Source organism: Malaya genurostris, chromosome 3 (assembly GCF_030247185.1).
Source record: "Malaya genurostris strain Urasoe2022 chromosome 3, Malgen_1.1, whole genome shotgun sequence".
Classification (NCBI taxonomy): Eukaryota; Metazoa; Arthropoda; class Insecta; order Diptera; family Culicidae; genus Malaya; species Malaya genurostris.
This window is the reverse complement of record NC_080572.1, coordinates 115,898,065-115,970,153: the sequence shown is the minus strand read 5'-3', so window position 1 is coordinate 115,970,153 and position 72,089 is coordinate 115,898,065. Positions and strand designations below refer to the sequence as shown.

The window sequence follows — 72,089 nt, the reverse complement described above, 5'->3', positions numbered from 1 at the left end:
TGGAACAAATAATGTTATATATTTATTGTTTGTTTTTGAGATCTCTATGAAACACCGTTTTTGTTTAAAAAAGATTTAAAATTTCAACAAACAAATTTTGTTGAATTGGTTTATGCCCTCGGCATTTTAGAGCATAAGCAGTATTCCTTCAAACTTATATTATTCAATTAAAAAATTGGTTTAAAAAAAGTGGGATCAATTCTATTTTGTTGCAATTTCATCAACGGTGTTCAATTCAAATTTAATACGCTTCAGATAGATAAAAAAAAAGTTGTTTAAATTTACAATGTAATAATAAAGAATAATATCTACATACAAATTTAAGATTAAGCCACCAATAGTTTTTTTCAACCACGCTCGAATTGAAGGAACGAAAAATCCCGTTTACAGGAGAAGCTTCCAATAAACCAATTACAAACAATGAGATGCAGTCATACTGACCATATTATGAATATCATATTATCATATTATAAATGTTCATTTGAGTGTATTAACAAAAATGATTGAGATCTTTAATTAACTTACCGTCACTGTATAACTATCTGTGTAAATATGAATCACGTGCACAATTACTTTGCATTTCCAAGTTGGTCTCTTGCGTACTTCAACGCAATCGAGTCAACTGCAGATTTTAATTTTACTTCGCGTTAATCAGTCAAATTAGAGTCGGAGCATAGCAGCGTCAGTATCGTTCTAGACGCAACTCTTTATTTATAGTCACGTGTCGCGTACTACGCAGAAAATGCTTCTTTACAGTTAGAATGGTAGGTAAAAAATAAATAGCATGGTTTTCTGTAAGCGGAATTTCAAATGAATTAAATCAAAGATCTAAAATTAGAATAAAACAAAGTTCTTTAAACCATGTTGATTCTTTTATCCATCGCAAAACTCGACGCTGATCTAAATGCTTGTGCGGAATGTCAAGTCCACTGTCGACTCCGAACAGACTCCTTTGCCTGATGGCAACGTGCGGTGTGATTAATCTGTTATCTGTTTATTCGATATGTTCATATTTTAGATACCCTCAAGGGAGCAGAAAAATATGCCCCGAGGACGAATGCAATCAGAGAATCCGTATACGGCAGCTACCTGTTTATATGTTGTCGGAATTGTCCAGCATTCATTGTAAAAAGCAGAAAACAATTAAAGCAAAAGAAATTATCCACGGTAAACCAACAGGGTCCATTGAAGTAAGTTCCAAAAATTGTGCTGCAGATTTAACAAATTAAAGTCCTATAAATTCCCATACTAATTAAGCTGCGCCGCCGTTGCCACCAGATCTGTGCGATCGATGCAGACTGTGAGAAATGCAGCTGGAAATAAAGTCAATGTACGCATTGTCGATCGAAGGTTAGTTATGAAATTCGCTATTGTCATGTTTAAAATGATTTTCCACCCCAAATGTTGCGTTAAACAGTTGACGAGGAAACTGGATATGTCGATTTGTTTATATTATTAAAAACATAGAACAATATACACGGATAGTTGTAGTGCAATTGAGAAGAATCGAGATTAAAATAGTATTCGTTTGACAATAGAAATTTCGTCTAATGAACAAAAAAGAGGTGTGGTTCAAGTCGTGTTGGAATTTACGTCCGTCTCACGATTCGAACTGAACTGCTAGGAATCTCTACCATTTTAATTTGAACTGCTATGCAATAGCGAACCGAGGTTTACAAATATGGTGATGATTACAACGAACGGGTACAAAACAACAGTAAAAAAATAAATTAATCTTTCGGCTCTTATCTTAGGTTTTGTTAGTTCGCATGGTTTTCCCTAACGAAGATGATAGTATTAAAGATGTAAGCAACATATTCGTTGGTAAGCATTGCTCTAATTGGTAATACAAAGCAAAAGCAAAATGTCAAAAGCACGCGAATTTATAAATATATTATTGCGAAATTATTGCTAATGGTTCAGTCTCACATGAAACATGTCAAAAGAAGGTTGCTGCAGACTACAAGCATCACACAACTAGAGTGCCTGAAGCCATAGTGACGACAGCTGTTCGTTTGGAAGGCAAACGCCGGAGGGCCGAGTGTCATATACCATTCGATTCAGTTCGTCGAAATCACAAAATGTCTGTGTGTGTATGTATGTGTGAATATGACAAATAATGTCACTCAATTTTCTCAGAGATGGCTGAACCGATTTTCACGAACTTAGATTCAAATGGAAGGACTTAAGGTCCCATACAAAGTTCCTGAGTTTCATTTGGATCCGACTTCCGGTTCCGGAATCACAGGGTGATATGCACAAAAAAAAAGAAAAAAAAACATAGTCACACACGTTTCTCAGAGATGGCGTGATCGATTTCCACAAACATAGATTCTAATGAAAGATCTTATGGCCTCATACAACTTTCTTGAATTTCATTTGGATCCGACTACCGATTCCGGAATTACAAGGAAATATGTGCAAATCTATTAAAAAATGCGTACTCAATTTTCTCGGAAATTTCTTAACCGATTTTCACAAACTAAGAAGTAAATAAAATGTTTTAAAATTCTTTAAAAAGTCCCTGAAAAGTTAATCCAAATCCAAAATCTGGTTCCGGTATTACAGTGCGATTAGTGAAAATTTACAATTTCATGAGTATTTTTTCACAAGCGATGGCGAAACGAGGTGCACATTTTTATAAAACTTACTACTAAATTAATCTATTTGGCAGATCTTGTAAGTTAGTGAATATATAAAACTACTTTGGGACAACGAGTCCCCAGTTTCCTCTTCCGAAACCACCGATAATAGTGAAGAAAATCTCCAGAAGCGGAACTAACTACGATTTCTCATCAACTGTTAAGCCGATTTTTACGAATCAGGATTCATATTAAAGCTACCATTGTCTTTAAGTATACTGTGCAATTTCATCCTGATCCGACTTCCGGTTCCGAAGTTATAGGGCGATGATTGTTAAAACATTAAAATCGCCATTCAAAACGACGATCCAAAACTAGTACGCGACGGTACGTGTGGCTTTGCTCCGTTCGCAGCGTGCTTTAGACAATTTCGTGTAGCGTGCAGGGTTGCCACATTAAAATTGATATTTTTCAGGTGAAAAAAATGTAAATTTTAATTTTAATTCTATCTACTTTTCTGTAAAAGTACACTTATTACCTTTCTCATATAGAAAGTTTATGCAATCACTTGAAGAATTGACTAGGAAAGTAGGCCCAGAGGGCTAAGTGTGCTATATCATTCGACACAGTTCATCGAGCTGAGTTATTGTCACTCATAAAATACAAAATCTTGTAGTTCCACAGGTTGCTATTGAATTTCACACCGTCATTTAGAGCGACGACGCAAAAAAGGGTAAACATATTCCAGATTTGGCTTAAAACTGATTAAATTTGTGGGCTATATTAATTAGTTACTAAACGAACCGTCTTCGGCTACACTGGTTCCAAGTTCCTGGTTCCAAAACAAAAACAAATAAAAGTTTCTATAGTCTCATAGGCTGCTGTTTAATTTCATCCGGCTCCGACTTCCGGTTCCAGTACTATAGGTTAAAGTGTGTTTAATCATTTAGTGCGACGATTCAAAATAAAGAAAAAATCTTATTGACTTGATATAACTGTTCACAAATTGAAAAGGTTATGTTAGTTTATACCCAAAGAAAAGTTTCTTATTTTATTCAAGATTGAAAAAAAAATACTCCACAGTATCTTCTAGTGATATTTTTTGAAATATAAGTAATTTGAGGAAGGTATATTAAAACACACCACTAGGTATATTAAAACAGGTTTTTTTTTAAATCAGCACATATTACCATAGAATTTCGGAACCGGAAGAAATGAAAAGTTTTCTATGGGAGCAAGAGACATTTCATTTGTATCCTTGTTTGTGAAAATCAGTCCAGTCACGGATTCGGGCGAAGAACATACGGATCACCTCATCCAAGTCACGGTGACACAAGAAAATGCGATAGCCTGGTATTTTTCATGGTGTTTGCATACTGCTAAGAAGACTACGACTTATTTTATTTAACGATATACAGGGTGATTTTTTAAGAGCTTGAGAACTTTTTTAAACAATAAAACGCATAAAATTTGCAAAATCTCATCGGTTCTTTATTTTAAACGTTAGATTGGTACATGACATTTACTTTTTGAAGATAATTTCATTTAAATGTTGACCGCGGCTGCGTCTTAGGTGGTCCATTCGGAAAGTCCGCTTTTTTATCGACAAATTTTGTTCAGCGATGAGGCTCATTTCTGGTTGAATGGCTACGTAAATAAGCAAAATTGCCGCATTTGGAGTGAAGAGCAACCAGAAGCCGTTCAAGAACTGCCCATGCATCCCGAAAAATGCACTGTTTGGTGTGGTTTGTACGCTGGTGGAATCATTGGACCGTATTTTTTCAAAGATGCTGTTGGACGCAACGTTACAGTGAATGGCGATCGCTATCGTTCGATGCTAACAAACTTTTTGTTGCCAAAAATGGAAGAACTGAACTTGGTTGACATGTGGTTTCAACAAGATGGCGCTACATGCCACACAGCTCGCGATTCTATGGCCATTTTGAGGGAAAACTTCGGAGAACAATTCATCTCAAGAAATGGACCGGTAAGTTGGCCACCAAGATCATGCGATTTGACGCCTTTAGACTATTTTTTGTGGGGCTACGTCTAAAGTCTACAGAAATAAGCCAGTAACTATTCCAGCTTTGGAAGACAACATTTCCGAAGAAATTCGGGCTATTCCGGCCGAAATGCTCGAAAAAGTTGCCCAAAATTGGACTTTCCGAATGGACCACCTAAGACGCAGCCGCGGTCAACATTTAAATGAAATTATCTTCAAAAAGTAAATGTCATGTACCAATCTAACGTTTAAAATAAAGAACCGATGAGATTTTGCAAATTTTATGCGTTTTATTGTTTAAAAAAGTTCTCAAGCTCTTAAAAAATCACTCTGTATAACGTCTTTGTTCTTAGATACCCATGGCAAAGCTACAGCTTTGTTCCGATGTTGTTGGGGTTTGGGTACTAGGATAGATAAAACTTTCGATATCAATAAAAATGGCTATTTTGAAACCCTGGAGTACGCATGGGAAAAGCCTGATCCACCCAGCCGGAAAAACCTGGTGGAAAAAGTCACTTGAAGCAGGTCGTGAAAACCAAAGACGAACGCATTAGTTCTTGAGATGTTCTCCTTTTATTTCAATTTGTTTTTTTGTTTACCACGAAAAAATAGTTGATTGGTTTTAATGATTAGGTTTGGGAATTTAGAGTACGACAGGTAACTTAACTAAAAATCAGTAGCTATCAGTAGCGTTAGTAGTTATCAGTAGCGAGATGACCAAACATATCAAGTATTTTTCTGTTGTATGGGTTTTTCTTCATAAACGACGCTTCTCTGCTGTTACCACCGGAATTCAGATGATGCAACAATTTTGAAAGTTATAAAGCGTCTCGATTGAGTATCGAGAAATGTTTCATTCTATCGAAAAGCTCTTATACGATCATGAAATTTCGGGAAGGTCCATGAGGCGCGTAAAGCAGATTAAGAACCTTGGTACCACATTGAATCGTGAAATTACTTTAGACTTTACTTTTTTACTATGATAATATTTTAGCTAAAACTAACCGTCAATTTGGTTTGCATTGTTCACTTGTACGTTCAATACTTCAGTCAAACGCTTTAGTATGGTGCCCCTACCCAGTAAATCCGAACATCGGACGCATCGTGCAAGAAAGCTTTTGATTGCGTTTCGAGCTTACAGAGTGTATCGGTAGAACAAAAGAGTGAAGAAATACCAAAGCAGAGAGCGGATGTCTGATACTCAGGGGATGGGATATATCGGGGTTGGATTTCCAACTCCAAACATAGGGCCAGAGTTTTTCTGGCCCTAAGAGGCGAATGACCTTAAGGTTAAAGCCTCTGATCGAAACAAAAGAATGTATTTCACATCCTATCGGAGAGACGTTGGCTCGAAAATGCCTTGTTTGATGTTCCTTCGCTCTGTTTCTATAGCGATACATAATGTAAACATAAAACTTTTTTAGGTCGACGCGGTTGATGCAAATGGTGCAGAATTGTCCGATGACGGACCGATCGAAGCGCTACGATCAGCCCCATATCGTGCTCAATCGGTCCGATAATCGGACCGATGATCGGACTTATGCGGGTCGACAAATTTCACTGGGTACCATGACTACTGGATTACTAGGATTGAGGTTGTCCAAAGAAGATTTGTTAGATACGCTGTGCGTTTTCTACCGTGGCGAGACCCTATAAACTTACAGCCGTACAAAATTACTCCGCCTCTTGAATACTTTCGCTGCTAAACTACTTTTGAAGGACATTGATAGTCCCACTTTACTAATACAACTTAATATCTACGCTCCTGAAAGAGCAGTTCGCGAGCGGAACATTTTATTCCGAGAGCCGAGGAACAGAGTGTATGGACAGCACGAACCTTTTCGAACATTGTGAGTGCTGTTCAACGAGTTTTTTCATCATTTTGATTTCAATGTTTCGCCTACGATGTTTCACCAACGTCTGCTCACCTGATTCCGCGTTGTGAATTGTCATTTTGGTCATCATTTTTCATTAAGAAAAAATATGACAGATGATGTTTTTCATACAAATAAACATACATAATATCATCCAAGAAAATACTCATGCAAGAGTCAGAAAATACGTCACACGTAATTTTCATTTTTTTAAGAGTGTAGATACGAAAGAATTAAGAATAAATATTGAAAACAAAAATCATTTGTTGAACAAAGTGAAAGTTTAGTAAAATCACGCATTGATGAACTGAAAAAGTGACATTTGAGTCAAGTTCGGTTTTCTTCAACCAAACCCCTAGATGATGACTAATCCATATTTTCATAATTGCACTTAGATAAAGATTATGAGTAATTAGGCATTATAAGCCGATAATTTATCTACGTACCCTACTTGAGCAACCGGAGAGGCGGCAACCGAGACGAAATTTCTCCACCGCATACAATTATATTGGTCGGTTCGACGGATTCTTTTGAAACTGTAGTTCATTTCGTTCGCTTGCTGACCTGGTCGCAATAACACTTGATGTCTTCGCTATCCCTTTTTCGTTGACTTGCTTGTTGCCTCATTAATCACACGAACGAGATCCCGTTCAGGCCGAAAAAAGGAAGGATATGCGCGCGAGTGAAGTGAAACAAGAACAAAGCAACACTTTTTCAAGCTCTTGGAGCAAACAAAAAACACAAACTCATTGCTGAAAACGGCCCCATGCGATGTATGCGCTTGACCGGCCTGTGATTCCAAGGGCTATGGAGGCTTGCCACGCGGGTCGTTGCAAAGTTCGGTGGTCAAAAATATAATATCGTGTCAAGCAATAAATGAGCGCAAAAATCCCTTCACTTTTTCCGAGGCTATATGCGTCCGCGCGTAATCCTTCGTGTAATTGCTTTGAGTTTTTTTTTTCAAGTGCAAATTTTCGCAGACGCACATTTTTAGTGCGCCTTTTTGTGCAAGTATTACCACAGAAAACAGACATTCAAGCAAGCATAAACTTTTTAAAAATGTTGTGTTGGCGATTCAATGTATAGGGTACTGGTTTTACAAGCCTGTTGTCGTATGTTCAAGTCCCGACTATGTACACTATAAATCGTCTGCGAAGTCGGTTTAAATAGAAGGTCAAATTCCACAAAAGTGTGCGAAAATTTGTTAAAATCACCATTGCGTCCGATTTTGCACCCACAAATTACTATTGTATGCAAGCTCGAACGCAAGAGCCCATAAGCGATACGCTACTAAAAGCACTTTATTAGGGGAATTACTACTTGGTGACCACTTTGTAAAAAATATAAAAAATTCTTACTCACATTGAAATCACTACATGGATGTCTGTTCTCTGTGGTATTACTATATATGCTACAGGAGTCGCGTAAGTGGCATAAGGTATCTGTAAATCCTATTTCGTTACAACACCAATGCGAATATCTCAGTGTTCCTTGAGGGCGAGCAAAATTTCTCGATATAATTGTTGTTGATGCGGTCAAGTGTTGTGTCATGTCTTAATTTTTCTTTTGGAGCCGTTCATGTAATTAGCCCTTTCGCGGCCAAGTATTAATACCATTATTGTTTAGATATAACTGATGTCATTACTGATTATGAATATAAAATCTAAAAAATACTCAACTATCCGCAACTTATTTCACTTATTCTTAGGAATACAGACATTTTTTGAAAACGAAATACCAGATCTGGCATTATGTATCTCGAATCGAGTCGGCCGGCTCGACTAAACTGAGACACATTACATCGCTTTCGATCAAGTGTTCGAAATCCTGTAGTACTAGATTTTGACTGACGCAGTTCGAATTGTCATATAAATGTGAACAAACCATTATACGTCACGAAAAAATAGAACTTCATAAATGATCGTTTGAATATTTTTGATTACATTTATTCGGTTCAAGTTTTAGAAGGGAGAAAGAGAGATTTAATTAAAATGATCTCATTTCTAGAACTGGAATCAACTAAGAAGTAGATCCATTTGTAGAAATTAAAAAAAAATAAAGCGTGTTCACAAGCTATATATAAACTTTTGAAATTATAATAAAAAATCTCTGTGTTTTTCATGTATTATTTCAAGTATAACAAAATTTTCGTCATTCTTGAATTCCAGTAAATTCTAACAACGTTTCGAACAAAATTCAACAATCTAAACCTCAGTCTTTTCGGTTGACGCGTTTGATGCAAATGGTGCAGAATTACCCAATGACGGCCCGATCGCAGCGCTACGATCGGGCCGATATCGTGCTCAATCGGGTCGATGTGGCTCGACAGAATGCACTGGGTTGTTCGCCACTATAGTAGCACAGAAACCACAGAAGAGTGGATTATGTTCGTTTAAATCTATCGTCTCACGACAAAAGGACTACACTACAAATGAGAGCCTCTCTTTGTTTACTTTCTCTTTTGATTATTACGAAGCCATGATAGGAATTAGTTTGATTTGAAAATCATGCGAACACGCAGACAATTTATTTCAAATTTAAACATATTACACTTTGAATTCAAATATATTTTATTTTGAATCATCGCTTATTTTCAATTTCCTTTGATTCAAATACATTTGGTATTTACTTCAAAGCAAATATTTTTTTTTTATTTCTACGAGCACAGAAATAAATAAAATAAGCAATAAATTAAAATATATTGTGCTTTGAATTCAAATATACTTCATTTTCATCTGAATTTCATTTCACTTGGAATCAAATACAATTGTTATTTGATTCAAGCAAATTAGTTTTTAACTTTCGTTCGGCTATGTGTAGATTCACTGATGGATTTTTACAAAATTCAATAAATTATAAGAATTTTTTTTACTAAATATTGTTAATTAAATTTTTATTTATTATTGATTGCATTTTGTGCGCTCAGTTAAGTACGGTTGCGGTATTGACTCCTCTACTTCCTTTCGTTCAATAATTTCCAAAAGTTACTGTGAAACCGTTCTCTGGAATGGATACAAATGTAAGTTCTCTGTACAGGGTCCGGCACTCGAAGTGTAACCAACTTCAGACCGCTCGCGCAGCTGACGCACGGGCATCAGCTCTCTAGAAATTTGCTAAATGACAGTTCGGAGTTGTATTGTTTACAAGCGCAAGAAAGCATTTTACCAAAAGTGAACGCGAAAAAAAAATCTTGACTTGAGAGAGCGAAGGAGTTGCTTCGTTTGGCCGAAAGCGGTCAATTTCCGAACATTGTATTTTCTGACGAAAAAATTTTTCCAATTGAGCAATTCGTAAAACGATAGGGTTTACTTGACCGACCGTTCATACGAGAATTTGAGTCATCGATTGGCCACCAGGAGGCAGCACCCGCAACAGATAATGGTTTGGGCCGCTGTAACCGCAGATGGGCGCTCTCCAATCGTTTTCATCGAGCCTGGCGTCAAGGTAAATGCGACATATCATCGGGAAAGTATTCTGGAGGTTGCTTTGAAGCCGACAAACATTTCGGTGGCAGACCATGGACGTTTCAGCAGGACTCGGCACCGTCTCACAAAGCTCGAGTGAACCAAGAATGGCTGAAAAACAACGTTCCGAACTTCATCACGTCCACACAATGGCTCTCGAATTCACCAGATGCGAATCCAATGGATTATTCTCTTTGGGCGTCGAGTGGGCCAAAATACCTGCAAGTCACATTCGGGCAGCTTGCGATTCGGTTTTTGACCGTCTCAAGGCCATAGTCAAGGAAAAGGTGGTCATATCGAGCAAAAGTGAATTGATTCTGAATTTTGTATTATTTTTACACATTTTGTACTTTGAATTAAGTGAAAGTAATTTTCCAAACTGAATTTATGGCCTTTTTAATTGGTTACACTTCGAGTGCCGGACCCTGTACATACATCATGCATAACCTACCTATCCGATGAAAGCACTCACTATACACACTATAGTATCGCACAATTAAAACGATTTCAATAGTTTCAATTCGTCAACTGAATAAATGAAATCTTGGAAAAAGTTGTGTTAAATATCACAAAGTCAACTAGTACAAATGCTTGATTCAATGAAAATATTTTAGAATCAATAATCTCTGGTATTTGATTCAAGGACGAAAAATTTTCATCAACATCCAAGAATTTGAAGCTGAGACTCAGTATATTTAATTCAAGAGTCAACATATTTTTTTATTTTCATCTATTTAACGATATATTTGATTCAAATACATTTAGTATACTGTAACAAGCATTTGAATCAAATAAATTTTTTATTTGATTCAATAAACTTTTTAAATTTGAATCCATATCTCAATATATTTGAATCTAATATGCATTGCCGCACTAAATTTGATTCAAAAATTTCTCTGCGTGAAGAATTAATCATCAAATATAAAATCAATCTGATAATTCGTGAAAGAGAAAGTAAACAAAGAGAAACTGTCACTTGCTGTTAGGCCCTTTTTTCGTGGGACTATAGAAAAAAGCAAGAAGCTAAACTTAGTTATTCTTTTTCTTATCTTCTATACCAGATAAGTCAAACTGAAGTAACTTATCATAGTTTAAATCTTAATCGAAATACCAGGATTCTTCCAATAAATATTATTTTATAAGCAGTCCTACTCGACATAATATGCCAAAAGCACAAAGTATACAATGACATATAAAAGAATGCATTAAAATAAAGATTATCAATATTTATATGTTTCGATATTATATAGTATACGAGTATAGTCGTTCCGGATGTCGATTGTTTTTGTTTCATAATGTAAAAACTTCTCGATAATCTAATGCTTCTTCGTGTGACATCGAACGAAGCTCAATGATCGAGTTCGAATTGAGAACTATATTACGAAATATGGTCGATCAGATGACATTTTGTTCGAAACGAGATGCATCATGTCAGCCCAGGGGTGACATTATGTAACGATAAACCATTCATTTCGACCACAAGTTCCATAATATGGCCCCAGAACTGGCATTATGCAGTTCGAATTTCATCGAATCGACTGTGTTTCGCATTATAATTTCCGATTCGAACTCGTTCTTGGAAGAAGTATTAGTTTATCGAAAAGTTTTGACATTGTGAAACAAAAACAATCGAGCTCTGAAACGACTAAACTCGTTGAGGAATGGTCGAATACTATATTACTGTCGACGCCAAGTTTTCGAATGCGTTTATTTTTATTTAAATGTTATTGGTAGACTAATGGTGTCGACGAACAAGTTCCAAGAAATCGATTGTAAACAATGTAAAAAAGGGTTTTCAATCACAGTTAATCGAAAAAATTAAATTGAGAAGAACGTCTTAAATTTAAACTTCTATGAGAACTCAGAAAATTAAAAACACAAGATTCTTCATCAAAATCCATTTTGTCCCCTTCAAAGTACTACCCATCGACTGCACCACACTTATACCAGCACTTGATCCAAGGCTCGAAACATATTTCATATTAAGTTTTCGGTATGGCCATCAGAGCCATCTGCGATTTTTCCATAATCTCATCTCGGGTACTGAAACGCGAGTGGTTCCTTGAGTCGACCGAATAGGAAAAAGTCGCAGGGAGCCAAATCAGGTTAAATCGGCGGTTGCGAGCGCCACACGGTGGTGATTATGGGAGCTTTTTGATCAATGTAATAAGGCTGATAAAAGTCGTAAAAAATATTTCGGCTGTAATTCCCTTACGTTTTAATTTACCCTAATCAAATAAATAACACATGTGGATTTTGAGTTTAACTTTAAAACAAAATTATTCAAAAAATGAAGAGACCGAGATTTAATTTAATAAAATGTAGATTTGAAATTAATCAGCTTCAGAACAGGTGTTCTCTCTGTAGGCTTGAGCATATGTTAAAAATAAACTATGGGTTTTGCAATCGATATGTTTTATGTAGTTATTTTACTTTATTACACAGATGAAAATATTTGGTGAATTTACATATATTTTCATGCACATATTTAGCGCAGGAAATTAAACATAAAGTTAGTTACAATTATTTACTATTCAATATAATTTAAACACAAAACTAAGCGCTATCACAATTTTGCTCAAAAATCAATGCAATCCATTTCAGTTTTGCACAGATCAAACTTTTGCACAAATCAAACTTTCAATTCAACTGATGTCTATTCAATATTACTATTAATTTACATGTCGTGTAAATTTCGTTATTTCTTTCTGTGTATGGATGTGAATTTTATGTTACCATGTGAATTTTATGTCAAAATATCGAGTAATTCCTGGAATTTGATTGTTAAAAATGAAACATACCATTTTCGCAGAGATAAATGGCAGGCTTTGTAACAAGCATTATGGAAGCCCCTGCTGACATTCGTCATCGTCATCGTCCCGGTCCTTCGGTCGGTGGTGGTAGAAGGGGCTTCCAGTCTACTATCTCAGGCGAGTACAATAGATTTTGTGAGCCCGCTGTTCCTGAAAATTCTTCACGTTGCAGTGCAACTTTTTCAACTACCTTAGCATATACTACCAAAATGTGCGTGGTTTACGGACCAAAATGGGAACAGTTTTCTTGTCTGTTTCAGAGGCAGAATACGATTTCATCGTTTTGACGGAAAAAGAGGCGCTCCGCGCACTGTTCAGTTGCCTTGAGTTACTTGTTAGCAATGCTGTTCAATCTTTCGATTCAACAAAGTGAGCTTCCTACGTGTTGAAAGTCGTCCGTTAATGTTTCCGGTTCACAAAAAAAGGTGACAAGTGCAATGTTGCTAATTACCGAGGAATCACTGCCTTATGCCCATGCTCAAAACTGTTTGAGATCATTGTTAACGACATATTGTTCGTCTGTTGCAGAAATTATATTGACATCCAACAGCATGGATTTTTCCCTAAACGTTCCGTGTCGACGAATCTTTTGCAGTTCACTTCGAATTGTTTATGGAACATGGACCGTGGCTTGCAGATTGATGCGGTTTATATTGACCTTAAAGCAGCATTTGAACGCGTTGATCACGGAATTCTTTTGATAAAATTTGGGCTACTTCGAATCTCCACACGTTGAGTCGCATGGTTCAAATCCTACTTGACGAATCGTTTTGTTCTGATTAAAATTAGATCTTCAAATTCGGAGACTTTCACGTAATTTTCAGGAGTACCTCAAGGTAGAATCCTTGGTCCGGTACTGTTCTCTATTTTCATTAATGATGTATCAACGGTGTTACCGCCGGGATGCCGTTTATTCTATGCTGATAACACGAAACTTTTCAAAAGTATTAAAAGTCTGTTAAATTTCATGGAGCACCAAGAATTTTGTAAAACTGAGAATCGAAAAATGCAGCATTATCTCTTTTCATCGAAAAAGTGCACCAATAGTATTCGATTACAAAATCTCAGGACACTCGCTAACGCGAACAGAGCATGGAAAAGATCTCGGTGTGATTCTTGATTGCAAAATAACCTTCAAACTTCACTACGAAAATAATATTTCAAAGCAAACCGACAATTGGGATTCATATTTCAAACTTCCTCTGAGTTTCACGATCCTTTGTGCATACGATCATTATATTGGTAGCTGTTACGTTCAGTGCTTGAATCGAACCGAATATCATTCAAACTGGATATTGAGGATTGAAGCAGTGCAACGCAAATTTGTGAGATACGCATTGAGACTTTTACCCTGGAGTGATCCTATACAGCTGCTGACATATGAGGATCGTTGCCGTCTCCTAAGCATTGAACCCCTGGAGTTAAGAAGGACATATTCTTAATACATTCGCAGCGAAATTGCTTTTTGTTACTGTTGACTGTCCCGCATTACTCGTACGTCTGAATGTGTATGTTCCCGAAAGATCTCTTCGACAGCGTAATTTCTGGCTCCTTGAAACACAGCTTACAGTATACGAGGTCTGTTCAAAAAGTACCCGGAATTCTCATTTTTCTAAAAAAATAATTATTTATTCGTCTACATCTATATGGTCCCCTTAAAAGTAATCCCCCCTAGATATAATACACTTATGCCAGCGTTTTTTCCAGTCTTCGAAACACCCCTGATAGTCACTTTTTGTAATGCTCTGTAGCACTCTCAGCGATTCTGCCTTTATCTCTTCAATCGATGAAAAACGCTGTCCTTTCATGGGTCTCTTTAACTTTGGGAACAGGAAAAAATCACACGGAGCGATATCTGGTGAATAAGGAGGTTGGGGCATGATTAAAGTCTTGTTTTTAGCCAAAAAATCACGACGACTTTGATCAAAATTCAGCAGTTTTGGAACGAATTTTGCTGCCACTCGTTTCATGCCCAAAACATTTGAAAAAATATGATGGCATGAGCCAACTGATATGCCAACTTCATCAGCAACTTCTCTAATAGTGATTCGGCGATCATCCATAATCATTTTTTCCACTTTTCCCACATTTTCATCGATTATTGACGTGCTGGGTCGACCGGAGCGTTCGTCGTCTTCAACGTCTTCGCAGCCATCTTGGAAACGCTTATACCACTCGTAAACACTTGTTTTTTTCATAGCAGACTCACCGTAGGCTTTCTGTAACATTTCGCAAACTTGGTTACACTTTATTTCATTTTTCACGCAAAATTTAATACAAATTCTTTGACTCTTCAATTCTTCCATTGTTTAAACTAACAAAAATCGCCGAGCTCAAAAAAACACGTCTACACCAGCCGCTACAAGACAGAATGTAAACAATGAATACAGCTGAAAATTTCACCATACACCACCATAGGGACATATGTACCAACACAATAAAAAAAAATTTTGACCGCCGGACTCTCCAGACGCGCGCAATTAAAAAATTCCGGGAACTTTTTGAACAGACCTCGTACGTACAGCATGAGCCATTTAGATCCATATGCCGACAATTCAACGAGTTTGCTGAGTTTTTTATTTGAATTTGTCGTCCAATTTGTTTTATCGTAAACTACTTGACCTTTTTCGCATTGTGTTCCGGGATAACTTAGCCTGAATAAAATAATTTTCAGTTTATTCAGATGGAATATAGAACAACAAATAAACAAGTAAACGAAAAATTACTACAAAATTAATTTTATTTTCATCAAATTTATTTAAAAAAAATTGAAGCGTTAATTTGCAAAATTTTCAAAATAAAATATGTGTAATCCCTTCTCATTTGCATCATTCAAAGATCAGTCCTGCAAGGGTTCAGGAAGAGAATGAGAAGAAAATCAACTTGGTTTGCCACACGCTCTGTAGATGACTTAGCAATGAAATATCAGTTTCATCAGCCATGAAACCTTCGATATTCACCTCTGGCAGATAGACTGGGTCAAAAAATGGAAAATTACACCAGTCCAGCACAAGGGAAAAGATTTCTTGAGCATAGTTCCGTTGCTCAATTATTGTTACAGTTCACTTGACTTGAGACATGAAAATTGGCATTTTTGTTCAATATTTTTGGCAAATCATTTTTAATTACAGTGGTAACCACGAATGCTTGCGTAACCTCTTATTTTGTCATGGAAATCGGCACGATCCGATGGTTTGTGGCTAGCTTATCATGTCAGATTGCCATTTAGTCGCAAAGCAAAGTAGAGGAGGTCAACTGTTTGTGCCGAGACACATTATTGTCGTTCCATCGAAGCAGAATAAAGAAAACATTAAACGCTGCTGGTATGCTCCGAGGTATCGCAAAAGAGTCAACACAAAGGTGATAACTCAGACTCCTTTACTCTATGAAACTCCTTTCACTTTTCTGTTGCGTGATAATTGTAATTCAGGCTTATTATAATCATATCATCCTAACCTTTATCTATCCAGTGGCGTACGAAGAAATTTGGTGCCCGGGGCAAAACTAAATTTTCCACCCCCATCGTTGATTTAGTGAGCAAAAAAACTGAACTCCGTCTCCGTAAAGATGACTTGGACGAGCATAAAAAAAAGATCCCAAGGATTGGTTTGCCGCCCCTCTAAAAACGTTGCGCCTGGGGCGAGTGTGTCGGCAAAGGCAGTAATATGATCAGCGAAAAAACAATTGCGAAACTCGTGAAAACTACTTCGTAATGTAAACAAGAATAGGAATGACGTTTACAAAAAACATAACAAACATAATTTCTAATTATTAGGTTCCACATTTGATTTTCAATACAACTGCTCTTAACACAAACATGGATCTTGTAAAATAATCTGCACATGAAAAATTGTAATGCTACATATTGTAGAATTGATCTTTTGTGTTTTTGTAAATGGAAAATCCACAACGAACTGCATTTTTATGGTAAACCATGTATTCGTGCGCCCGAAATTTTCAAGCGCCTTTGAATTAACGTGTTTTGATGATTGTACACAATTTTCTGTGAAAATAACAGTCTATTATTGTTAATGAGAATCATCGGAATGGAATTTGAAACATGTATATTCAAACACTTAAAAATGTTTGTTTTGTTGAACAGTGTAACAGTGAGTTGATAAGAAAATGGTTCACGCAACGTAATGACTTATATTATTTAACATTCAGGAAACATTAACATCCTTACATTTCGGAAAGAAATAGCCATGTTATTTTGGAATTTACGTTTTGTTGTTATTTATCAAATAGTTGAATTAAACAACAATACAGTATATTCATTCACCATAGCGGGCCCGACTTTTGTGAAACGCACTGAAGGTATTATTTTGTTAAACCCATGTGCTGGAGTTACAAAAACAAGATGCTCAAGCGGTAATATATAACTATTTATTTATTTATTTATTTGGGAGCAGGGAAAAGCCCGGTGGAGATGAAATTTGGTAATCTCTCTCTCCAGCGGGCATAAAACCGCCTCATTATTTGTATCAACAGATTACAATGATTCAACAGATACATTTAGGCTGAACACTAGAATTAAAACTAACAGTTAAAACAAAATTTATAACATTATAACTAGTTGAAGACACCAATCATAACAGATTAGTAATAGTGCTCTTGCTAAAAAGGTGAGAGAGAGAGGAGAAAAGTGGATAGATAAATGGTATACGGGGTTAGTATCAGCATGTAGATCTAATTAGTTATCAAAAAGATGTTGGATGACAGAAAAAAACGACGGGGTTAAAAACAGCATGTAGATCTAATTAGTTACCAAAAAGATGTAAGATGACAGAAAAAACGACGGGGTTAAAATCGGCATGTAGATCTAATTAATGATAAAACAAAATGGATGGTGAAAGACAGAAAAAAGAGGAAAGAACGACCGGGTTAATTAGGCGAGCGAAATAGTTAGTTTACAAATGGTACAATATAAGACTTCGATTAAACTGAATTACATTACAAATAGCTGTATAGTATTTGCTTGTAAAATTGCCCTAGCTTTACAACTAGATAGATAAGGAATTACGGAACAATCGCTTTATTGCATTTCGGGATAGATGAAAATCAAAACCATCGGAGCAACTATTAAATAAACGACACATACTAGAAAAAGGCTCATTATACCCGTAGTTGGTTCTAGCAGCGGGAATTCTAAGAAACAGGTGTGAACGAAGACTGCGAAGATGAATGTCGAAATTGACCAACCGTAAGAGATCAGCACAATCGATACGCGATTGTATTAAGTCCGCTATGAAACATTCCTTCGAACAGCCAGCAGATCCAAGTCAATAAGGCGGCAGCGATCCACGTAGCTTGGAAGGTTAAATGGATCACTCCATGGTAGATTGCGAAGAGCGATTCTAATGAATTTACTTTGAATAGCTTCAACACGATCGATGTCAGTTTGGTAATGAGGTGACCAAACAATAGCTGCATATTCGAGGATTGACCGGACCATTGCCCAATAAAGGGCTTTTAAGCAGTGTATGTTACGAAAAAAATTGAAATTACGTAATCGACGTGGTTCTTGAAATCAAGTTTGCTGTCTAAGATTACTCCTAAGTCTTTCACAAACGATTCACGTTTGAGAACGCTTTGCGAGAGGTTGTAGTCATACAAAATTACTGAGCGCTTTCGGGAGAAGAATATAACGGAACATTTGGAGGCATTCAGTACCATCCTGTTGACATGACACCATTTTGCAAAAGCATCAAGTTGAGCTTGTAGAAAGCATGCGTCATCCAGACCATTTATTAGCTGATATAGTTTGAAATCATCAGCGAATGATAGCTTGAAACATTTTACAGTGAAGTTGAGGTCGGTGAGATAGAGTAAAAATATGAACGGTCCTAAATGACTTCCTTGAGGAACTTCAAAACTAACAGCAAATGGTGTTGTTATCCTGTTTTCTATTTTCACAGACATCTCACGACCAGTTAGATATGACTTCATCCATTCCAGTAGAGCACCATTAAAGCCAAGTCTGTCAAGTTTGGCTATTGCTATTTGATGGTGTATTTTATCAAACGCTGCCGTGAAATCAGTGTAAATTACGTCGACTTGTTTGCGTGATTGTAGGGATCGGATGATAAATGAAGTGAAGGATACTAAATTTGTAGATGTTGATCGTTTAGGCATAAATCCGTGTTGCGTTTCAGATATGTAGTCGTTGCAATTGTGGGTTAAAAGTCAAGAATAATTTTTTCAAATAACTTTGAGATTCTGATTGATTTTTGTTCTCACTGCGTATGTAATGCTGTATTTCTACAATTTTTATGGTCATATTCTCATGTCTGCAAGTTTTGCGTTCATTTCAAACAGATAAATCTTGCATAACTTTTGTGCAAATTTTGAATTTTATATAATTGTTTTTCTAAAACTGAAGAAAACTGCACACGTTGAGCTAAGAATTCATGAGGCAGCCAAAACTATGTGCAGCTCAGCAGAGGAATATTTTTACAGCAAGATTCTCAATTCGGCTCAACATTTTTTACCTTGCGGAGAACACCATTCCGCTATTTTTTCTTCCATAAGAAATTTATAGCAATTTCCGATACAATCAAAGCTATTTTAAATTCAAAGATTTTTTCACAACTTACAATTACGTAACTTATACCTTATGATGAAAAAAGAACCGGAATTTTCATTTTAAAATTCCCGCGCTTGTCCAATCGGTAAGCTTTTATTTTCTCAACGTTGGCAACAGTTTTATACACAAATGTATGTAGTGACCCCACATGAATATGACATCGAAACCGCACAACAATCGACCGAATGGCGCTTCGAAGGCGAGCCGTTGTTCTAAATTTTCATCCATTATAAAAATTGCCACACGAAAATTTTTCAACTCCTTTGTATAGACGCCAAACAAAAACTAATCGTACGATATGCGTCAAAATTTCACAGAATGTGTATAAAAGTGTTGCCAACGTTGAGAGAATAAAAGTTTACCGATTGTACAAGCGTGGGAATTTTAAAATGAAAATTCCGGTTCTTTTTTTATCATAAGGTATGTGTTTTAAGGCACTATTGCTGTACACTTAAAAGTTATCGAGATTCTAATTAAAAATTATAAATGAACATATACATGTTACATGCTGTATATAAATTTTATGTGATAGGCGTTTTTCATCAAATATGTGATTTTCCACGTAAAACCAATGGGAGATTTTGGCTCAGTGTATTTGTGAAAGAGCGATAGCGAGGTCGAACAACACACGAACAAAATCGTTGTGGTGAAGTCGCAACAGATATTTTTTGCATTTGCACTCAGTTAAAGGAAAATGTCGCAACATTTGCCTTGTAGCTACACCAAAACAAATGCTTTGTTTTCTTGGAAACAGATTGAAGATCATCAATCAATCTGGAAAAAATATACAAGAGAAAAGTCTTTCTGGATTAAACTGCGGGGAAATGAATTTATCGGTTATTTCAAATAAGAGATATTTCAGGAAATTAATTTGTTTTTATTTTAAAATAAGTACAATATGATATTAAGAGAATTGTACGATTCGGGGAAATGATCCCTTAGATGTAATGGCATTAGGCAAAATAACGCTTTCGATGAAATGTCATTATCAAAATGGTTTTCGGCGAAACCGCTTTCGGCGAAATGACCTTGACCGATAAAAAATTTAGTCACTATAGTTTATTTCTACATTGTTGTTATTGGGAGTAAAGCTGACATTTCTTTCTACTCGTCAAAATCAAAAAAAAAAGCTAAATAGTATTCTGTATGAAATCTGAATTTGCGCGTACAAATGTGTAGATTGCCAATGAATTTTTCAAATGATAACTCTGTTGATAAGTGCAAAAAATAAACATAGTCTTGATAACGTACTGGAGTGTTTGATTATCTAAGAAGTACGTCAGTAACGCCATAACGCATGTGAGCACAGTCTCAACCAACCCATAAACAACCTGTCAAAAATGAGCCTGTTTCATATGTGTTCCACTGAACTCAGGACGGCGCTAGTGTCCCTAAACAATACGGGTGCAATGAATTACGAATCAAAAAAGTTTACAAGAGAAACCAGTACTATACTACGTTATTTACGGTTACGGTGTATGGTTCCTGCACTATATTTAAAAAGAGCGTAATTTACATATTGTGACTCACGCAAGAACTCCTGAATGAAATGAAAATATTGCGATTTTTTTCTAACAGCGCTGCATACCAACAAACTCATCCATAACACTCGTCATAAATCTACAAACATGCGTATTTTGTAATTTTTCTATCTTTTAATTCACTCTGCCCTACGTTTTCTCTTTGTTCTGAAAAGATAGCTATTAATAGTAATTGATGGAGTTAGAAATGAAGTGTTTTTTTGAAATGTGGTGTGTGACTAAAGACTACCTAACGTATTTAGTCGTATCAATGAAAACGCAAGGAATTAGTAGCCATTTGTAGGAGTATTTGTTATCATTGGATGATCTTCTAACGACTCGGATAAAGATAAGGGAACCATAGATTCAATCTTGGTTTGCAAATTAGTAGTATTGTTCTTCATGATTCAGTAGAATAAATTACATCACGTTCATTGTTCATTGAAATGTTATGAACTACTTTTAAACCTTCTATTAATGAAAAGAATAAAATTATACTTATACTAAACCATAGTAACTTATCATCATAATTATTTTATTAATGTCAAGAAATGCTAGTAAAATTTATTTTACTTATTTAAATATAAAAATTTAGTGAATGAAGAATCCAATTTGAGTGTCCTGTCTGTGTGTCTATGTTTATTAATCGTTTTACGTATATACTCTTAGGTCAATTTGACACGGTCTATTCTCAACGTGATAACGTGATATTTAACGGTCTATCGATTCAAAATATTCCTGTGAAATCAACTCGTACCTTGATATGAATAGACGGGATTTGTTGCTTACTATATATACAGGGTGATTTTTTAAGAGCTTGAGAACTTTTTTAAACAATAAAACGCATAAAATTTGCAAAATCTCATCGGTTCTTTATTTTAAACGTTAGATTGGTACATGACATTTACTTTTTGAAGATAATTTCATTTAAATGTTGACCGCGGCTGCGTCTTAGGTGGTCCATTCGGAAAGTCCAATTTTTGGCAACTTTTTCGAGCATTTCGGCCGGAATAGCCCGAATTTCTTCGGAAATGTTGTCTTCCAAAGCTGGAATAGTTACTGGCTTATTTCTGTAGACTTTAGACTTGACGTAGCCCCACAAAAAATAGTCTAAAGGCGTCAAATCGCATGATCTTGGTGGCCAACTTACCGGTCCATTTCTTGAGATGAATTGTTCTCCGAAGTTTTCCCTCAAAATGGCCATAGAATCGCGAGCTGTGTGGCATGTAGCGCCATCTTGTTGAAACCACATGTCAACCAAGTTCAGTTCTTCCATTTTTGGCAACAAAAAGTTTGTTAGCATCGAACGATAGCGATCGCCATTCACTGTAACGTTGCGTCCAACAGCATCTTTGAAAAAATACGGTCCAATGATTCCACCAGCGTACAAACCACACCAAACAGTGCATTTTTCGGGATGCATGGGCAGTTCTTGAACGGCTTCTGGTTGCTCTTCACTCCAAATGCGGCAATTTTGCTTATTTACGTAGCCATTCAACCAGAAATGAGCCTCATCGCTGAACAAAATTTGTCGAATTTGACACATTTCGAACCGAACACTGATTTTGGTAATAAAATTCAATGATTTGCAAGCGTTGCTCGTTAGTAAGTCTATTCATGATGAAATGTCAAAGCATACTGAGCAAATAATAATGCATGAAAATCATAACCTCAAAAAATCTGAGCAAATACTAATGCATGAAAATCCTAACCTCAAAAAAATCACCTTTTAGAACCCGATTTAGATGACAGATTCATAGTTCGTACTGGAAATCATACGATATTATCGGGTGAACGCATATTTTGACAACTGTCATTTTGATAGTTAAGATATATCCGTATCCAGGCTGTACTCAATTCAGCGTGAAATCGATCATCAATAATAATTTAGTTTCACAACGTCTGGCACTAATGATAACAATAAAACTTTATTGCTCGCCACAGTTCCACATTTGATTGTTTCAATTTTTCAAATTTGCTCTTTTTTGCTTTTTGTTTTCTCTATAGGTTCAATTTTTACCTTGTCCGACAAGATGTAATGATAACCTGTCGGTACGAATTTCGCGCGCTTACTTCTTAATGGCAAGACTTTTATTTCTGGCTTTCAAATCAATTCCTTTTTTATTTCGCGTATATCGAACCGATAAAAATTTATTAGCTGAAATTATACTCTCGGATCGATGGGATGTTCCTTCATTCTAGGGCCCAAGGTGTAAAAATCAGTGGTTCGTTTGCAGAATCCGTTGATAATAGTCAAGGCTATTTTGTTACAATGAATGCAATTGCGATGAACGAATGTATCGAATGTTTAATATTTTTAGTATATACTATTGTACTTTCTGAAAGCATGTTGTCTTTCTAAACAATCTGGTTAATTTTAAAGAAATAGCATTCAGTTTCCATTACAAAGTCTTTTTGTTACTGGATCAATGTTATTCTTTTTATGTGGTGACGGGTGATTTCATCTCTATCCAACAAAAATTTGCTGTTTACTTGGAATCGGAAGGACCAAAACAAACAACGTAACAAGCTTGAGTGTTGGGCAAATGACGAGTGTCATATACGGATCAGTACCGTCGAGATCGCTAAAATCTGTATTTATGCACTCTCCATTCTAGGCGGTGGCGGAACTGATTTTTAATAACTTAAAATAAAATGTTAGATTTTATAATTGTATAGAAAAAAAAGATTTTTTTTCAAATTCGACTTCTGGTGAAATGTGTGCAATATGGAAAATATATACGCGCTAACTTTTCTTCGAAATGGCGGAAACGATTTTCACAAACTTAGATTCGAACGACAATCCCTACGCCTCCAAAACAAATTTCGAATTATGTTTATATATATATATATGTCATTTATATATATATACTGAGACCCGCGTAACTTCGGAAAACCGCGTAGAAAAAAATAGTTAAATGGAAGAAATTTATATTTTGATGCCAAATGTCTCAGAAATGCTTGAACCATTCAGAGCTGGTGTAATCACAAAAACAATGGAAAAAATCGACTTAGGAACAATTTTGCTCGAATTTCAAAAATGCAACGAACGCCAATAATCATCGTTCGCTTTCCTTCGCCTTTGTTCGATAATCGCTCTGATATTCGGACTTGTCCGTATATTCGGGTGCGAAAGAAGCCGGCGTTGCTCGCACGAAGATCTATTCCTTGCAGTTGTTATTCGCATTGAACATATCCCCGAATGACCTAACGCGAATATGGAACGAATATTCATGCAGCGATAATCGTCACAAACCTATTTTGCGATGATCGTTCGTGCTATCTTTAACAAACAAATTTAGACGTTTCCCCTGCATTAGTACCATAGTCTTCTGTGGGTGTGATGAAGCATATCCCAGCCAGTGCGGTAAAATTTTTTTTTCAATCGAATAAAATAAGATGAAAATGAAATTTATGGCCGCTGACAGTCAGCATATCCCTACTAATTCATTTGACTTTTGCTGCCATTTTCAAGTGAAGCTCCCGGAATTCATCGTCAGTTGAATAATCGTATCTAGTCATTTGAAGTTTTGCTTGCTCAGTTTCGAGTGCCAAGTAGTCTACCTGCTTCAATGCCTTCGCTCTTGGTAGTAAGCAAATTCGAACGAATAGAATTATAAATGAAGTAAAGTATCAAAAATGAAAACTGAAGGAGGAAACAATTAATTTATGTGTATTCTGTGATTGATATTTCAGCTATCTGGTTTGTCTTTCATCTATTTTCTTGAACCAATTCGAATGTTTACATTAACCTCATTTGAAGGCCGCTCTCACACCATTGAAAGAGATATTTTGTCATTTCAAGAGATCAACTGACGGTGGTTAAACTGAGCCTCGATTGAAGAGAAACGAGTGATGAATTGTATGCTGCCCGTTCGGGCCGTCAGCAAACATTGTGTGTGTCAGAGAGTGAAGTTAACTGCATTAGAGAGATCGTCAATGTGTCCCACATTCAGTTTCAATTGAATTGAATGAAGTTTTACAGCACGGATCCCAGCACTTCCCCATTGCTGCTACCTCACGAGATATGATGAATTTATTAGATGAAGAATACTTCGCGAAGAATGGAATCCAACGATCATCGCAGTAACGCTATTCGATCAATTCAAAGAGTAAAGCAAATCGACGAATGACAAACGAATGTATAAAACGAACATGCACTATGTACATATACCAGCAGCGAAGATTGTATTAGTAGATTCGGATTCTCTACGAGTATTGCTTATTTATTTTCAGTCTTCTCACTTTCGTGCAGTGAATAGTTCAACGTTATTCGAGACGGGCATATTCGAAGACAGTATAATTGCAGCGATGATGCGTGAATGAATTAGTTACACGAAGAATATGTGCAACATTGCTTGGGAACAAAGAAAAAGTTTGAGATTTCCGGACTCGAATATTTTTTTAAGCCAAATGTCTTAGAATGCATGGAACGTCTAGATCTGGTGTAATACAATTTTTTTTTTGAAATAAATCTAAAATTTTCTATGTGTCAGAGAGTTGACTTGAAAAAAAATCGGGATAACGGGATAACTTCTAAGACAAAACAAGAAAACTATGAAACTTGAGAAGTCCGCGTAAAAAAATCGCATAATTTCGGAAATCCGCGTGAAAAAAACTGCACAACTTCAGAAATCCGCGTGAAAAACCGCGTTAAAAAATTTTTAGTGTATTTCTTAGTCAGTAAGCTCTTATTGGTTACAAGTTTTGGTATTCGGTTTCAGAGGCACCGAAGGTAGCGATCAAACATGTTGTACCAATGTTCGCAACCTAGTTCTATTGTTGGATAAATTTCTCTTTAATTTTGTCCAGATCTGATTTCCGATTTCGAAAACACAACATTAGGAATGTTGGAAATTTCAAATATTCATCTAAGGTGACGATGCGTAAATGAAAAAGTAACTTCTAAACTGGCTCAAAGCTATTTTAAGTTTAATTTTTAGCTCATGGTCATGCATTATCCTTTATTTTTTAGAATACTTTCATAAACGTCTTATATTGAATCGAAAGCATTAAACATTGAAATACTCTTTAGTAACTATGAAGTATTAGAGTTTTAGATATGGGGCATTTGTTTACGAATGGTCAAATTATTTTTTTTCTACTGAATGAGTACCGTTTGTCTTTTGAAGAAGAATAATCTTCAATTTGTTTCAAACAAACAAATAATTAAATGGAACCAGTTTTTTCAATTTATCACGCAACATATTCGTATTATTATTTTTCTTATATTTTCAGGGGTGCCTTTTGATAAGTGTCAAAACATATTTGGTAAATTGTATCTGATACATATGACTGTGTAAAAGTCCTAAATTAAAAAAGGGGATACAATAAAACAAAATTTCTTAGAAACTACTTGGTTTTGGCTGTTTGAATTTGGAAACTCATAAAATTTTCATAAAAATATATAAAAAAAGTATATTATGAGATTCATAATAACTGATCGGATTCGTTAACTCATAAAGTTGCAGTGTATTGTTATGAATAGCCAAATTTTCACTACTCATATTGCCCATGTAAACTACCATGTATGTGAATATTAAAAAAAAAATTATGAATTACATAGATGTATAGGTGATCAGTCGACCACAATTATTACCCCACTTAGCATTCACGTCTCTCGCTTATGAACCGAATGAACAGTACACAGCTCATGCCAAAAATTTTGATCTGTAACAAAGAATGAACAATTTTACCATAGGCGAAAAATTCATTAGAGATAGCATTTTGGTTATAAATTGAATGACTAAATTCACCGTCCTAAACAACATGCACAAATATGTCTCCCTCATATTAGTCAATTGAAAATACTCATGTTATATAACTATCCATAGTTAGTGTCTGTTTCACTAGCGAACAAAACATGTCGTAAGCCCGCAGCCAGTGTTGGTGATTGCCGATAATTTGACAGAAGCTGCTATATTGCTATCTATATTGTGTACAACATTTTCAATCCGGTAGAAGATGCTACAAGAACTCGAGTCTCTCAATGCAAGAACCGTGAGAGAATTTTGCTATATTTCTTAGCTCCACTTCATACTCTGAGTATTTCACGCCCTTAAAAAATTTTTAGTCTGATAATGATCGTTGCTGAGTGGAATTTTCCAATAGAGAATCGCAAGTTGACAATTCGACGTGAACATTTCATAAGGGCACATACACGAATGAGAGATTCTCTTTGTTTACTTTCTGTTAATAACACCTACATTTTCACGTTCACTAGCCAAATTTTCATATAGAATGAAAGAAAATATCTCCAGCTTTGTAATAGTGTCATACATGTAATGAACAATTGCGTAATAACGCAGATATTATCGAAAGAGAAAGTAAACAAAGAGAATCTGTCAATTGTTTTAAGGTCCTTTTGAAATGTTCACGTCGAATTATCTCAGAAAATCGAATCGATGACTCAACTTGATGATTCTCATACTAGGTTGAAATATTTCAAAACCCTTGTGTGGAGAATTCACAGATATTTTCATAGGCACAACTTATACAAAGGTTATATGCACATAGTTAGAATAAGCGGCAATAGTAAAATGATTCTATCGCAATTATCAACTGCCTGTATAGAATCGGATCACGAAACGAAAATAAACGACCGTTTGTTGCTTCAGAGAGGATCCCCACTGCAGCGTGCTAACCTTTGATTCTCAGAAAAGTCATCGAGGGAAATTCGCTCTCGCACTGGTGTCGATTCTATGTTAAATGAGCCATGCCGGGTTTTTGTTGTTGCGATGATATCCGTCTATCTTTGAAGGCACTGATTCAATCGTGTGGAGAGTTACCAGTGAACGTTCTTTGATACTATAAAAGCCATCCTTGCCCACAGCACTCAATAACTGAAACTATTCCATATTTCTATGTTGTGGTTTTGCACAATACGCTTTGTGTGATCACTCGTTCAATTTATGTGTTTGAAACTTTGCGCGCCTAATTTTGGCACTGAGTCACGGAAAATTTCTTACGGAGATAAACCCAATTATCAAAACATCAAAGTAAAAACCCCAACAAAGAGCAGACTACCATACAGGGTCCGGCACTCGAAGTGTAACCAATTAAAAAGGCCATAAATTCAGTTTGGAAAATTACTTTTACTTAATTCAAAGTACAAAATGTGTAAAAATAATACAAAATTCAGAATCAATTCACTTTTGCTTGATATGACCACCTTTTGCCTTGACTATGGCCTTGAGACGGTCAAAAACCGAATCGCAAGCTGCCCGAATGTGACTTGCAGGTATTTTGGCCCACTCGCGGACAATAACTTTTTTCAGCGCCTCGAGACTGGTGTATCTTTTAGTTCGGACTTTGCTCTCCAAAATGGCCCAAAGAGAATAATCCATTGGATTCGCATCTGGTGAATTCGAGAGCCATTGTGTGGACGTGATGAAGTTCGGAACGTTGTTTTTCAGCCATTCTTGGTTCACTCGAGCTTTGTGAGACGGTGCCGAGTCCTGCTGAAACGTCCATGGTCTGCCACCGAAATGTTTGTCTGCCCACGGCTTCAAAGCAACCTCCAGAATACTTTCCCGATAATATGTCGCATTTACCTTGACGCCTGGCTCGATGAAAACGATTGGAGAGCGCCCATCTGCGGTTACAGCGGCCCAATCCATTATCTGTTGCGGGTGCTGCCTCCTGGTGGCCAATCGATGACTCAAATTCTCGTATGAACGGTCGGTCAAGTAAACCCTATCGTTTTGAGAGTTTACGAATTGCTCAATTGGAAAAATTTTCTCGTCAGAAAATACAATGTTCGGAAATTGACCGCTTTCGGCCAAACGAAGCAACTCCTTCGCTCTCTCAAGTCTAACTTGTTGCTGCTTTGGTGTGAGATCATGCGCCTTTTGGATCTTGTAAGGCTTGACCTTCAGATCATTTTTCAGTATGCGGCGGATGCTACGGTCGGATATTTTCAGTTCTTTTGCCATTTGATTGGCACTTCGTCGAGGATTTTGTTCAAGTCGCTTCTTCACTTTTTGAACCATCTCACGTGACGTTGCAGTCTTTTGATGACCACCTCCATGATGTTTTGCGATGCTACCAGTATTATTGTAACGAGTTATGGTGCGATAAACAAAAACTTTATTCACTTTAAGGTGTTTGAGCTCACGAACAATCGCTGGTTGTGATTTTCCATCTAAATATAAAGCAATCACACTATTACGTTTTAAATCCATCACTGATTTTTTTTTCGCGTTCACTTTTGGCAAAATGCTTTCTTGCGCTTGTAAACAATACAGCTCCGAACTGTCATTTAGCAAATTTCTAGAGAGCTGATACCCGTACGTCAGCTGCGCGAGCGGTCTGAAGTTGATTACACTTCGAGTGCCGGACCCTGTAGAAAAAACTCCCCTACCCAATCACCACGAGAAAAAAAATAGAATACGAGCCGTGCCAACGACAATTTCTCACCCCCTCCTGGAATGGAGGAGAGAGAAATAGATCATTCTTCGGATATCGACCTAACAATCGAATGAAAAGAAAATAAAAAGACATTAAGCTATAAACCACGCCAACAACAAATGACATGCATCAAGATCAACTAACTATAAAATAAAATAAAAATGACCCAAAACCGAACAACACAACACTCTGTAGGTGACCTACAAATAATAATCAATAATACTAATTCTATCTGTCTGGCTTCAGAAGAAACCCTCATTGCTGACTCCTGCATGGCTCGGACACAATTACACATGGAAAGCTAAAACTGGGGAGAACATCTATCAAACCGTCGAACTCAGCTGCGGACAGATCTGAACGCCGTTGCTAGACATTTAACATATCCGTTTAAAATAACGGTCGTCTTACCTACCACAAAACATTCCCAATCTAAACCACAAATTCCGCAAACTAATCGAGGAAATTCATCTTTCGGGATGTTAATCTTCTTTCTCATCTTGCGGGATGTTAACGCCCACCACGAACGTTGGGGAGCGCACCAAAGCAATCAACGAGGGAACCAAATAATCGAAACTATCGAAGATCACTACGCAATAATACTTAATGACGGCAGAATTACCTTCTCCCGCGGGAACTCGGAATCAGCAATAGACATCTCCATAGCTTCATCATCATTCGCTAGATTATGCTCCTGGGAGGTCCTCGATGATCCTGCCAACAGCGACCATTTGCCCATTACCATTTCCCATAACCAACTCCCACTTGACACGACCCGACGACCGCGAAGGATCACGGAACGAGCGGACTGATCCGAATACGAACGCCTCGTATCATTCAACATAGAACCTAACAGCGCCGCCACACCGGCTTCACCCGCAACCAACGGCATCACCACAATAGACTGTATAATGGCATTTAGGGGTTAACCTTATTTTGTGCTAGGGCACATAACCAATTTCACTATCTTTACGTTTCGTCTTAGACTCGTCAGTGCAGAGCAGTTCAAATTGAACTGCTTACTGCGAACTTAAACAGTTCAATTTGAACCGCTAAGCAGACGTAAAGTTATTGCTATTTGCAACACACTTGTAATAAGCACCGAAGTGCTAAGTCTTTCCTGACGTGCCGAACGAAAACAAGTTTCGACTAATACTGGCCGATTCAGATGGTCATTTAGGGGTTAACCTTATTTTGTGCTAGGGCACATAACCAATTTCACTATCTTTACGTTTCGTCTTAGACTCGTCAGTGCAGAGCAGTTCAAATTGAACTGCTTACTGCGAACTTAAACAGTTCAATTTGAACCGCTAAGCAGACGTAAAGTTATTGCTATTTGCAACACACTTGTAATAAGCACCGAAGTGCTAAGTCTTTCCTGACGTGCCGAACGAAAACAAGTTCGCAGTAAGCAGTTCAATTTGAACTGCTCTGCACTGACGAGTCTAAGACGAAACGTAAAGATAGTGAAATTGGTTATGTGCCCTAGCACAAAATAAGGTTAACCCCTAAATGACCATCTGAATCGGCCAGTATTAGTCGAAACTTGTTTTCGTTCGGCACGTCAGGAAAGACTTAGCACTTCGGTGCTTATTACAAGTGTGTTGCAAATAGCAATAACAGATGGTCATTTAGGGGTTAACCTTATTTTGTGCTAGGGCACATAACCAATTTCACTATCTTTACGTTTCGTCTTAGACTCGTCAGTGCAGAGCAGTTCAAATTGAACTGCTTACTGCGAACTTAAACAGTTCAATTTGAACCGCTAAGCAGACGTAAAGTTATTGCTATTTGCAACACACTTGTAATAAGCACCGAAGTGCTAAGTCTTTCCTGACGTGCCGAACGAAAACAAGTTCGCAGTAAGCAGTTCAATTTGAACTGCTCTGCACTGACGAGTCTAAGACGAAACGTAAAGATAGTGAAATTGGTTATGTGCCCTAGCACAAAATAAGGTTAACCCCTAAATGACCATCTGAATCGGCCAGTATTAGTCGAAACTTGTTTTCGTTCGGCACGTCAGGAAAGACTTAGCACTTCGGTGCTTATTACAAGTGTGTTGCAAATAGCAATAACTTTACGTCTGCTTAGCGGTTCAAATTGAACTGTTTAAGTTCGCAGTAAGCAGTTCAATTTGAACTGCTCTGCACTGACGAGTCTAAGACGAAACGTAAAGATAGTGAAATTGGTTATGTGCCCTAGCACAAAATAAGGTTAACCCCTAAATGACCATCTGAATCGGCCAGTATTAGTCGAAACTTGTTTTCGTTCGGCACGTCAGGAAAGACTTAGCACTTCGGTGCTTATTACAAGTGTGTTGCAAATAGCAATAACTTTACGTCTGCTTAGCGGTTCAAATTGAACTGTTTAAGTTCGCAGTAAGCAGTTCAATTTGAACTGCTCTGCACTGACGAGTCTAAGACGAAACGTAAAGATAGTGTATAATGGCAGCCCAAGTAGCAACCATTGTTCTAGTGCTGAATTCATTAACTCTTCTCGCAACGATTATGATCGGAAAAGCGCACCTTTCTTGTTCCTTGTTTGTTTGTTTCACAACAGTAATATTTGCTAAGTCGAAACCGGAATTGAAACTGCTCAAATGATCTTGTCGTACAGTCAATTGAAAAACCGAATGTGAAACTTAATCCATTCAAGTTTTTGAGTTGATTTCACAAGCAGTAATATGAATGAATTTTACATCTCTTACAAAATGAATCAATTGTCTAACAAAAATAACCGATCTGAAGCAATTGTGATACATGCCAATTATAACAAGTTTTAATTGTTACTTGGGAGAGGAAATGGGCATCTACTTTGCCTCCTAAAAACTAAGCAATCGTCTTCAAAATCGTCAATTTCAGGCTACCATAGGAAGAAACCGATCATTAACCTTCACCGAAGCCAACGGGGTACCCCAAGGCTCCGCACTAGCTGTCACACTCATTTTAATTGCAATGAACCCTGTCTTCCGAAACATAACAAGCAAACTCCACATACTGATTTATGCCGATGACATAATTATCATCTCAACAGAAAAAAAACATCAAATTCATTCGCAGGAAGATCCAAACCGCAGTTAAAAAAATCGGCTGAAGGGCGAACTCAGTCGGGTTTTCAACTTTGACCATGTCGCTGCAGGAAACCCAATTAATTTGGACAACATTAACATACCCTTTCAACGCCTGCCCAAGGTACTCGGCATCATGGTCGACCGAAAACTCACCTTCAACGATCACTTTAAGAACATTAAAAAAGACAACGAAAGCCGGCTGCGGCTTATCAAAACAATAATTAACAACAATTAACATCAGCAAGGCTCTAATCAACAGCCGAATATTCTACGGCTCCGAAATCACCTGCCTGAACCTTGACGGCTAAAGACTAAAGACGTTTGCCCTACTTCACAAAACATCAATCCGGTTGGCTAGCAACCTTCTTCCAAGCACTCTGGAATATCCAGCTTGCGTCGAATCCGCAAACATAACCATATTTAAGAGGGCTCTCTGATTCCTACAAACAAACAAAAACAACGAATACTTTCGCCAAAGACCAAAAAGCAAAGAATGTGCTCAACTTATTATTGCAAAAGGCTTACACCGAACGCTTAACGGCTCTGAAATGCCATTGTCAAAACTCCCCGACTGCGTCGCTGTGAGTGGTTTACTAAAGCCCCCCGCATCGATACCAGACTAACCCGATTACTTCGGGCCTATCACCATCAAATCTATACCGACGGATCCAAACTAAACGACTGAGTAGGAGCCGGAACTCACAGCGCAACCTCCAACCACAATTTTCTCCTACACTCAACATGCTCCGTCTTTTCGGCCGAAGCCTTAACTTGACGAATTCATTACCCTCTGTTGGATACCCGGGCGCTCCGGTGTCCGAGGCAACGAGGAAGCCTGGAGATTCGTATTTTGAACCGTATTTACAGCTTATTTTTTACATACAGTGCGTCTGAAGAAATCTTTTATATATTTGGGGTTGTTTGATTGAGTGTACTGTTTGGAAAAGCTGTCATATATGCATAAAAAAATTTGTAGTGTATTAGTAACTTTTTTTTTGCCACCGCAGTGTTACCATGATGTCTCTCATGAATCGCAAAAGTGATCCATATTGGTATATAATATATTTGGTGCAAATTTTACAATAACTGTAGCATCAATCAAATTACAAATGCAACAATAAAACCAACGAAAACGTGAATCTTATCGAAATTACTACGCAATGTAAATGTTAATGTTTGTTTACAAGAGCTTGAGCTTGACCGATTACTCCTGGTTGCTACTCCGTTACTGATCGGAATTAACTGTATTAATTATTAATTAACTGTATTAATTGTACAGAGAATTTCTAGATGATCAGATTTGGGACTGGACAGAATTCATTGATCAGAACCGGCGCCGGCCAGGCCCGATCGTAGATCGTCATATGAATGGGAAGGGATGTTAGTCCACCACTTGTTGTTACTAGAGGCCGTATATACTACTGCGCACTCCACAAGTGTCACGGGAGTAGAATATTTGTTAGTATACATTTCAGTAATGTATTCGCGTACATCTTAATCTCGGATGCACCACAAAACTCACTTCCCGAGTGAACGTTTCAACAATATCCGATATTGAAGTCCCGGAAAGTCTTGATTCACAGTTCTTATACACGGAAACTGTGGAAAAATTTTAATTGCTATCGTGGAACGAATAAAAACTTCCTTAATTTTGTTCTAAATGAAACTGCCTGCTACAATATAAACGAGTGAATGGGATTTAAACAAAATAGTTGTTTAATTGTAGTGACATATTGAAATAAACCGAAAGCTCTATTTAACAGATAATGTACATGAATTAATTATTCTTTAAATTATATAAAAATATTCGAAATCACCAAAAAAATGTGCGCGCGTCTGGATTGTTTACTATTTTCACTATATTACCGCTATTTACCGCGAGAAATGGTTAAATAAATTATATATGTATTTACTTAAAATCTGTCGGATTTCTACAATTTATTTAACACACCGATCTATGTTATTAAAAGTGTAGTATTAACGGATCTGCGCGATAGTTGACTTTTATTATTCAATATATAATATTTTGAAACGTAATAACATGGAAGAAAAAAAACGAAAATTCTTCATTGAATGGAGAGATAATTTAGTAACCAGATGTGAAACGAACAAAAAATCTGATACTGAAGGAAAAAAGAACCTCCTGCAATTGTCGCCTTTTACGACATGGAAGCAGGAACCCAGTGGATCTATTCTTGGTTATGTTTTTTTTCGCCATATTCCACGCGGCATCTAGGCTGGTCCAGTCCGGAGAAAGACAATAGGTACAATCAATCTCCTAGTGTACATAACTTCTAACAAATTTCACAAATACTTTCTACAGAACTCCTCATTTCTTTAAAATGTTTTCTTATACTTATCGTTCTATATATGAGTGAATTTGTAATATTGTACAACTTTTCGTTCGCATACTTGTTAATATAAATAAAACAACAAACTGCATTTTTATTGTGAAACATATTTGTTTGCATGTAATTTGCAAGCGCCTTCGTATAAATATAGTTTGATAGTTGTACACTAGTTTCTGTGAAAATAATATCCTCTACTTTTTAAATGAATACGCAATCAGTGTGATAAACGGCTTATGAGTCGAGGACCGCAGGGCCAAGCCTAAATACCTCAATTTTTTCAGATATGGCAATATCGATTTAAAGTAGCTTAGATTCAGGTTGTATGACCTCACAGATCACCAAAGAATTTTCGGTTCCAATTTTGCAATTACAGGCTGATGAGTAGAAATAATTGTATTTCGAGAGCGAGTTTTTTTATAATCGACGCATAAAAAATCCTGTTTTAATCCTCCTAATGGTGTTTTGATACTTTTAACATATAATTCATGTTTTCATTAATATTACTAAGGGATTCTTCAGAAAACTTTTTCTTGAATATTGAATATGAACAAAAAAGTTTTTTTTTGTGCATACAATAGCATAGCCTTTTCAATTTTTAACAGTTTTGATCCAAGCAAATAAGAATTCTTCGTTTGTTCTAAATGACGGTTTAATCTTTTAAACAAATTTCACCCTGTGATTCCGGAACCGGAAGCCATATCTGAACAAAAGTCAGAAACAGTCTAGTATTATAGATGTAGACTCTTTTATTTGAGTATAAGTTTGTGAAAATCGCTTCAGCTGTCTGAGAAAATGAGGGAAGTTCCGTTTTGCCATTTTCGTATAGAAAGGTTATACAATCACTTAAAAAATGGACCGGAAAACTTAGGTTCGAATGGAAGGTCTCGTGGTCTCTATACTGCAAAAATCGATAACCATTATCAGTGGCAGCTAAACAAACCAATTCCGGCTATTCTGGTTCCCGATATTTTCAGTTTTAGGGTCAAATGAAAGGTTTTATGGTCCTACCAAAAATTACTGCATATTTTCGGATTTAATAAAAAAATTTCACCGTCGTTTAGAGTACGATGTCAAAGCGTATAAAATCTTAAAAATTTGAATAAAAACTAGTAGGGTACGTCACTTCTTTTTCTCGTTTTTCATTCTGAAGGTTATACTAGTTAATGCACAAACGATCCTTTGGTTTCTTTCAATAATCGAAAAGAAACATTTTGAATAGAATACCACAGTATTCTATATGATAATATGATTGATATGGGAGAGGCATCATTACACCACTAGGTGGATTGAAGCAGGTTTTTGAGTTTTTGACCACTTCCTGAACCGGGAACAGGGAGCCGGTATAGCTGAAATCAGTTCGTTTGGTCAGCAATTAATTCAAAACCTATAAATTGAAACAAATTCGAGGAAAATTTAGGAGCACTTTCATGTTTTTTGCATTATCGCAAAAGTTACGAAACTATTTATTGGTTGGGAATTCTGAATTCGAGTCTTACATTAGAAATTGATCCCACACTTGGAAAAATTTCTCTCAAATGTTTTCCAATGAAACAACAATTTTCTAAAACCTGCTTTAATTCACCTAGCGTTGTAATAATATCTTTCTCAAATGCTTGAAATTAATATAACCTATAAATTGAAACTATTTCAAGCACCATTTAGAATATTTTACGTATCTACAACGACCTTATATTCTTATGTGTTCCAATGTCGTACTATAGACTTGATACAAAACATATGCTTATCAATTTTAAGCTCTCTTTTCTTTTCCGAGCATTCAACTGCTTTTGGGCTATGGGGATGGGTTTTCCCGCGGCCCACAAGTAAATACAACAGCATACCGGGTATGAATCAACAATGGAAACTGTTTCAAATGCAGGCACGAATGACTGCACGACAGAGCAATGATCAAACCCAATCTTCGACAATTGCTCAGATAAAAAAAAGAACGCAATTTATCTGGTTACGTTAAAACGAATTAAAATCAAATTTCTAGTATGTTTTGATTTTAATTCGTTGTTGTGTTTTTTGCATGAATATTCTTCGGTGTTTTAGTTCTCATGACATTATTTTAATGACGGTTTCAAGCGTTTTGAGAAAACGATACAGATTTGAAAAAAGATTCAATACCGAAACCGGAATTCGAAGGTCGGTATAACCGAAGTCAGTTAAATTCACCTAACGAACTGTATAATTTACATTTGATTGAACATTTTTGAAAATCATTGTACGATTTCTAAAAGACTTCTATCTTTGAGAAATCGTAGTGCGAATTAGAATTTTTGTGTACCTTCCGGATCGAAAACTGAATACCACTAAAACTGAAATAAGTTTATTTGGTAATCGACTATCAAAATCTGTAAACCCGATAAACCGGATAAATCTATGTGAAATTGACATTTTTACACTAATCGCTCTGTATCTCCTAAACCGGAAGTCGGATCTGAGTGAACAGCAAGATGTTTTATAAGATCTTAAGACCTTTCATTTGAATCTTAGATGGTTCTCAGATTTCATTTGAATCTGTTACATGAGTTACATTATTTTAATTTCGTTTCACATATCATCCTGTAGTTCCGGAACCGAAAGTATGATCTTAATGAAATTCACGAACTTTGTTTGAGAGTATACGACTTTTCATATGAATCTGAGTTTGTAGAAAATGTTTAAGCCATCTCCGAGAAACCAGAGTGAAATTATTTGCATTCGCTGATCTCGACGAACTGATTCGAATGGTATAAGGGTGTTATGTGCTTCCAGCATTTATTACTGTAAGTAGTTTAAATCATCAGTGCTCAAAACTCCTACTGCTGAAATCGAGGAAAAAGTCGCTTACACAAAAATATCGATATCTCCGTAAAAAATGCACGAATTTATACAAACTATGGCTTGTTGGATAGCTATTACTATTTAAAATCTAAGTCTCAAAACATATTTTGTTCTAACTCAATTGCGTTCTATGGAACCATAAAACCTCTCAGAAAGTTTGTGAAGATCGGTTCTGCCATCTCCGATAATAATAAGAGCATGTATTTCACTCATGGATCCTCAATGTCTGCTACTAACTACGCGATCATTTTTCGCTCTCCGTACACTAAGCATTACGCAGACTTATCTCTACCATTGCACCACCAATTGCTAAAGTTAAATTACGTTACTCACTGATCCAGAAGTCGACATCTCAATTCAGTAAATAAAACACATAGTTTATGGTAAATTTTAATTTCTCAATGCTCGCATATAAAAAAACATTTATTGGATCATACAATTAGCATATTTAGGCTCTTCACATCGCTGCAGTTCAGAGCTGAAGTGAGTACCTCGTGGGCAATCAAGAAGACAAGCCAGTCCATTTAAACATTCATAGAAACGTCCACATTCTTTTGGATACGGTAGACTTAAACTAGAGTTGAAACTCCTTGCACAAAGAGCATTATGGCTGCAGGGATGTCGGTCTTGCCGCATGCGGCACGGTGAACACGGACATATCGGACAATCTTCTATAGGAATATCCGGATCGCAACCAGCTTGATTCGGCCACTCGCATCGGTTGTGTTTTTCACTCCAGTGTAGTCCTTCCGGGCAATCCATTATGCATCCGCGTCCGTAATTACATTTAACGAATTTAGTGCAATCATCTGGATGCGGTAATAAAATTGGATTCGAAGGATCATTTACCAACGGGCACCTATAGTCTTCTGGACAGTTTGGATCGGCTGTGGAGGGCAGTTCTGTAGTTAAACTAGTATCACAACCGGCCAATTCAGGCCATTCGCACCGATTTGCAATGATGCTCCAGTGCAGTCCTGGGACACAATACATTTCACACGCGTATCCGTGGGTGCATTTCAGGAACATACCGCAATCTTCAGGATGTGGCAACATAACTGGTTCACACTCGTTGCAAGTAATCGGGCATCGATCATCTGGTTTACATACCCCAGGTGGACACGTTGGACATGGTACAGGCGTAGTTGTCGGAACAGGCGTCGTTGTTGTCAGAACGGGCGTCGTTGTTGTCGGAACAGGTGTCGTGGTTGTCGGAACAGGCGTCGTGGTTGTCGGAACAGGCGTCGTTGTTGTCAGAACGGGCGTCGTTGTTGTCGGAACGGGCGTCGTGGTTGTCGGAACAGGTGTCGTTGTTGTCGGAACGGGCGTCGTTGTTGTCGGAACGGGCGTCGTGGTTGTCGGAACAGGCGTCGTGGTTGTCGGAACAGGCGTCGTTGTCGTCGGAACGGGCGTCGTTGTTGTCGGAACGGGCGTCGTGGTTGTCGGAACAGGTGTCGTGGTTGTCGGAACAGGTGTCGTGGTTGTTGGAACAGGCGTCGTGGTTGTCGGAACAGGCGTCGTGGTTGTCGGAACAGGCGTCGTGGTTGCGTTGCCTTCGTCATCCTGAAAAATGAATAATTATATTATTCATGCAATGTAATCGAACGAAAACATTCTTCAAATACTTGATGTCATATACCCAAACCTCCACTTTTGAAATTGTGTATGTAAACAGAACATTTCATACAAAATTAGTTCCTAATTTTTTTCCGTTTAACTATTCAAAAATATTCGATACATATTTTTCTATTTCAATTACGCGTAGTTTCCGAGAAATTATTTTCCGAAGGAAAAATCTAATAAACAAAGTAGAAACTTCTAAAAATTACATGCTTTTGAATCTCAATGCTAACCTAAACAGTGTATTAGATATAACACATGGATCAATAAGTCCCGAGACTAAAGCAGAGATGGCGCTCGTAGTAAACCAGTAACCACGTCTTTCTAGAGTACTAACCTTTGCTTGAAACGGGTCAAAATTTTAAGTCGATCCGACCAGAAACAGCTGAGTTATCGAGGTTGGAGTAAAGTCGTTTTGTAGTTTGTTTAAAGAATGGAAAAACCGAGTTTCGTGTTTTGATAGAACATTGTTTTTTAATGGGTAAAAACACCGTGCAAGCGAAACAATGGATTGAAAAATGTTATCCGGACTCTTGTCCATCAAAAGCAACGATTTGTCGGTGGTTCACCGAGTTTAAACGTGGTCGTACCGACACAAATGACGCGGAACGCTCGGGTAGACCTGTGGAAGCCGTTCCACCAGAAAATGTGAGTGAAGTGACAAAAATAATAATGAAAGATCGTAAAGTGAAGCTCCGTGAGATTGCTGAGATGACACAGATATCATATGGAAGTGTATTTACTATCCTTCATGAAAAATTGAGCATGAAAAAGGTTTTTTCCAAGTGGGTGCCGCGATTGCTTTCGATGGAACAAAAACTGCAACGAGTCGATGATTCAGAAAGCAGTTTATCGAGAAAAAAAACGTTGGAACCATTGTATCACCCTAAAAGGTGATTATGTTGATGAATAAAAAAAAATGTGCAAAAAAATTGTTGTTTCCATTGTTAGTCTCGGGACTTATTGATCCATGTGTTAATTTTCCGTTAAATATAACATAAAATTTATTTACATATAAATATTAACTTTGTTTCGAATCAATTTTATAAGCAGCGTGAACTATAAAACTTTAAAACTCCTTTTTCTGCCTATCAGCTGTATTTTACGTCATGACTGATAAGCGAGTGGGGTATTCATTAGAGATGGTAAAACACTTTTACCCGTATCCAGAACCCAAGATTTTGACGTACTTCAAAATTGTGTAACGAAATAACTCCAGAGTTGTTTTCCTTATAACTTTTTCCTTGTTTGAGTATTTTTGTTAATTCTTTCATGAAACGAATAGAAAAAGATGTAAGATTGTTGTTAAAACCACGTTTATCACGAAAAAAATTGTAAATTGTGGCAAATGGTCCAAACACGAAACATTCAAATCAACTGAATCTATAAATAGAGGATTTCAACACGCTGATCAGCAAAGGACTACAGGCAACAATCCGTTTATAGGGGACGGGTATAGCGTGATGGGTTAGTCGATACCTTTCACGCAGCCCGCCTAGGTTCGATTCCCAACCCCGCACATAGGGTCAGAAAGTTTTTCTGGTCCGAAGAGGCGAATGACCTAAGATGTTAAAGCCTCCATAATTGAAACAAAAAAATCCGTTTATGTACTGAAGGCTACAAAATAACTGTTCCGGCTTTGAACCACTACAAAGCAGTGGAATTGTACCTGAAGCAGACAAAAGCGGAATACTTCACACACGATATTGCCGCCAACAAACCTATGAAGGTTGTACTTCGAGGACTACCCGACATGATGGAAGCCGAACTAAAGCAGGCACTGTCGGAGGCTGGACTAAAGGTGTTTAAAATGAAACGACATAATACGGACAAAAAGTATCGAGATCAACTGTACCTGGTTCATCTGGAGAAGGCTCCATCAGCATGAGTCAACTAAAAACGATAAAATCTTTATTCTATATAATCATCGAAAGTATAAACCGGTACATCGCGATGTCACACAGTGCACGAACTGTTTAAACTACGGCCATGGAGCGAGGAATTACCACATGAAAAGTCGGTGCGGGAAATGTGCCGAATCACACAATACCAACGATTGCCTACTAGATGACATCGCTGTAAAATGTGTGAACTGTGTTGGCGATGGGAACGGGTCATATCGCCGAAAGCCATTTCGCCGAAAGTCGTTTCGCCGAATGCCATTTCGCCGAAAGTCGTTTCGCCGAAAGGGTCATTTCGCCGAAAGTCGTTTCGCCGAAAGGGTCATTTCGCCGAAATGGTCATCTCGCCGAAAGGGTCATTTCGCCGAAAGGGTCATCTCGCCGAAAGGGTCATTTCGCCGTAAGGGTCATATCTCCTGCATGTTATGTCTCCTGTATAACTGATGTGGTGCAGCCACATAACCGAAGCCAAGATGACTCGGCGGCACAAAGCCGCCGAGCCGACGCCAGCTGAGTCGGCCGCCGACCCGCCGTCGGAAGCGGCGGCCTCTTGCATACAAACCTGTAACCGCCTCGTTTGCCCGGTCTACTCAAAGCTAGGTTTCTTTGCTTTAGTTAGGTCCGAACGAGCGGTAGCGAGGTCGGACAGCACATGAACCAAAACGATGTGGCGTAGCCGCATTAGTATTTTTTCATTTTCACTTAATAAACGGAAAATACCACCTACATTTGCCTAGTAGATACACCTATGCAATTGCTTCGATGCTTACTAGCTAATAGTCAACAAGTTTTCTTGGAAACTACTTTCTGAGGTTCATGAATCAATCTTTATTCAAGAGTACAACAGTCAATCATTATTCAGAAGTTCAATGGTAGGTTAACAAAACGGGCGTTAACGCTATCATCTTTCGTTCGTCTTTAATTTAAATCAATTCTAATTACGATTTCAGATCGATTTCAGGATTCGGCGAAATGACCCTTTCGGCGAAATGGCTTTCGGCGAAATGGCATTCGGCGAAGTGACCCATTCGGCGAAATGTCATTCGGCGAAATGTCATTCGGCGAAATAACCCTTTCGGCGAAATGACATTCGGCGAAACGGCTTTCGGCGAAATGGCTTTCGGCGAAATGACCCTGATCCGTTGGCGATCATCCATCTACTAGCAAATCGTGTCCCAAACGTGCTGAGTTCACAAAAATTCGACAACAGGCGTCCCGTAAACAATCAACGCTTAATACTGTTCCACAGAAGGATGTACTTAATTTCCCACGGCAATAATCAACCACAAGCAAAGGATGACTCTGGTGACTTATTCTCTGCTGAACAACTGATCGTCAATTTTGAAACAATGACAACAAAACTACGAAGCTGCAGAACGCGGTTAGATCAAATCAATGCCTTAGGCAAATGCATCATCGAATATGCAATATAATGAGTTGGTTGTAGTAAATTGGAATGCTTGCTCACTCAGGAGCAAAACTGCTGAATTGTCCGGCTTTCTTCAAGAGAAGAATGCCGATATTGCTATTTTAACTGAAACTCATCTTAAACCTGAAATTTCTATTTTTATTTCTAATTACAGAATTCACAGGCTCGACAGGACAACTACCAGAAGAGGGGGAGTTGCCATTGCCATTAAACGACCCATTCAGCACAGGCTTCTGTCAGCCTTTAAATTGCAACTTATAGAAGCCATCGGAATTGAGATTACAACGACGATGGGACCCATCATCATCATTGCAGCGTACTGCCCCAAACAAACCCATCTTCGAGATGGTACATGTGCATCATTGAAGCGAGATCTGGCTATGCTCACTCGACGACAGAACAAATACATCATTGCTGGGGACCTGAACGCACGGCATGAGTTGTGGGGAAACAAAATACAGAATCGATCAGTCGGTGTTGAACAGTCCAGCTTTTGGCTCCTGGAAATTTTTTCTGGCTACCTAGAGTTTCATTGAGGCTATACAAAGAGTGATATTAGAGCGATTAAGTGATACAAAGAGTGATATTAGAGTGACTAAGTGATACAAAGAGTGATATTAGAGTGACTAAGAAATTAATCAGCCTTTTTTAAGGCTAGCTATTCAAAGAACTATTATTCAAAATTCCATTCATTTCAAAAATGCCTGCGTCCAACCGGAAAGGCAACAAGCCTAAGGCTAAAAATAATTCAATGCGGAATAAATCACAATCCGTTATTCAACATTTTTCTAATAACATTCACGATCTTATAGAATCTGAATGTAAAAATAAAAGACAACGGACGGATTCCCCTTCCGTTGATCCTATGCCGTCTAACAATATTTACGAGATTCTTCCTGAATCCGATTGTAGCGACATAGAAGAAAATTCTTCAAAAATTCCCAAAATGGACGTTTGTCGTTCTGGGAAGAAACAATAATCCATGCCACCAGTGACGGTGATGATTTCCGACTTCAAAGCATTCCGTACTGAGCTTTCTACTTTTCTCCCGGAAGTAAAGGTCTCATTTCAAATCGGACGAAGAGGAGAATGTCGAGTCTTGGTTGATGGATTGGAAGATTATGAACGTCTTATCCGATATTTGTCAGAGAAACTTCATAAATTTTATTCATATGATATAAAATCAGACAGACCCTTCAAGGCTGTCTTGAAAGGCTTATCAAATGATCAAAGTAGTGATGAAATTAAAAATGAACTAAAAGAATTTCTTGGTTTTGACCCTTCCCAAGTAATACTTATGAAAAAAAAAGAGCGAATGGTACTTCTAAACCACGCTCTGGAATTTCTCATGAGCTTTACTTAATACACTTCAATCGAAGTGATGTAAACAATTTGAAAACTTTAGAAAAAGTACGTTACATTTCCCACATTAAAATTCATTGGGAACATTATTAACGGCATAATAGTATTGCAAACTTAACGCAATTTCGTCGTTGCCAAGGCTTCGGCCATGGAAACAAAAATTGTCATATGGATATACGGTGTTTGAATTGTGGTAAATCGCATTCCAAAGACGTTTGTCCAATGAATGAAACCACTGACAAATTTTCATGTTCAAATTGCGATGGAAATCATAAATCCAATTATTTGAAATGTCCTGTCAGGGAAAAAATTTTAAGCGCTGGTTCGCTTAGACAACAAGTCAAATCAACGACCTTAAATTTACAGAACATACCTATAAATAAAAAAAAACGATACAAATGCCACGCCTAATTCTTCTAAGGCACTTATTTCTTCGAATTCGAAACAAAAAACAGGTACGCCTGCCAATTCCTTTTCTAACGAAAACAATTTATTGACAGGTAGATCGACCTCGTCATCATCTTCTTCTAATTTTAGTTATGCCAGTATAACAGGTAGAAATCTACCACTTAATTCTTCTAATGTAAATAACCAAAACACAGGACCGCCTTGCACTTCATCTTCTAACGAAAACAATTCATTAATAGGTAGTTCGGCCTTCATCTTCTTCTAATGGCAGTCTACCTACAAATATTCCTTCAATGCCATTCGCTTCTTCAAATGACGTTGATTTAGGCGATATAACTGAAAATAAAATGATCTACCTACAAGATCAACTTTTTCAAATGATCATCCGAATGAATTCGACTTCATCACTTTTTGAAGCATTTCAAATCGGATGGCAATTTGCAAATAATATTATAATGAATTTAAAGTTTAACAGTGATGTTAAATAATTATTTGAATATTTTAAATTGGAATGCTCGATCTTTGAAATCGAGTGAAGATGAATTTTATAATTTTCTCAATGTTCACAAAATCCATATTGACATTGTGACAGAAACTTTTCTTAAACCAAATGTCAAATTGAAAAGTAATCCACATTATGTGGTTCATCGATTTGACAGGTTTACTGGAATGGGTAGTGGAGTTGCCATTTTTGTCCAACGGCAAATTAAACATCGAATTTTGCCTTCTTTCAATACTAAAGTCATTGAAAGCTTGGGAATCGAAGTTGAAACCATTCATGGAATTTATTTCATCGCTGGAGCATATTTGCCATTCCAATACACCGGTGAACAATTAAATTTCTTTAAAGGCGATTTGCAAAAACTCGATACGAGATATCGACCGAAATTTTTCGTAATAGGGGACCTAAATGCTAAGCATGTCCAGTGGAATTGTAGGCAAAATAACAGTAATGGTAAAATACTTCATAATCAACTCTCAGCTGGTTACTTCACAGTTCTTCATCCCGGTAATCCGACTTGTTTCTCTTCCGTGAAAAACCCGTCTGCGATTGATCTGGTTCTAACGGATCAAAGTCACATTTGTAGTGAACCGATTACACATGCTGACTTTGACTCAGATCATCTTCCTGTAACATTCAGACTTTCCAACGAAGCTTTAATTAATCCAATTAGTTCTATATCCAACTATCATAGAGCTAATTGGTTGGATTACAAATCTCACAATGAAAATCATGTGGATCATGAAACTATTTTAGAAAATTCTGCGGACATCGACACAGCAATTGATAATTTCAATCATTACATTATCGAAGCTAGAAATCTTTCAGTTCCCAAAGCTCAAACTAAAATAAATTCTCCTATCATCGATGACAATCTTCAACTGCTCATTCGGTTGAAGAATGTTCGTCGACGTCAATATCAACGTTCTCGTGATCCTGCTATGAAAAACATAGTTAAGGATATACAAAAAGAAATTAAACATAGATTTACTCTTTTGCGAAATGAAAATTTCGCTAAAGAAGTTGAACAAATTAAACCATATTCTAAACCTTTCTTGAAACTTTCTAAGGTTCTTAAGAAACCTCAGAAACCAATTCCTCCTCTCAAGGAAGGAAATCAAATACTTCTTACGAATGGCGAAAAAGCTCAAAAACTTGTTCAGCAGTTCGAGAGTGTCCACAATTTTAATTTGAACGTTGTGAGTCCTATTGAAAATGAAGTCTCACTGAAATATGATCATATTTCAACCCAAGTGTTATCACACGATGACATTATTGAGACGAATTTTGATGAAATTAAATCAATTATTAGGAAACATAGAAACATGAAGGCTCCTGGTAATGATGGAATTTTTAATATTCTTATTAAAAATCTTCCCGATGTTGCCTTGAGACTCCTGGTTAAAATTTTCAACAAGTGTTTATCATTAGCTTACTTCCCAAAAAGATGGAAAAACGCTAAAGCAATTCCTATCCTCAAACCTGATAAAAACCCAGCAGAAACATCAAGTTATCGACCAATTAGCTTACTTTCTTCTATCAGTAAACTTTTTGAAAAAATTATCTTGTTGAGAATGATGTCTCATATAAATGAGAATTATTTTTTTTTACCAGAGCAGTTTGGATTTCGTCATGAACATTCAACTACTCATCAACTTGTCAGAGTAACGAACATGATAAAAACAAATAAATCTTCTGGGTTATCCACTGGAGTTGCTCTTCTAGACATAGAAAAAGCATTGGACAGTGTTTGGCACAAAGGTTTAATAGCTAAAATGTCTGATTTCCAGTTTCCTATTTATTTGATCAAAATGATTCAAAATTATTTAACTGATCGTACTCTTCAGGTTAGCTATCAGAATTGTAAATCTGAATTTCTACCCGTACGAGCCGGTGTTCCGCAGGGCTCGAGCGTAGCTCCAATCTTGTATAATATTTTCACTTCTGACCTTCCAAATCTACCCGCTGGTTATCAGAAATCGCTATTCTGTGACGACACAAGTCTGTTAGCCACAGGTAGAAATCTAAGAGTGATCTGCAGTCGCCTACAAAGAAGTTTAAATATTTTCAGTGATTATCTGTCAAAATGGAAAATTAAACCAAATGCAGCAAAAACGCAATTAATTATCTTTCCTCATAAGCCAAGAGCTTCTTTTCTTAAACCAAACAATAATCACATTCTCAAATTGAATGGCTTGAAATTGACATCAATCAAGCTAAATAAAGTCTGATCAAGCTAAATACTTAGGTTTAACATATGACAAAAAACTCACTTTTAAGGATCACATTGAAGGAATCCAGACAATGAATGTGTGATAAATATATTAAATGTTTATATCCTCTTATAAACAGAAATTCTAAGCTCTGTCTAAAACACAAATTGTTAATTTATGAACAAATTTTCAGACCAGCCATGCTTTATGCAGTACCAATTTGGTCAAGTTGTTGTTCCACCAGGAAGAAAACGCTTCAAAGGATTCAAAATAAAATTCTTAAAATGATTTTGAAGCGTCCTCCCTGGTTTAGTACAAATGAGTTACACAGACTCACAAATATAGAACCATTAGATGTAATGTCACATAATATTATAAGCAAATTCCGACAAAAATCGATGCAATCTTCAATTGAATCGATTCGCTCTCTGTATTAGTTAGTAAGTTAGTATATAAGTTCCTTTTCCCCATTACACAATACAAGTAGGTTTAGAATTTTTCCTACACAAAAATCTCAGAATTCCGGAAGCAAATGATGTCCTCATGGTAACAACCAAATCATATATATATATATATATATATATATATATATATATATATATATATATATATATATATATATATATATATATATATATATATATATATATATATATATATATATATATATATATATACACATATATATATATATATATATATATATATATATATATATATATATATATATATATATATATATATAATAGGGCTGAAAAATCACCACTTGTGGCTGAACACCCAATTTAAATCTTAATAATTTAATTTTAACTCATATTCCAATAAAAAGTTATTTAAAAAAAAGACAGAATCGAGACGGATTCTCGTACTTGCCGAAGATTACGAAGCTGGACAGTACAACATCCTCGCTCCGGATCAACCAACGCGACTTTCCAGATCGGGAGTTCATTCCATTTTGGATATATTCATCAGCAACATCGTCATAGACAGCTCTCCGGTTGTCTTCAACGAGCTCTCTTTCTTCCACTTTCCAGTATAATTGACATTGGGATCTTCACCAGAAACAGTGCCTATTCAACCTCGGAGGAACTATTGTCGCACCGACTGGAACTATTTCCAACAAATCGCCGACCAACTTATTTATATCGATTTGCCACTAGATTCCTCGATGGAAATCGATGCGGCCCTATCTTCCTTCCAGCATTCAATCACAGTCGCTCGTGATAGGACGGTTCCAGTACAACATATGCCGAGTTCCTCTCTTCAAATTGACAGTGTCACCAAGAAACTCATCCGACTTCGAAATATCTACCGGAGGCAGTATCAACGAACTGGCATCCTAGACAAGAAAACCTCTTATAACAACTTAACTAGGATAATCCAGGAAAGGATAACTGAGCTTTGCAACAGGAACTTCCAGCAAAAGCTTCGAGAAATTCTCCCACATTCAAAGCCCTTCCTTAACGAAGGTGCTTAAGAAAAAACCGAAGCCTATTCTTCCTCTGATGCCACCCCAGGACGCATCTGAAGGAATACCTTTAATAACACCAGAAGAGAAGGTAAATGCGCTAGGCCTGTGTTCTCACGATTTAGGACTCAACATTGTTAGTCCACATCCCACTGGTCCACATGAAAGAACCGTTGCTGATAGCGTAGCTGAGGTTGACCAATCAGACAGCTTGGTTCCTGAGGAAAGTAGAGTCACTGCGAATGACCTGAAGGCTATTATGAAAAAATCCAAAATATGAAGGCCCCCGGTTTCAACAACACTTTCAACAGCTGAAAGTATTCGCTCATTTGTTTTCTTAGCTAAAAAAGGTGCTGGGAGCTTGGCTACTTCCCTTCAATGTGGAAGTTAGCTAAAGTTATCCCAGTTTTGAAACCGGAGAAAGATCCTTCCTTTTCCAAGAGCTATCGGCCCATAAGCTTACTCTCTGCCCTATCCAAGCTGTTTGAAAAGTCAATACAAAGGCGAATTCTTTCTTTCACAGATGAACAGGATATATTACTGAAAGAACAGTTTGGGTTCCGGAAAGAAAGATCCACCATCCACCAATTCACAAGGGTTAACAACGTCATCCAGTAAAACAAATCAGTGTCCAAAACGACTTCCATGGCAATATTGGTAATTGAAAAGGCATTCGATAATGTGTGGCACGATGGCCTGGTGTTTAAACTGCATCAGTATAATTTTCCCATGTAACATATCTTATTAAAATTTTCAAAAACTATCTTGCAGATAGAGCATTCCAGGTTTCTCTGAATAGTGCACTTCCGTCTTCAGTTTCTAGGTCCTATCCTATACAACATTTTTACTTCGGACATTACATCTCTTCCGGGTGGTGGTTTTCTGTCACAATTTGCTGATGATATTGCCATTCTTTACAAAGGTCGTGTCATTAATGATCTGAAGAATAAACTACAGACATGTCTGGACGCTCTAACTGAATATTTTACAAGCTGGAACATTGTGATCAATGCAACAAAAACTCAGGTCATATTGTTTCCACATTCAAGATCTCCAAAACTTGTTCCATCAGACGAATGCCGAATACGATGCGGTAATGAGGTCATCCAATGGTCCGACGAAGTTATCATCTATCTAGGACTCACCTTTGACAGATATCTGATATTCAGGTCACATGTTGATAAAATCGTTCAAAAATGCAGCATACTCATTAGGTCTCTGTATCCGCTGTTTTGTAGAACATCTAAACTGTGCCTGAAGAATCAGATGGCTGTCTATAAACAAATCATCTACCCCGCAATTGAATATGCAGTCCCTGTTTGGCGGGGCTGTGCACGAACGCACAAACATAGGCTTCAGCGCATTCAAAGTAAGATCTTAAAGATGATTCTAAATCTACGCCCTTGGAGTGAAGTGAAGTACATGAGATGGTCTCCCTGGATATACTAGAACAAAAATTCGAGCAACACTGCACGAAATTTGAAGATAGGTGCTCAATCTAATGCAAATTATTAATAATACAAATAATTCAAAATTTGTACGTATTAGGTTAGGTATAGTTATAAGTAGGTAGATATTTTATTAATAATTAAAATAAATATTATGATTAAACATTAATATGTCAAACAAGAGTAACTAAAACACCTATTATTAATAACGAATCGTATGAACAACAAAGATGAAAGGCCAAAGGTGACCCTTGTACTGTAAAACGTTGATGTAATACACAAAAATAAGATTAATAAACAGATATTTATGCAAAAAAGCTAACGTTTCAATCCTACGTGTAGCATGCTAGACAGCAAGACTGAAAGCGCTTTAAAACGATTTGAAGCTTTAATTAGTATGCTCTAATCTTGTGTCATGCGAGTTCGGATGAAATTCCATATTATGTCGTTTTTGCCTGAGAAATTTTGCAACTACCCCAGAGTAAATTTTGAGTGCTTCAAGCCCATCGTTCAAGTACCATGCGCGTAGGGCAAAAATGGCTGAAAAATTCGGAGAATTTTCCGAATCTTATCAAAAATAGCTCTGATAAATTCAGTTTTCTTTGTTATCTTTCACAATTATTCAAAAAATAATTCGATGGTATGATTTTTTTTTTCAAATAAACCCTATGCTTGCTATAAGGATCACATTCGGACACATTTTTGGAAAACCTTTTCACGCTTTTCATGGAATATCAACGAATTTCATACACCCGATTTCGTTGAAACTTTTGAAATTCGTTGATTTTCTATGAAAAGCGTGAAAAGGTTTTCCAAAAATGTGTCCGAATGTAATCTTTGTAGTCATAATAAAGTTTTTTTGAAAAAAAAAGAAATATCATCGCATCATTTTTCCAAATGATTGTGAAAGATCACAAAAACACTCATTTTTCAAAGCTATTTTTGATAAGACTCGGAAAACCCTCCGAAATTTGCAGCCATTTTTGCCCTACATATTGATAAAAGCTACTCAAAGGTTTGTATGGTTTTGACAAATTTTTCAAAATTTCCATCTAAACTTGGCGAAATATGTACAAAAATATAATTGCATACATTTGGAATATTGATGTAATTTCTTCGACTATAAAACAAATACAAATCAAGACAAACAGAGTCTTTATTCTGGGTTGGCGTGTTTGGTGTTCATTCCTAATAAAGATCAATCTAGGTAGACTCTCGAGCAATTGCGGAGTCAAAAGTGCGACGATTGATTGAACTCTTTGATTAAAAATGTCGATCATTAGAAATTTTGGTTGCCTTGTTCCACATCAATGGCTCGAACAACCCAATGGGGTTGCTCCTTGTAGTTTTTTGTTTCAATTGTAGAGGTTTTAGCCTGAAGGTCATTCGCCTCTTCATGCCAAGAAAGCTTTCTGACCCTATGTGCGGTGTTGGGGATCGAATCCAGGTGGGCTGCGTGAAAGGTATCGACTAACCCATCACGCTATACCCGTCCCCGAACCCGGGATTACTTTTCCTTCTAAACCCGAACCCGACAAACATATCTCTTTTTTTACCCGAACCTGACCAATACCCGGTTTCCATCTAATCAATTGGACTTTTTCTTCGTGTGTTTTCATATGCAGGGTAGTTTAATTGGTAAAACAATTTTCACGGTTAGGAGTTAGCTACGGGTTCGAGTATCGTCTCTGCGATAACATATTCGCGGTTTTTATTACATAATTACATTCGCATGTTAATTTTACAATTTGTTCAGCGTTGTTTATCGGAGGCCTCAAATGTAGTTTTGAGAGGGGGTCTAAACGATGAAAATATCATCATTTTTGCGATTTTTTTTCCAGAATTATCGTTCAACAAAATAAATTCAAATTTTTTTTTTTTTCATAAATACGTTTATTTCATAGGCAATATACATAAGTTTTTCTTCGCCGTGGCATCTACAATACATAGTACTTTAAACCTAATACATTTCGAATATCCTATTAGTATGTTGGTATTCATTAGTTAATCTAAACACTGTTTTTATCAAGCGAGTTGCTATTATAAATTACATTAAATGAAATACATTTATTTTGTACATGATCTTATAACTATTTCAGGTTTGTTTGTATCAGTTCATCACTTTTATTTAATATAAGATAGCTGGCTATTGGTTGAACTCATGGAAGAGAAAACAATCTAACATAAAATAAAATTTAAATTGGAACTCCAATGGACTTAATGAAATAATAAAAAAGTTTCATGTAAGGAACGTCACGACAAGCAAGAATGTCGCGAACTGGGACATTGGATAGTCTCCCTTGGGTACGCAAGGAATTTATTAGTTGAGATCTGACATCACGATACTCCACGCATGTCCAAACAACATGGTCAATATCGCGGTAACCTTCGCCACAAGCACAATGATTAGTCTCGGAAAGTCCAATTCGAAGGAGATGTGCATCTAACGTGTAGTGATTGGACATGAGTCTGGACATCACACGAATGAAATCTCTACTCACATCCAATCCCCTGAACCATGCCTTTGTCGATATTTTAGGAATAATTGAGTGCATCCACCGACCCAGATCATCTTTATCCCAAGAAGCTTGCCAGCTGCCAAGTGTTCTTTGGCGAGACGCGCTATAGAATTCATTGAAAGCAATTGGTCTCTCATAAATTTCACCCTCAATAGCACCACGTTTGGCTAAAATATCGGCTCTTTCATTGCCTGGAATGGAGCAATGAGCCGGGACCCAAACTATTGTGATTTGATAATTATTATTCAATATGACGTTCAGGCACTTTTTTATTTTGCCCAAGAAAAAAGGTTCATTTTTGCCAGCAGCCTTTGAGCGAATGGCTTCAATTGCACTCAGACTATCTGTGAAAAGAAAATAATGGTTTGGAGATAATGTGACGATTACACTCAAACTATAATGAACTGCTGCTAACTCTGCTATATAAACAGATGCAGGTTCTTGAAGCCTAAAGGAGACCGAAACATTATTGTTGAACATACCAAACCCTGTCGCTTCTTCAATTCGCGATCCGTCCGTGTAAAACATTTTCTCAGAGTCGATATGCCTGAACTTACTTGTAAATATTTTTGGGATTTCCAACGAGCGTAGGTGTTCCGGAATTCCACGCACTTCGCGCTGCATGGATGTGTCGAAAAATAAAGTTGAGTCAGGGACATTTAGGAGGCTGACACGGATAGGAATATATCTTGAAGGGTTGATTTCCTGTGACATATGGTTAAAATATACAGTCATGAATCTTGTTTGAGATTGAAGCTCAACTAGCCTTTCGAAGTTATTAATAACTAGGGGATTCAGTACCTCGCATCTTATTAGCAGTCGCGACGAAAGCTCCCAAAAGCGATCCTTCAATGGAAGAACTCCCGCCAGAACTTCAAGACTCATTGTATGTGTCGAATGCATGCACCCTAAAGCAATTCGCAAACAACGATATTGAATTCGCTCTAATTTGATAATATGAGAGTTTGCAGCGGAACGAAAGCAAACGCATCCATATTCCATCACTGAAAGTATCGTTGTCTGATACAATTTTATTAGATCTTCCGGATGAGCACCCCACCAAGATCCGGTTATTGTTCGAAGAAAATTTACTCTTTGTTGGCATTTTGTTATCAGAAACCTAATGTGTCCTCCCCACGTGCATTTGGAATCAAACCACACCCCGAGGTATTTGAAAGTCAAAACCTGTTGGATCATTCTTCCCATCATATGAAGCTGAAGCTGCGCGGGATCATGCTTTCTTGAAAAGACGACCAGCTCTGTTTTCTCCGCAGAGAATTCGATACCCAGATGGACAGCCCAAACGGACAAGTTATCTAAGGTATCTTGCAATGGTTTTTGCAGATCAATAGCTTTGGGTCCAGTAACTGAAACTACGCCATCATCTGCCAATTGTCTTAGTGTACATGGGGATACTAGACAGCTGTCAATGTCATTCACGTAAAAATTATAGAGGAGCGGACTGAGGCAAGAGCCTTGCGGTAGACCCATGTAGCTAATTCTGAATGTTACCAAATCGCCATGTGAAAAATGCATGCGTTTCTCTGACAAAAGGTTGTGCAAATAATTATTTATAACCGCTGGGAGTCCATGTTGGTGAAGCTTGTCTGAAAGAACATCAATGGAAACTGAATCAAATGCTCCTTTAATGTCTAAAAATACAGATGCCATTTGTTGCTTTTGAGCGAAGGCAATTTGGATGTCAGACGAAAGTAATGCAAGGCAATCATTCGTCCCTTTATTTCTACGGAAGCCAAACTGAGTATCTGACAACAAACCGTTCGTCTTGACCCAAGTGTCGAGACGTCGTAGAATAATTTTTTCGAACAATTTTCTGATGCAGGACAACATCGCGATGGGTCTATATGAGTTGTGATTGGAAGCTGGTTTCCCCGGCTTTTGAATGGCGATAACTTTCACTTGCCTCCAGTCAGGTGGAACAATATTTTGCTCAAGAAGCTTGTTGAACAATTCCAACAAACGTCTTTTTGCGAGGTCGGGCAGATTCTTCACCAAGTTGAATTTAATTCTGTCCAACCCAGGAGCGTTATTGTTACAAGACATGAGTGCTATGGAAAATTCCATCATTGAAAAGGGGCTATCAATGGAACCATTATTTGAAAAAGATTCCCTAATAATGCTACGCGTAGGAACAGAATCTGGACAAACTTTCCTCGCAAAATCAAATATCCATCGGTTCGAGTATTCCTCACTCTCATTTCCTACGTTACGATTCCTCATTCGTCTGGCCGTATTCCAAAGAGTGCTCATTGAGGTTTCTCTTGACAAACCTTCGACAAAATGTCTCCAATAGCTACATTTCTTGGCCCGAAGTATGCTCTTGTACTTGGTTTCTAAAGTCAAGAATTTTTCAAAATTCTGAGGAGTTCCTCCTCCTCGTTTTAAAAACGTCTTGAAGGCATTTTGTTTCGCGTGCTTAGCATCTGAGCACTCTTTGTCCCACCAAGGGTTTGGAGGCCTTCTTTTAGACGATGGACCAAGAAATCGTTTGGTTTGGGCTTGTTCTGCGGCCTCCAGAATCGAACAAACGAGGAAGTCATATTCTTCAAGTGGGGGGAGCTCTTCCATTGAAGTTAAGGCACTTGAAATATTACTTTGGTATTTAATCCAGTCAATATTTTTTGTCAAATCATATGGAATATTAACTGAATAAGCAATGCCTTCGTTACTGCTAATTGAGATGATGATTGGTAAATGATCGCTACCGTGTAAATCAGGAAATACTTTCCAGGTGCAATCTAGTCGAATTGAAGTCGAGCAAAGAGATAAATCTAATGCACTTGGACGTGCAGGAGGTCTTGGGATCCGTGTCATGCTACCCATATTTAGTACCGTCATGCTAAAATTGTCGCAAATATTATATATTAAGGATGATCTGCTATCATTGTAAACGGAACCCCACATCATTCCGTGCGAATTGAAATCTCCTAAAATCAAACGTGGAGCAGGAAGGGCTTCGACAATTTCATTAAGCTGTCGTTGTCCAACTTGAGCTCTTGGAGGAATATATACTGAAGCAATGCAAATGTCCTTTCCTTTAATGTTTATTTGACAAGCAACAACTTCTATACTAGAAGTCGAAGGAATATTTAATCTATAAAAGGAATAACATTTCTTAATTCCTAAAAGCACTCCACCATACGGAGAGTCTCTATCGAGACGTATAATGTTAAAGTCATTAAAATTTAAGGCTGTGTTTGATGTAAGCCATGTTTCGCATAAAGCAAATACATCACATTTTTGACTATGCAACAAAACTTTAAATGAATCAAGTTTTGGCATGATGCTTCGACAATTCCACTGCAGAACAGTGATTGAATCATTTGCGGCGGATGATAAATTATCCATCAAATGATACAAAACCTGAAAGAACTGGCCATTGAGCTGATAACTGTTTCAAAAAAGTTCTAGCTATTGGAAGGAATGCCGTTATGATAGTCTTTAGAGGTTCAGAAATATTGAATGCTGCGAAAATCCATTCTACAATTTCCGAAAACTTAAGTAATCCTGTTGGTGAATGTGAAACGGAGCCCACTGGATTATTGTCTTTTCTTGAGCTAGTTCCTGGATTGGTTTGTGAATTTGACAAACCAGGAGGCACAGTTTTTGGTTTTAAATTTGGCTTTTTAGCTTTAACACGGGGATCTTTTTTTGAAGATGTAATTTTAGGTGTCTTTTTAGGTATTTTGTGGTTTGTTAATCTCCTCTTAACAGACCCTTGAGGAGTGACAAACGAGGTATCTTCACTATTTCCGTCGGAGTCAGATTCCTCTGGCTCCATAAGATTTGAAAAACCGTTTTCGGTTTCCAAGGGGGAGACATGTATGACCGTTTTAAGCATTTCTGCATATGTGCGCTTAGACCGTGCTTTTAAAGAAAGCTTCATTTTGTCTTTACGCAACTTAAATGCAGCGCATACTGAAAGATCATCATGAGGTCTCTCCCCACAATAAACACATTTTTCAACATCTTTATCGCAAAGATTATCCTTATGAGGCCCTTGACATTTGATACATTTGGACTTATTACTACAGTAAGTAGCTGTATGCCCGAATTTTTTACAGTTCGTGCAATTCATAACATGCGGTACGAAAAGCCGAACAGGAAGACGAATTTTATCGATATAGACATGGCTAGGCAACGCAGATCCGGCAAATGTTACACGAAACGAATCTGAGGGACGATACGACTTTTTTCCATCGACAATAGATGCTGAGTACAATTGCTTGCACTCGAGTATCTTAACTCCCTCAAGCATGGAGTTTTTAAAACGACCAACTCCATTTTTAAGTAAATCATCGGCCGTCAGACTTGCTTCAGTCACAACACCGTCAATTTCCACCTCCTTCGATGGAATGTAAACTCGATATTCAACAGAAAATAATTTACAGGTTACAATTTCGTTCGCCTGTTTCAAGTCGTTGACAACAACTCGAATTTTATCTCTATTAACTTTACATATTTCTTTAACTTCAGAGAAATGTGATGTCAAATCCTTGGTAATTTGCTTCAAATTTAAAATCTTTTCTTTTTTTCGAAGATAGACTATCCATGGCCCAGTGGTACCCTGTGGATAATGTTTAGCCCTCGGAGTATTTAAACTTTTACTAGTATCCGGAATCGGATTCGGATGATCTTCCATGAGATCATCCATTACATTAATTTTTTTTGTAAATTAATAATACCAAAATAAAAACTTATTCTTAGTAAAATTTCAGATATAAGAAATAAAAAATAAATTAAATTAAATCTACCTTGTAGCTGTCTCTGTTCCTTTATCGTGAAGAACGACGTGAAGCTCTTCCAACGGTTTCCAATTGGCAGTCATTTGCTGTTTCCAATTGGCAGTCTTCTGTCGTTTACTGCTATCTCAGTTGCTCTGCCGTCGTTGTGAACACCACTGCACTTGCTGTGCTGCCTGTACCTGACCCCAGGTACAGTGCTTTTGCTCTTGGTGGCGATCAAATGCGATGCTTGCAGTGTAGCACCTCGCGATATATGCCGTCTCTTTTGATCCTACGCAGCGTACAAATTCTGGTACCTGGTAGATCAGCACTGGGTTGCTTTAGCACCTCTGTGCCTTTGCACCCCTTTGTCTTCGCACCTTTATGCGATGGCACCTCTGTGACTCGTCACTTCTATGCTCTCGCACCTCTGTGTTTCTACACCTCTGTGCGTATGAACGGGATGGCCTTCGTTGCTAGCTTTCCAGTCAGGAAACGCCCCGAATATTGCGTTTGCTATGGGCAGTTTAACTACCTGAAGCTTAGAATTGTCTCGGTAGCAGCCGTTAACTCACGAGCCAGTACAATCGAAACACAACCTCTTCGCTTGAATGGTTTTTACTGAATGAAAATAAATTCAAATGTTTTGCATGATAAAAAGTATCATTCGAACAACATTTTGTAATTTTTTCGTGGAAAAGTATTGAGAAATAAGTCGGTGATGAGGTATTTTCGAGAACGCTTCTTAAAAATCATAATTTGCGGTGTCCACTGTATCTCAGCGCATACTCATCAGAAGTGAACAAATGAATGCAGCATAGTTAGAGTAGAAGTTTTCCTAGACCCCAACATTTCTGTTTGATTTTTTTTAATTTTTTTAATTTGTGGTGGTTGTTCAAAGTGAAAACCACGAGTTTTCACGAAAAAATCCGCCATTTTGTAGCTGTTAAACCTCCACGATGGTCCGGATCCACAATTTAGGAGGACAAAAACATTTGTGGCTTAGCCTTATACTTTAGAGCTGTGATGTCTTCAACAAATGGTCAATGAAAGATAAGCCATATTTTGAAGCATATGGTATTAGGGTGGTTCTTATTATTAGGGTGATCCAAAAATTATTTTGCGTATGTGTTGAGATAGAGGACTGCATCCTTCGGCAAAATTGTAGGAAAACGGTTTCAGTGTTACAGCTATTTTAATAGAGCAACTTAGGGTGTTCCTAAAAAAAATCAGATTTTTTGCTCTAGCTTTTTTAATTTTCACTTCTCGATTTTGGTGTCTTTGAATATCTTTTAGAGTTTGTTGAAACCAATTTTTTAATGACTAGCGCATTCAGGTAACGTTTTCTGAACTTAAGTTATGAGCAAAACTAGTTCAAAAACAGATCATTTTTAAACTGCTGAATCTAACATTGGAGCAAATGAAAAAAAAAAATCGGTTTCTTTCATTTGATAGAAAATACTTTCGAGCATGTTCAAACATTGGGTTTTTTCAGTGAAAAATGCTCTTTCATGTAAGACATTCTGGTGCATGGGACTGCAATTATAAAACATGCTTTGCTACCGGATCAGGGTCATGTCGCCGAAAGCCATTTCGCCGAAAGCCGTTTCGCCGAAAGTCATTTCGCCGAAAGGGTCATTTCGCCGAAAGGGTCATTTCGCCGAATGTCATTTCGCCGAATGGGTCACTTCGCCGAATGTCATTTCGCCGAAAGCCATTTCGCCGAAAGGGTCATTTCACCGATTCCTACAAATGTCTTAAAATCGTAATGGAAATCGATTTAAAATAAAGACAAATTAAAGATAATAACGTGACGCCCGTTTTGTCGACCTACAATTGTACTTCTTGAATAAAGATTGATTCATGAACCTCAGAACGGAGTTCCCAAAGAAACTTGTTGACTACTAATCATCAAAGTAATTCCATAGGTATCTACCAAGCAAATGTATGTGGTATTTTCCGTTTACTAAATAAAAAAATATTTAATGCGGCTTCGCCACATCGATTTGATTCGTGTGCTGTCCGACCTCGCTACCGCTCGTTCGGACCTAACTAAAGCAAAGAAACCTAGCTTTGAGTAGACCGGGCAAACGAGGCGGTTACAGGTTTGTATGCAAGAGGCCGCCGCTTCCGACGGCGGGTCGGCGGCCAACTCAGCCGGCGTCGACTCGGCGGCTTTATGCCGCCGAGCCATCTTGGCTTCGGTTATGTGGCTGCGCCACATCAGTTATACAGGAGGCATAAAAAATAATTATGTATTCGAAATTTCCCTTTCGGCGAAATGACCCTTTCGGTGAAATGACCCTTTCGGCGAAATGACCCTTTCGGCGAAATGACCCTTTCGGCGAAACGACTTTCGGCGAAATGACCTATTCGGCGAAACGACTTTCGGCGAAATGGCATTCGGCGAAACGACTTTCGGCGAAATGGCTTTCGGCGCAATGACCCGCTCCCTTTGCTACCTATTGGTATGTACAGTAACGAAGCGCAGGAGAGTCGACATAAATCAATTCGCAAGTATAGGCAGTTCCATCCGCAGAAATTCAATCGTTCAGTGAATCTAGAGGATGTATTCAAACGATTTCTTTTAACGTCTGATCCTGTAATAGCATTATCGAATAAAGTAACAACCAACGTGAGTGTACTCCATCTTCCCGATTATGCAGCTGAATTAGTTTTGACATGCTAGAAGACAGCAATACATTATTTTAATATATATAGCTAATAAATGTCTTACATGAAAGAGCATTTTTCACTGGAAAAACCCAATGTTTGAACACAATTTAAAAAATTTAAAAAAATGTCTCCTCCGCCATTTTTTTTATAAACATGCTCGAAAGTATTTTCTATCAAATGAAAGAAACCGATTTTTTTTCCAATGTTAGATATAACAGTTTAAAAATACGGAAAATAATTTTTGGATCACCCTAATAATTAGAACCATATGCTAATACCATATGCTTCAAAATATGGCTTATCTTTCACTGATGATTTGTTCTGAAGACATCATAGCTCTAAAATATAAGGCTTAGCCACAAATGTTTTTGTCCCCCTAAATTGTGGATCCGGACTACTGTGCAATGGAAACAATTTATTACTCCAGGGAGCCCGCAGGGTCTAACATAAAAAAATATATTTTTTCTTTTATAATTTATCATAACGAAACATTTCAAGAATGTTTTGTCAAGTTTTGAAATGAATCGAAGTAGATATCTAGGGCCTATGCGCCGAGCTCTTGCGTCTTCGTAGAATGAGATAGCCATAGATAAAAGTCCATAACTCTGAGTATGTTCTGAGACTATGGAAATGCTTAGGAGATGTTCCAATATCCAAGAACTATTTGGAGTATTGTCCTTAGAGACTACAGTGTGTGACAGCAAGAACTATAACGGCTTATGCCTGTTTTGATTGTGGTTCATACTTTTAGAGCTACACATTGCATACTTGTCTTTTTATAGCTGTTCCTGATGGGTTCTCAGCCATCCATGAACTGAAAACAGGTCTTAAGATCTACTCGAGCATCAGCAGTCTACCTTATGATCAAAAAAGAACCGGAATTTTCATTTTAAAATTCCCGCGCTTATCCAATCGGTAAACTTTTATTCTCTCAACGTTGGCAACACTTTTATACACATTCTGTCAAATGTTGACGCATATCGTACGATTAGTTTATACAAAGAAGTTGAAAAATTTTCGTGTGGTTATTTTTATAATAAATGAAAATTTAGAACAACGTGCGTGCATCAAATTTTTTGTTGCAAATGGATTTAAGTGTTCCGAAACGTTGAAAATGTTAGAAAAGGCCTTTGGTGAATCGGCATACGAGTGGTATAAACGCTTCAAAGGTGGTCATACAAGCTTGGATCATGATGAGATTCCTGGCCGTCTAACATCTGTTACTGAAGAAAACATTGAATCGGCGAAGCAAATCGTGTTGCAAAATCGTTCTGTACCGATTAGAGAGATTGCTGTGTTGTTGGGCATCTCTTATGGATCAGCCGAACACATTTTAACTGAAGTTTTGGGTTTGAAACGCGTCGCTTCTCGGCTGGTGCCAAAAAAGCTGAATTTCATTCAAAAACAGCGTCGTGTTGATGTGGCCAAAGAGATGATTTCCAACGCAGATAGTGACCCCACATTTATCGAATGCATCATAACTGGTGATGAGGTGTGAATCTATGAATATGACGTCGAAACCGCACAACAATCGACCGAATGGCGCTTCGAAGGCGAGCAGTTGTTCTAAATTTTCATCCATAATAAAAATCGCAACACGAAAATTTTTCAACTTCTTTGTATAGACGCCAATCAAAAACTAATCGTACGATATGCGTCAAAATTATTTGACTTCGAATTGCTGAAATCTGTTGTCAAATTTATCTTCAATTTTTTCTATAACAATACTGAAAAAATTCGTGTCAGCACGTTCACTGGTTTTGTTGCAATATTGTCTTAGAAATTGAAAATTACATAATTTATCGGTTATTTATTTGGTTTATTCGGTTAATGTTCGGAGAAAAGCCATTCTTATTTCAAAACATAGACTGGGTTTTCTTTCCTTGCAGTCGCTTGAAGTAAAACCCATCCCAGTTTTAAGTGCAACTGCTGTCAAATTTATGGCACGAATCTACAAGTAACCAGAGGAAAGTGTCAAAACAAAGTCTTGGGCATTACATTCCTATTGTGGCATTGGTCTTTCAACAGACCCCGCATCCGTCCTTAGCGTAGAGGATAATTGCACGGCTAGTACAACGATTCTACTGACACTAAGGATCCTTCCAGGTTGGGGCTCGAACATATGACAACTGGCTAATAAGAGCAGCGAATTATGCATTGAACCACCATCGATCATTTCAATTGAGCCAACTCGTTCTGATTCCATTTTTGGATTGTAGCATTTGATTCAAATCATTAAATCGTATTAAAATTACTGAACCTCTGTAGATTTGATATTCTATGAAAATTAACTGTCGAACTGCGACCACTTTGTACTACATTTGAAGTCGCTTGGACTTCAAAAAAATTTCCCAAAATTTTTTATTCTTGAACTGCCATTTTAACGAAGTTATGGAAATGCATGTCGAGAATGTTCACGAATTTTTAAATTTTTTTTGAGATATCACACTTTCGAAACCGAACCGAATTTAATACAACTCTAGATTTTTTTAGTAGTGATCAAATAAATTTTAAGTACATAAATGTGCTTCGGTTTCTTTTCTACCTTTTTTTTAAATATAAAACATAGGTATTGGATTCGCTCAAACTTTAGACAAATTTTCTTAGACACGTAGGCTTATGGTGGATTGGTTATTAGTTTGATAAAAGTCAAATACTGAACTTTTAAAAAATATGAAATCGAAGCTCTTCAATGTATCTAAAAAGTATTCATTAACCAAGTATGAAGTGAGCGTGTTTTTGTTAAAATGAAATGCTTATTTATAATGCGAAACTAAAAAAACCAAATTTTGTTTTCTACATATGGTGACCATCTTTCTGGCAATTTGTGAATGCCTCGCCGATCAGACATCCAATTTTCGACCTCTTCATAGGAATTGAAATGGTGCTAAGCCAATGCGTGGCTATTCGATAAAAAAATTGTAAATGGAGTGGTAGATTAAAAAACCAAATGCGATGGAAATCCAAAGAATCATTCTACCTCCGTAAATATGAAAATTAAAGGGTCGAAATTTTGGGAAGGTTGTCTCTAGTCCAAGCTCTTTCAGATATGGTATAACGGAATGAATTTCGGTAAATATTTGCGAACTCTGGAAAATTTTCCACGTAAGTAAATGTTTTGCTACGATTCAGATTTTTTAAATTTAGAGTGGCTAATACTTTTCTCATTAAGAAATATTTTTATTTCATCCAAGTACAAAGCAAAACGTTCCAGCTTCGTGCTTCTGAAAAGCCATTGCACTTTATCGTGAAGGAAGAGCTCGGAAAATTCAGTAGCAATTTCTTTATTGAATTCCAGGAAATGTGCGATAAGCTTCATTATTTCGACCGGAAATGACGGCATTGACGGCACGTTGTTGAGAGATAGAAGTGGTGTCTAATACTCGTTAATCGATTTCGACCGAGTTTCAAGTACTTTTTTTGTAAAATAAACAATATTTGTGAATAGAACTAAAAAGCCGCAGTTTCATATCCAACGACCATTGGGCTATACTGGGTCCCTATTCCTGGAGCACCGGAAATAGTGGTTATATACTGAAAAATGAAACTCACTCACTTTTTGTAGACGTCGCGTGATCGATATTCACAAATTTAGGTTCAAATAATTTGTTCAAAATTTAAGTACAAATAAAATTTAATTTTTGCCATTTTTAAAATTATAAGTATTTAAAATATCAAACTGTCGTTTTAAGTACTATGACTGAATCATATAAAATTGACTAAAATTAATACAATTTGTAAGTCATGTTAATGGATGGTCATTCGAACCGACTTCATTTACACCGGTTGCAAAAGTACCTGCAATAGCAAAACTGTTTCATTTGATTGATTGTTGGTTGTACTAATTGATACGCAAACATTTTTTTTTGTTTTATTTCAAGAAGCAAAGGAATTCTTAAAAGAAATTGATACTGAATTTTCTGAACTTTTTCACAATAAAGTACAATGGCATTCCAGAAGTATGGCGCTGGAACGTTCTGTTTTGTGTTTGGATGAAATAAACAAGTTTTTGGTTGTCATAGAATCTGTGGCAGACAACTTCTGCACAACAGTTTCAGAAACAGTCCAATTTGTCCGTACAGTCATCAACTGTTTGTCTGTCGACTATGATCACACTATGATTACATTGTCACAGAGAATCTGCACACTTTGACTGCATACAGATGGACAGTCAAACCGATTTTAACTGCTTGCAGACAACTGCAAACCGATTACCCTATATTACAGTCAAACTGCGCAAGTTCGTGCCGACAAACTGGTTAATGTAATCGTAACTTAAGTTGTGCAAAAAGAATCTATGGTCTTCTATAAGTACCGATTCTCGTCAAATCAGAAAATTGTGTATGACCCCCTTTGTTAATGACACTTACTACGCTCTCTTCCCTACAAAAATATCCCTATGGCGATCTCTGAAATGCAAGAAGTACCAGTGCCAAGTTTGGTAACAATCCGTTACAGGTATTTTTTCTAGAATATCTAATTTGCACCTCTATATAGAAAACAAAGATGTGTTCCACATCATAACTAAATGGCATTATAGTTATATGAGGTGATGCCACTAAGAAAAAGAAGATGGAGATGGTTTTAGATTTTCTGTGATTTTGAGTGATAGTAATGTATCTTGTTTTCTCGGAAATCGGCAAGCCGCCAAGATACAAACAGCTAGGAGTACCCACTCTGAAATGCAACATCTTAATTAAGAATATAAATCGGATATCACGAACAAGTTATACACAAAGAGGTTTTTCATCATAAACATTGTTAATCGACTAATGCAATCACTTACTGTTCCTGTAGTTAGTGTTGTTGTTATCACACATTCCCCTAGATCATCGCATATTTCCTCTTCTGGATTGAATTCAAGTCCCTCTTCACATTCGATCTCACAAGCGTGTCCTTCGTGACACAACAAGTATGCATCACATCTATCTGGATGTGGAAGTTTGACTATGTTATCCGGATCGTCATCCAAGGGACACCTCTCATCTGGTGTACATATCGGACATTCCGGGCGTTCAATTTCTTCACAATCCGATCTATACCTTTCAACGCACCTGCCCAAGACGGTACTCCAATAAAAACCTTCCGAACAATTCTTTACACAGGCGCATCCACCGTTGCATTGCAGATATACATCACATCGGCTTGGGTGAGGTAGTTTGATTATTGAATCGAATTCACAATCCAAAGGGCAACGATTGTCAGGAATACAATTAGCTGAGCAGTTGTTTTCATCCCCCGGAGGAGGAGAGACCGTGAAATCCGTGGTAGTAGACGGGTTCGCGGTAGTAGAAGATCCAACATAGCAGTCAACGAATTCCGGCCAGTTACACACATTTGATATCGTACAAAAATGTAAAGGAGCGGGACAATCGAACAGAAAGGCACCAGAAGGAGCACAGTGATAGAACCTACTACAGTCATCTGGGTGCCTGATTTTAGTTCCTAGTGGTTCATTGTTACAGATCGTGCTTGTAGTTAATACACCAGTTGTAGCTTCCATAATACTTCGAGGATCAAATATGTTTATGTCCATATCTGGGTCTACCAAACAGTCATGATACATCGCGAAATCACAAACCAATGTGTATGGATTGAAATAGCTACGCTCTGGACATTGAAAAACTACGGTAGTGTTTATTCCACATTCGACAAATTTTCGACAGTCGGACCAGTGCTTCCTAATGGACTTATTGTCACAGATGTCTGCAGACTCTACCACACCATAAAAGCTCAACAAAAGGGTGGCGGCACCCAACGCCGACTGTATTATCATGTCTCTTCGTGCAATCCAGTAAAGTTTTTGACACTATCAATCTACATTCATTCCGTTAAAACTGTTTTCAAAATCTGTACTTGCTTGCAATCAGGCAACTTCGATTGCTTTTATAGAAAATCAATAATCTGCAATCATATAAAACGCCCCGCGGAATGTTCTGATATGGTACAACTTGTAATTAAATTGTAACTTGTCAAACGTACTCAACAGAACAAGGGTTGTTTACATCACCAGACATGTGTGGTTCTAATGTTGAAATGACGTGGGTTACACCCGGTCATATATTACGGATACTCTAAAAATAGTTACTACTCATTTATTTATTTCCGTTAAGGAAATGTAGACAATTTAAAAATTTGCAGTGTTTGCTCATATACGCCGAGATGTAGTTTTGATCATAGGGTCACATTATTCGATTGGCTGTACTATGTTTTAAATATACCAATCTATTAGGGGAAGATGGGATAAAATGCATCTCCCCCGGGGTAAAACGCTACTTCTGCTTTTTCGGAAGTTACCAAATTTTTGCGCGGGCATTTAAATGAAACTGAAAGTTCATTATGAGAAGATACTACTATGGAGTTTTGATAGCAATGGGATAAACATATTTGAAAAAAAAAAAATTAAACTTATTATGTCGTTATTATATGCAACTATCTGAACTACCCAGCGTTGCTCGGAAATATTTCGTGAAGGCAAGGCCACGTCAAATGCTAGAAATTGTTTTGCCCATTGAAATACTCTGATTTTAGTGAAACACAAGTTAGACAGCAACCTGATTGAACAATACTCTGTACATATTCAGATTGCGCACGGCCAATGTTTCATCCCATTCCTTTTTGTTAGGAGCATTTAGAACACTTTTGTCTCTGTAAATATCTTCATATTAACTAGAGATGGTCGGGTATCGGGTATTTTACCCGAAACCCGACCCGTACCCGTACCCGACGGGTTTTTGGTCGGGTACGGGTAAAAAATTTTATTTTCAATCGGGTACGGGTCGGGTACGGGTAAAAAAAATTTACTGCTTACTCGGGTACGGGTCGGGTCGGGTAAAAAAATTTACTACTCACTCGGGTACGGGTCGGGTACGGGTAAATTTTTTTTTCTGATCGATTACCCGACCATTTGTACTTCACATAAATATGTTTACACGTTGACGAGAATTTTTTATTGCAAAACAGTTGTTCCGAAAAATAAACAATTTGATTCAAGGGGTTTTGACATTCGCGCCTAGAACCAGACCTGAAAACTGGCATCTTTTTCCAGAAAAAAACATTTTTTTTTCATTTAAAAAAACGATCAATCATAGTTACGTGAAAAGTTATGTGAATATTTTCCACCCTACTTTTTTATAACATATTTAATAAGACACACTGCCTTAGCTCTAAGATGTTGCGGTCAGACCCTACTTTTCACGTAGGTTTTAATGGACTGCCATTTTAAAGCTGTTTAATGCACAATCCAGTAAAAATTATTTGATTTATATATAAAATGTAGTGTAGTACTCATATCACATTTAGATACCAGAAAACTGTTATTTTAAATATTGGTTGGAGATTTTCAAAATTTACATATAAATCATTAGGATTCTACCCATAAAAACATGAATATTTATTTCAGAAAATCTGCATAGAAGTTCTTCTTATTCTTCACTTTTGGGTGGTGTCACCTCACTTGAAATGACACCGATTGATGGCACAGCAAGTTGAGCTATATTGCCAGTTCGATGTCAACATTTCATAAGGGCACATAAACCAATGAGAGTTGCTCTTTGTTTACTTTCTCTTTTGTGAATATCTCCTTAATTTTCACGTGTACCTACAAAGTATTCGTGTAGGATGAAAGATAATATCTCCATGTTTCAAACATTACCAAATATGTAACGAACGTTTGTATAATAACGCAGATATTGTCGAAAGAGAAAGTAAACAAAGAAAATCTGTCAATTGTTTTTAGGCCCTTTTTTTTCATAAATACGTTTATTTCATAGGCAATATACATAAGTTTTTCTTCGCCGTGGCATCCACAATACATAGTAGTTTAAACCTAATACATTTCGAATATCATATTAGTATGTTGGTACTCATTAGTTAATCTAAACACTGTTTTTATCAAGCGAGTTGCTATTTTAAATTACATTAAATAAAATACAGTTATTTTGTACATGATCTTATAACTATTTCAGGTTTGTTTGTATCAGTTCACCACTTATATTCAATATCCTATAGTTGGCTATTGGTTTAACTCATGGAAGAGAAAACAGTCTAACATAAAATAAAATTCAAATTGGAACTCCAATGGATTTAATGAAATGATAAAGAAGTTTCATGTATGGAAGGTCACGACAAGCAAGAATGTCGCGAACTGGGACATTGGATAGTCTACCTTGGGTACGCAAGGAATTTATTAGTTGAGATCTGACATCACGAAACTCCACGCATGTCCAAACAACATGGTCAATATCGCGGTAACCTTCGCCGCAAGCACAATGATTAGTCTCGGAAAGTCCAATTCGAAGGAGATGTGCATCTAACGTGTAGTGATTGGACATGAGTCTGGACATCACACGAATGAAATCTCTACTCACATCCAGTCCCCTGAACCATGCCTTTGTCGATATTTTAGGAATAATTGAGTGCATCCACCGACCCAGATCATCTTTATCCCAAGAAGCTTGCCAGCTGGCAAGTGTTCTTTGGCGAGACGCGCTATAGAATTCGTTGAAAGCAATCGGTCTCTCATAAATCTCACCCTCAATAGCACCACGTTTAGCTAAACTATCGGCTCTTTCATTGCCTGGAATGGAGCAATGAGCCGGAACCCAAACTATTGTGATTTGATAATTATTATTCAATATGACGTTCAGGGACTGTTTTATTTTGCCCAAGAAAAAAGGTTCATTTTGGCAAGCAGCGTTTGAGCGAATAGCTTCAATTGCACTCAGACTATCTATGAAAAGAAAATAATGGTTTGGAGATAATGTGACGATTACACTCTTTAGGCCCTTTTGAAATGTTGACGTCGAGTTAGTTTACGTTTCTTTTCACTGAAAATCTCGATACGTGACAGTCGCAAAAGTACGGGTGAAAATCTTTTCACGCGATATGCTCAAATTTTCACCGTGTTCACTCGTTGAGGGTTCCAAGAGAGGTGGAACAGAAGTTCAATGGCTGTAAAAACCACCAGCTCCCGTTAACATCGTTGGTGTGGGTTTGTGAGGCTTACAAAACGGGCATATTTGATAGATTAATTTAAATCAAAATCATAATTCATTTTGCTTTGTAGTAAAAAAACGAGCTTAATCCACCTAGCAGTGAGATGATACCTTTTTTTATCAATCCGCATGTGTTTTTTGCATTAATATTCTTTGGTGTTTTAGTTCTCAGGGCATTATTTTATTGACCGTCATTTCAAGCGGCAAATTGAGATTTTAATCACTCATTACCCTGTAATATTTAGTCTAAAATTGTGACAGTTGATTGAACATTCCATGAAATGTTGACGTAAGTTTCACTTCAGAGTTTACAGTTATTTAGGGTACTTCCAGAGCCGGTATTCAGGAACCAGCATAACCCAAACCAATTCGTATGGCCAAAAACGAATAAATTGCAATAGTTTTGAGTCCAACTTTCAAGTTTTTTGGAATTGTCACCTTCTACATCGGTTCGAATTTTGAAATTTGATCACTCTGTAATTCTAGAATCGGAAGTCAGAATCGGATAAAATTGACCAATTTTGTATGGGACCGTAAGTCCTTTAATTTGAATTTTCGTTTTTGAAATTCGAGTTGGCATTTCTTGAGAAAACGAGTGAGCTTTGAGAAACGATTCGGACTGGAACCAGAATTCGAAAATCGATGTAGCCGAAGTCAGTTAAATTCACCTAAGGAGCTGTACAGTTTACATTTGAATCAAAATGTTTGAAAATCAGTGCAGACATCTTTGAGAAATCGTAGTACCTTCTGAATCAAAAATTGAAAAACACTAAAACTGAAATTAGTTCATTTGGTTATGAATTATCCAAATCTGCAAACCCGATAACCTGATTAATTTACGTGGAATAGACATTTCTATACTAATCACCCTGAATCTTCTAAACCGGAAGTCAGATCTGAGTAAAAAGCGAGATGTTTTATAGGATCTTAAGGCCTTCAATTTGAATCTTAGATGGTTCTTAGATTCAATTTGAATCTTAGATCGATTCAGCCATCTACGAGAAAAATTAGTTATATTATTTTAAATGGATCCAAATGAAATTCAGGATGCTTGTTTGGGAGTATACGGCTTCTCAGATGAATCAGAATTTGTAGAAAACGGTCGAGTCACCTCCGAGAATATTGAGCGAAATTATTTGTCACACACATATTTGCTGATCTCGACGAACTGATTCGAATGGTATATGGGTGTTATGTTCTTCCAGCATTTATTGCTGTAAGTAGTTTAAATAAATTTAATCATGGCATTGTTCTCAACTCGGAAATGCTGCCATCATCTGGTTTATATATATCATATTCGAACGTTTATTATTGTTATTGTTGCCAAAAACGTGCTAAAATCGGTTCGAGGCAAATTACCATGAAAAAAGATGCTATACACAGTCTTTTTGTTACTTAGAAATAATTGTATGTAACAGTATAAAGAATCGTGTTTCACTTTGCTCAGAAAAATCGCTTTATCACTAAGTGCGTGAAACTCCTACTACTGGAATATGTCCTACCCAAAAATATCGATATCTCCGTTAAAAATGGACGGATTTTAACAATCTATGGCTTGTTGGATAGCTATCACCGTGCGGAATCTAAGTCTGAAAACACATTCTGGTTTCAAGGTCAATTGTGACAGATATTGTCAAAAAACTGAAAATTTTGACATAAAACTTCATATAACTCAAAAAGTAAACATCCGATCTCAAAACCATTCAATAGCGTTCTGGGTGACGGGGAGACCTTTCATTTGCGACTAGTTTGATCAAAATCGGTCCAGCCATCTCTGAGATCTCGACCTCTTAGTTGACAACACACATACGGACACACACACATACACACACACACACACACACACACACAGACATTTGCTCAGTTCGTTGAGCTGAATCGATTGGTATATGTCACTCGGCCCTCCGGGCCTCGGAAAATTTTTCGAAAGTTTGAGCGAATTCTATACCTATTTTTTATACTTATAAAAAAAGGTAAAAATGTAACCATAAAAAATGTCTCACAAATGTTCAAACTACTTACACCTCACAGTTCACCATTTTCAAAATTGAATTTTTCACACCGGGAATACACGTGAATTATTTGATGTTTGGTCAATTCACGTAAACGAACCGATGATACTCTATTAATTTTAGGGGATGTTCGTGATTTTTCAAGTGATTTTAATGTGAATTTTTATTTGTGTGTCAAGATAATGAGCACGCTTACTTGTGGTTCTAAAGAATTAGATCAAAAGTCGCACTGTTCCGTAAAAACCATACTTACCCAAAATTGAATACAACGGGTATTACGACATTTTGGATCAATAAGCTTCTCGAAAAATTTGAGTAGATATTACTCCCGTTTTGTTGACATTTGTAAATGAGTATAAAGTTCCAAAGACATTGGAAATCTATTCATGCTTCACAGTGTATTTATATGTACAAATGTACACAAGCATTTTAATGTATTTTACTTACAAACTAGAGCCTGATACGCTCTATCTAGCTCGCTATCTAAAACACTTTATTTTTTCCATCCTGAATTTTGGTAAACTTTTTACTACTCATTCGGGTCGGGTACGGGTACAGGTAATTTTTAATCGGGTACGGGTCGGGTACGGGTAAAATTTTTTATTTTTTATCGGGTACGGGTCGGGTACGGGTAATTTTTTTTTATTATTGACCGGGTACGGGTTGGGTACGGGTAATGTTTTAAATTTTTAATCGGGTACGGGTCGGGTACGGGTAATTTTTTTTGCTGATCACTCGGGTACGGGTCGGGTTCGGGTATAAGAATTTCTATACCCGACCATCTCTAATATTAACCTCTGAGTTCAAAAATGAGTGTACTTGTAACGTATTGGAATTAAAGTTTCTCGTCACACTATTTATCATCATAACTGCATTCGTACTATAGAAAAAAAAACCTGTTTTAATCCACCTAGTGCTGTAATGATGCTTTTCTCATATCAATCAAAATATCATATATAATACTGTGGTATTCTTCAAAATTATTTTTCTTCGATTCTTAAAAGAATAATCGAAATAGATTTGTTTGACCGTCTACTGATAAAACTATCAATTGGAAAAGATTTGAGGTCCATTTAGAAAACTTTTTACGGTTTTTCGCTCTTTTCAGTGATGGTATAAAATTTTTAACACACTTTACCCTATATTTCCGGAAGTCGGATCCTGATGAAATTCAGGAATTACGTATGGGACCACAGGACCTTTCATTTGAACCTAAGTTTGTGAAAATCGGTCGCGCCATCTATGAGAAAAGTTAGAACACATATTTTCATTTTTTTGCACATTTTACCCCAT

General features: G+C 37.1%; 1 protein-coding gene across 1 annotated transcript; it reads right to left on the bottom strand.

Moving 5' to 3' along the window:
- Positions 1-37,874: 37,874 nt before the first annotated feature.
- Positions 37,875-65,635, bottom strand: LOC131436963 (mucin-2-like). Its single transcript, XM_058605973.1, has 2 exons — positions 64,575-65,635; positions 37,875-39,060 (listed from the first exon to the last, which is right to left on the bottom strand). The coding sequence occupies exons 1-2, from the start codon at positions 65,562-65,564 to the stop codon at positions 37,921-37,923; spliced, it is 2,130 nt and encodes a 709-aa protein (XP_058461956.1). The 5' UTR covers positions 65,565-65,635; the 3' UTR covers positions 37,875-37,920.
- Positions 65,636-72,089: the final 6,454 nt, after the last annotated feature.

Coding starts and splice junctions, on each gene's coding strand:
- LOC131436963 (XM_058605973.1), bottom strand. CDS start 65,564: ATGATAATACAGTCGGCGTTGGGTGCCGCCACCCTTTTGTTGAGCTTT. Junction 39,061..64,574: donor CAACACTAACTACAGGAACA/GTAAGTGATTGC, acceptor TTCATTTTTCAG/GATGACGAAGGCAACGCAAC.